The following is a 71,596-nucleotide window of genomic DNA, read 5'->3' as shown; positions in this document are numbered from 1 at the left end:
CCTGGCTCCATCCTTCCTTTCCTTTGGGTCTTTGCTCCAACTTCCCCTTCCGGGCACGGCCTTCCCCAGCCTCATTTTAAATTGTAACTCCCATCTCTCACTGTCTCTCCCCTCCCTGCATCATTTTTCTCCATGGAACATAATTCCACTGACATAATATGCATTTTCCTCAATTATTTGTTCATTGCCTGTCTCTCCTATGTGTTAGTTTCCCACTGCTCCTGTAAAAAAATGGCCACAAACTTAGTGGCCCCAAATAACACAAATGCATTCTCGTACAGTTCTAGGAATCAGATGGCCTCAAATCCAGGTGTCAGCAGAGGTTGTTCCTTCTGCAGCCCCAGGGCAGACTGTTCCTCGCCTTCTCCAGCTTCTGAAGGCTGCCCACGTTCCTTGACTCATGGCCTCCCTTTTATTAGGTTGGTGCAAGAGTAATTGGAGTTACTAACGGTAAAAAATGCAATTACTTTTGCACCAACCTAATATCTTCAAAGCCAGACGCAAATCTCTTCTGCATCTTTAAATCTCTCTCTGACTCTGGCCTTTCTCTTATAAGAACCCTTATGAAGACATTGGGCCCACCCAAATAATCCAGGACAAACTCCGCACCTCAAGGTCCTCAGCTTAATCACACCCACGGTGTCCTTTTTACCATGTGGGGTAACATATTCACAGATTTCAGCAATTAGGACATGAGCATTTGGGGGATCATTATTCTGCCCACCACCCCCTCCTAGAATGAAAGCACCACGGAGGCAGAGAGTTTTATCTAACGTGTCGATTTCTAAATCCCCAGAGCCTAGCACGGGGCCTGGTACTTAGCAATACTCATGTATTGGATGATGAATAACCATTGGTTTTCAGAAGAAATAAATAGAACACTGGAAGCAACAGAAGACACCCCCCCCCCACCTTGAAAATATGGCTCAGCTGTAAGAGTCAAACCTTAATGTCGATTTGCTGTGGATGAGTATCGATATATAAGAAGGAAACTTAAAGAGACAGGCTACTGTCCTGGCCAGAGTTAGAGCTGGACAAAGCAGTCAGTGGATCCACATAAGGATGGTGTCCACCCACAAGGCCCAGGCCAGCCAAGAAAGCGTGGAAAACAGGAGACCCCAAGAGACACTGGCAGCAGAGACCTCACTCTTTCAACAGCCAGTGTGGCCACCGATGGCTGCCATGGCTTTCCTACGTGGGGTGAGAAAGCCTGGACAGCAGACACAAATAAATGCCCCCTTGGTAGCTACAACTCTAACTGCAAATTAACCCGCGGACATTTTGGTTTGTGAGTTGGTGTGTTAGTTTCCCAGGGCTGCCATGGCAACGTGCCACAAACAGAAGGGCTTTGGCAACAGAACTGTGTTGTCTCCTAGTTGTGGAGGCTAAAAGCCTGAGACTGAGGTGTCAGCAGGGCTGGTTCCTTCTGAGGCCACCAGGGCGTGTGTTCCAGGCCTCTCCCCCAGCTTCTGGTGGTTTGCTGGTAATCTCTGGTTTTCCTGTTTGCGGCAGCATCACCCCAACCCTCACATGACATTCTCCCTGCGTGCATGTCTCTGTGTCCAAATTTCACTTTTTGTGAGGACATGATCATGTTGGAATAGGGCTCACCTAGTGACCCCATCTAAACTTGATCATCCTCAAAGGCCCTATTTCCAAATAAGGTCTCATTCACAGTACGAGGGGTTAAGACGTCAGTATCTTTTGCAGGGGATGCCATTCAACCATAACTCATGATTTCTGTGAATTGAGACATCGTGAATCTGAATCTCCAAGTTTAATTAGCTTCGAGACACCAGGAAACCACGAACTATAGGGAAATCCTCACAGAATGCACTGAGGACAGCTGCCTGTTCACTGATTACACCTGGCCCGGTACCCACTTCCCATTCAGCCTCCTACGTTCGCAGGGAGCTTTCATCTTGTTGATATTACATAATGTTTTATAGCTGAGTTTCAGGGTAAAAATCTGGGCTAAAATGCTACATTGGCTGGGAGTGGTGGCTCACGCCTATAATCCCAGCACTTTGGGAGGCCGAGGCGGGTGGATCACCTGAGGTCAAGAGTTTGAGACCAGCCTGACCAACATGGCAAAACCCTGTCTAATAAAAATACAAAAATTAGCCGGACATGGTGGTGCATGCCTGTAATCCCAGCTACCTAGAAGGCTGAGGCAGGAGAATCATTTGAACCTGGGAGGCAGAGGTTGCAGCGAGCCGAGATCACACCATTGCACTCCAGCCTGGGTGACAGAGCGAGACTCTGTCTGGGGAAAAAAAAAAAAATGCTATCTTGAGATGTAACATATTGGCATAAATATTTGAATGCAGAAAAATAAGCCTGCTATCCCAGGAGTGAGGTAAGTCAAATCCCACAGTGAGGAGATAACTAGGAGATATGCATGTCACCATGCTTAGATGGATTTTTACTTAAAATGAGAAATATGGTATGAATTAACAAAAATGCCAGGAGAGACAGTGTAACCTCAGAGCAGGTGGCAGTTTTGGAATCAGGCCTGTGTACACTCAAACTGTAGCTCAGGTTCATAACTGCTGTGTGACCCAGGGTAATTTTTCTTAACTTTTCAGAGTCCACATCCGTAGAAGATGCTAAATAAATGAACAATATTTTCATTCCATTCCTGTCACTTATTAGCTGTGTGACCCTGAGCAAATTGTCAGACACTCACTCAGCCTGTTTCCCTATATTTAAATTGGTGCACAGGACCTACCTCACAGAGCCGCAGGTACTAAGAATAACCTATCACGAGACACAGATGCTCCTGAAGGAACCGTGTATGTGACATTTGTGACAGCCCCTAAACCTTGTTGGGATGTTAATTCTTCAACAAGATTGGAGGATCTGCTCCAAAAATAAATGCAAATAAGATTCTACTATTTTATATGGAAATGTTAAAACTAAGACATGGAGATCACTCCTCTTGTTAGTAATGTTAGTAAGTATAACATCTTTTTTTTTTTTTGAGTTGGAATTTCTTGTTGCCCAGGCTAGAGTGCACTGGCGCAATCTTGGCTCACTGCAACCTCCGCCTCCAGGGTTCAAGCGATTCTCCTGCCTCAGCCCTCCCAAGTAACTAGGATCACAGGCATGTGCCACCTCACCTGGCTAATTTTGTATTTTTAGTAGAGACAGGGTTTCTCCATGTTGTCAGGCTGGTCTCAAACTCCCTACCCAGGTAATCCGCCCGCCTTGGCCTCCCGAGGTGCTAGGATTACAGGCATGAGCCACCTTGCCCTGCCTATAAAATCATTTTGTGAGAAAATCAAGTTAACCCTCAACATGAATTTCTCCCTGTTCAACTCAGTAAGATACTCTTCATCTCAAGAGAAACTTTTATAGATGTGGCAATAGAAACCCAGCGTATAAGACAGCCATTAGGTTGTCTCTTACACACTTTGCAGGGTGAAAATGCCTCTGCTAAAGGTAGTGATATAAGCAAAAATCATTTACCTTTAGCTAATTTAACCAATTATGACGCAAAAAAATACTATCTTCAGCAACAAAGACAACCTAATTTAAAAATGGGCAAAGAATTTGAATAGACATGTCTCCAAAGATGATATACAAATGGCCAATAAACACATGAAAAGATGCTCAACATCATTAGTCATTTCTGGATTGCAGATAAAACCACAATGAGACACCATTTCACACCCCTGAGGATGGCCATAATTTTAAAATAAAAAACAAAAACCAGGAAAACAAACGTTGGTAACCCTCATACAGTACTGATGAGATGTTACATGGTGCAGCATCTGTGGAAACAATTTGGCCATTCCTCAAAAAAATCAACAGAATTACCAACGGACTCATCAATCCCTTGCCTAGGTCTCCACCCAAGAAAGTTGAAAGCATGTGTTTACAGAAAAACTCGTGCATATATGTTCATGGAGCATTATTCATAATAGCCCCAAAGTGGAAACACCCAAATGTCCATTGACTAATGAATGGATAAACAAAATGTGGTATATCTGTACAGCAGAATATTATTCACCCATGAAAAGGAATGAGGCACTGACACACACTACAACACAGATAAACCTAGCAAACATTATGCTAAGTGAAAGAAGCCAGACACAAAAGAACACATAGTGTATGATGCCATTTATAGGAAATGTCCACAATAGGGAAATCAGAGAGACAGAAAGTAGATGAGTGGTGAGCAGGGGCTTGGAGGGGTTGTGGGTGGGAGAGATTGATGGCAGTGGGTACAGGGTTTCTTTTCTGGGTGATGAAAATGTTCTAGAACTAGACAGTGATGATGACTACACAGCATTATGAATGCACTCAAAATCACAACGTTGTCTTTTAAAAGCATGAATCTCATATTATGTGAATTATATCTCAAGTTTTAAAATTGAAAAAGAGACCATGTGTGGTGGCTCATGCTTGTAATCCCAGTACTCTGGAAGGCCGAGGCTAGTGGATCACCTGAGGTCAGGAGTTTGAGACAAGCCTGGCCAACATGGTGAAACTCTGTCTCTACTACAAATACAAAAATTAGCTGGGCGTGGTGCCACATGCCTGTAATCCCAGCTGCTCAGAAGACTGAGGCAGGAGAATCACTTGAACCCAAGAGTCAGAGGTTGCGGTGAGCTGAGATCATGCCACTGCACTCCAGCCTGGGCAACAGAGCGAGACCGTCTCAAAAACTAAAAATAAAAAAAATTGAAAAAGAAAAAACCCACCAAACATAGTACCTTATCTGAAGAGACTTGTCATCTTGAAAGATCCTTAGGAACGGATTCCTTTCTAGTCAGCCTGATGAGCATGATAAGTGATACCTCTGTTTACTTTTTTGAACCCAGTAGAGAGTGCCATTCTTATACGACTAACTTTGAACAGCCAAGGAAAATGATATCCCAGGCAGATTTAATTAAGTTCTTAATGAGGGCTTGTTTGAGTTTCTGTTATCCACTGTAATTGCTACAGTTGGGCTCTTGAGTACTAAATCACATTAGAGGGTTCCTCTGGTAAGACTCAAGGGTGAACAGGCCTGGGAGAAAAGAAAAAGAAAAAAAAACCAGCCTGGTGCCACTGACCGATGATTTCTAACATTTCTCCTTTCATCTTTCAGATCTTAGGTTTTCACAATCCCAGAAATATGCACTGATTCCAGAACAGTACTCCATGGTACAGGCTGTGACTTTGCAGTTTGTCTTACAGTAAAGTTAGGATGCTGATTCCGATTGCAGGTGCTTTGCCAAATGAAAGCATTTGAATGTCTACCTGTGTGCCCATTTACACTCTCAGACTCCTATAAGGAACTCATTCATCGTTGTAAATCAGCCAAGGACTCAACAGTCTATAAAAAGGGTTCTTGAGTTTCCAAGCTGTTCTTCCTTGCTGTGCACATCACTCTTTGTGTCTGGATCTTAAACTCAGATTAACTCTTGTCTGTCTGGTTCCCTTTCAGGATTATGATCAACACCATTCAAGTCAGACATTAATCTACTGCTCCTACTGACTTGCTCCGGAATGAACACATTCTACAGATCTTTGCTTCTCAAACTGTAATACGCAAAGGACTCACCTGGGGCACTTGCTAAAAAACACCAAGTCTTGTTTATTAGGCCCAGGTGGGGCCCAAACTTCTTACTTTTAACAAGCTGCCTGGTGATGCTAATGCTGCTGGTCTGAGTAGCAAGGAACAAAGCCATGGTTTCTGTATTGCAGAAGACAGATGCAATGCGTGATAGGCTGCCCTCGCATGTACCCTTGCTGAGCCCAGTGTAAAGGGTGAATGCTACAGAAGGGAAATGCATGCCCATACCAGGAGAGCACCTGGAAAATGTGCAGCTCTGCCTTCACGAAGTGGATATTGCAATGGCCTCTGCCAGCGCACACGGCTGGAAGGGAAATAGCAATACCAGTTGGTTGCTAGTGTGGCCTCACATATTCATGAGACTTGTTTTGTCAGATTTCAAGGACATCTCTCAGTATCCATGACTTTCCTAACCCTTTGTTTTTGTTTTTGTTTTTGTTAGAATGTTAAGACACTTGGACCTTGGAATAGCTGCATGCATGACCCGAGGCAATGTGCAGTTTCAAGAGATACTGGCAGTCAGTACCTACACCCGACATCACGGCCCCTCCTGGTCCCTTCCACGCCCACCAAGGCAGAATCTCCCTGTGCCCCTGCACACTCACGTGTCTCCCCTTTCTCAGCCCCATGGATTGAGATCGGATCATACCACTGGCTCTTACCAATGTAACTAGAGGGAAAAAGGACAGTTCCAAGAGAATGTCCATTCTCCTTTCTTCCATTACCCTCTGGAGAGGGGAGTGGAGAGCAATGGATTCTAAGATAACTGAAGGAGGCCGGGTGCAGTGGCTCATGCCTATAATCCCAGCACTTTGGGAGATCAAGGTGGATGGATCACTTGAGGTCAGTAGTTTGAGACCAGCCTGACCAACATGGCAAAAACCCGTCTCTACCAAAAATACAAAAATCAGCTGGGCGTGGTGGTGTGCACCTGTAGTCCCAGCTACTTGGGAGGCTGAGGCAGGAGAATTGCTTGAACCCAAGAGGCAGAAGTTGCAGTGAGCTGAGATCGTGCCACTGCACTCTAGCCTGGGTGACAGAGTGAGACTGTCTCAAAAACAATAAAACAAAATAAAAAATAATATAACTGAGAGGCAAGATGAGAATTGCCTGGAAGCCAGAGTCACTTCTTCCTAGAGTCACTCTGCTCAGTCTGCTGCCAACTGTGATGTGAGCTAGACAAAAACCTCTGTTGTGTTGTGCCACTGAGACTTTAGAGTTTATCTGTGGACATAGCAAAGCTTAGCATGATTAGCGTTGAACACCTACCCACTCCACCGACCACCACAAGAACCCACAATGCCAGGCCAGCTGTTGGTTATTAGATGGTTGGTGACAAAGAGTCTGTGCATGCAAAATTTTCTCTAATTTCTGGGCATATGTTCTCAGGGGTCTTGTTCAACCACCTTCTATTTCTTACTTTAAAAACATTTTTTTCTTCTTTAGAGTGTGGGACAGGGTGTGTTTCTTTGTGGTCCAGGCGGAATGAAGTGGCGTGATCATAGCTCACAGCCACCTCGACTTCTTGGGCTCAAGACATCCTCCTACCTCAGCCTCTTGGGTAGCTGGGACTACGAGCATGAGCCAACACACCCAGCTAATTTTTAATTTTTTGCAGAGACAGAGTTTTGTCATCTTTCCCAGGCTAGTCTTGAACTCCTGGGCTCAAGTTGTCCTCCCCTTTGGCCTCCCAAAGTGCTGGGATTACAGGCCTAAGTCCTCAAGTCTGGCCTATTTCTTACTTTTTGTGACACAGTGCACTGCCCACTGGCACTTCCAGGTCCTCTTAATCTTTTGGCATCGAGGGCAATGCTTCTCAAAGGTCAGCGTCAGGCAAGCATCAAGCTTATTTCAATCTTTTGTTTCGCTGGCCGGCATGTATGATTATACTCCACCACAAATGAGACTAGTATCAAAGCTGGTGCTGGGGGTCAGTGGGCAGTGAAAGCTTGTCTTGGGAGGTGCATTCACTACCTGTGGCTGCCGTAGCAATGACCACACAGTTGGGTACAACAACAGAGCAACAGAATCACAATAAGAGGTGAATCCACTCACAGTTCCGGAGACTAGAAGTCTGAAATCAAGGTGTGGTCATGGCTGGTTCCTTCTGGAAGTTCTGGGGGAGACACTGTTCCAGGCCTCTCTCCAGCTTCTGGGGGCTTCCGACAGCCCTCAGCATTCCTTGGCTTAAAGAGACATCACCCCAATCTCTGACCTTCTCTGTATCTCTCTCACCCCTTCTCTTCTCTTACTAGGACATGGGTCAATGCATTCAGGGCTGGTTCTAAATCCAAGATGACCTCATGTCAAGATCCTCAACTTCATTACACCTTCAAAGACATATTTTCCAAAGAAGGTCTCATTCACAGGTTCTGGGTGGCCATACCTTTTAGGAGGTCACCACTCCACCTGCTACAGAAGCCAATGAGAAGAGGCAAAACCCAAACAACTTATTGAAATATTCACAGAGCTTTGTAAGCTGGGAGGACACCATCTGGCTCAAGCCCATTCTATGTATCTCTCATTGTAAATTACAGTCATCCCTCAGTATCTGCAGGGAGCTGGTCCCAGGACAACCCCTCAGATACCAAAATCTGCAGAGCCTTGTGGCTTATATAAAATGTTGTAGTATTTGCGGATAACCTATGCACGTCCTCCTGTATTATAAGGAATTATCTCTAGATGCCTTGTAATGCTGAGTACAACTGTTATACTGTATTTTTTATTTGCATTACTTTAATTATCATATTGTTATTTTTATTGCTTCTTATTCCCAGATATCTTTGATATGCAGTTGGTTGAATCCTCAGATGTGGAGCAGGAGGATATAGAAGGCCGACTGTATCCGGACACGGTATGGACAAGGTGTCATCCTGTGAGCCTTTGGGAGAGGACCCTGTCTTAACATGCACTCTGCCTGAGGAGCAGCACACTGCTGTGGTGACTGTCTCTCTCTCCCTCTTTTTTTTTTTTTTTTCTTGAAACACAGTCTGGCTTTTTTGCCCAGGCTGGAGTGCAATGGCACAATCTCAGCTCACTGAAACCTTCGCCTCCCAGGTTCAAGGATTCTCCTGCCTCAACCTCCCAAGTAGCTGGGATTACAGGCACCCACCGCCACCCCACTTACCTAAGTTTTTGTATTTTTAGTAGAGACAGGGTTTCACCATGTTGGCCTGGCTGATTTTGAACTCCTGTCCTCAAGTGATCCACCCGCCTCAGCCTCCCAGAGTGCTGGGATTACAGGCGTGAGCCACCGCGCCCGGCCTCTTTTTGTTTTTGTTAGTCTGTGTGTTGTGGTTTTGGGAATCCAATTCAAAGCACCAACATCTGATGGGAAGCCAGAGAACTTATTCTCCAAGTGGAGGGACACAGGGCAGGCTTCCCTCAACCCCTGGGCGTGTGCAATGGGCGGCCAACCTGGCACCCTTGTCAAGAAGCATTTTGCTCAAAGTAACTGAACTTCCAGGAACAGAAGGTGTGTGGGTCCCACACTTGATCTTCCTGGGGGTACTGACTACAGCCATGTCACAGTTTACTCATTGAGATTAGAACAGAATGAACTTCATTATATCATTGTGAGTTTTTATAATTTAATTTCACTTGTTGTAACACAATTATGAAAGATGATTGACGAAAGGAAAATGTGTGTGAAGATGGATGTCATATGCACTTGACACTTGACCCAATTTGATTCTCTCCCAATAGCTGAACATTGAGCATGGACCCTCGTCATTTGCCTTCCTAATCAACAAATATCTTGGTGTCCTTCCTGTGCTGCTGTGGATTTCTGATCACACAAGCCTGCTAGAAACCTGCACGCCTCTGTTCTAGCAGGATGCTAACAACGGTCTTTCTTATTCAGTCCTGAAGGTAGAAGGTATTCCCAAGAGGGGAAGCTGTGGGAGGTTACTTGCAGCTTCTTTGTGGAACACAGCATCTGGCCTGGGGTCATCTTGGTGGCCACATGTCTGTGATCAAGGTCACTAGCATGAAGGCAGAGGCCGGTGGGAGCAGGAGAGAATGGTAGTATGGGCAGGAAGGTTCCGGGATCTCTTGGAGTTGGCAGTAGGACTGGGCTATGGGGACCAGCACTGAGGCCAGCAGGCTTGGAGGCCTGACCTTAAGGAGGCCGAGAAGAGAGGATTGAATGCTAAGGAGCCTTTGAAATCTGGTGACGTCAGACCTCCCTGAGGTGCAAGGGTGTCAGGGAATCCCCTGGAAGTTTAGTGTAATAATAATAGGAGCCATCATTTATTGAGGCCATATTATGTTCAAGAACTTGCTAAACACTTTGTATTTTTATTTCATTTCATCTTTACGTCAGCCCCGGGAGGCAGTATATGAGTCAGGTCTCTCAGTTACAAAAACCAAACCAGATCAAATTCAAAATAGGGAAGGATTGGAAGTACGGTGGGGTTACTCAGAGAATTGGAGGAGAATTACAGAAACTGAGGCATCCCGAGGGGCCTGGTGACTAGGAAGCAGGAGTAGGTCACCATCAGCACACACCCCACCTCTGCTCCCTTCTAGATGTTGCCTTTTTTTCCTCATTTTGCAGTGGAAAGGTCTTCATATAGTGAAAAAGCACACAACTTCCCCTCCCATCATGAGATCTCTTCAAGTGTTCACTTTGAAACATTCTAGAGAAAGACTCTTATGTCCTGCTTGCATGCAGGGGCCAGTCCTGGGCTGATCCCTGTGGCCATAGAGTGGCCCATCTAGGGTATGTGCCCACCCTATGGAAGTTGGGCCTCTTAGAACAAGAAGAGGGGTGGGTACTAGAAAATACGTAGTGCAAGTAGGAATTATTATGTGCTTTGACAAATGAGTGCTGAGGCTTGGAGAGGGTCTGTGGCTTCCCCTGGGATTCGAACCCAAGTCTATTTGACACTGCATCTTGGCTCTTAATTTGCCCTAGTGCTGCTTTGGCCAATGCCAGATAATCTTCCAGGCACAGGCTCAGGGTGCCCATGGGAGGGCCTGTTGGGAATGAATGGATGAGAACGGGGGTGATATTCAAAATGTTTAACAATGGGTATGGCATGGGCTTTGTATTCATTCCCTGTTGCTGTTGTAACAAACTGCCACAAGTGATTGGCTTGAGACAGCACAAACTTATCATCTCACGATGCTAAAGGTCAGATGTCCCCAAGTCAGTCTCACTGGGCTAAAACCAAGATGGCAGCAGGGCTGGTTCCTTCCGGAGGTTCCAGGGGGGCATTCATTCTACATCCTTTCCAGCCCTAGGGGTCACCTGCATCCTTGACTCCTGGCTCCTTCCTCAAATTCAACTTCTGTTTCCATTGTCACATCTGCTTCTCCGACTCTGACCCTCTTGCCTCTCTCATAAGGACCTTGGTGACTACATTGCTCCCTACCCCCAGATAGTCCAGGATCACCTCCAGGGTAAGACACTGCCATGTAAGCCCACATCTTCACAGGTTCTGGGGATTAGGATGTTGATATAGTTTGCATGTTTGTCTCCACCCAAATCTCATGTTGAAATGTGATCCCCAGCGTTGGAGGTGGAGCCTGGCGGAAGGTGTTTGGGTCAGGGGGAGAGTCCATTATGAGTGGCCTGGGCCATCCTCTTGGTCATGAGTGAGTTCACAGGAGATCTGGTTGTTCAAAGCGTGTCACGCCTCCCCCACTGTCTCTCTCTCTCACTCCCATTCCTGCCATGTGAGACACCTGCTCCTCCTTCACCTTCCGTCATGATTGGAAGCTTCCTGGGCCTCCCTAGAAACCAAGCAGATGCTGGCAATGTGCTTCCTGTATGGTCTACAGAACTATGAGCCAATTAAAATTCTTTTCTTTATAAATTATTCAGCCTCAAGAATTCCTTTCCAGCAGTGCAAAGATGGCCTAATACACATGTAGACATCCTCAGGGGGCGTTTCTCTGCCCACCACAGGCATCAGCCAATCCAAGCAGAGGTCACCTGTGCCACTGGGGCAGGGTCTGGAGGCCTCCGTATGGCCAGGTGTCACCTCTGCAGTTGCTAAGTCCTACCAAGGTCCCTGAGTAGGAGCGGGGGCATCAGGCAGGGGCTATTGGCCAACTTGGCATGGACAGATTTCACAGTAACAAGCAGAATGGTGGTCCTGGTGAGTCCCAGCTGGATGACGGCCGGTGGCCAGGGCATATGTGGAATGCAGCCATGCATGGAGGCTGGCAGACAGGCAGGGTGCTGCCGGAGGGTGAGCCGGAACCTGTGGGAAGGAGTGTGGTGCACTATGAGTGGAGCAAGCTTCATGCTGCTTCCCCTGGCATGGGTGCATCAGGCAGGCATGCCCAGAGCTTGGGGGTGAGGGGCTCTGGGGGTTCCATTATGGCTTCAGGTTAGGTCTAGGTGACCAGATACGGAGGCAGAGGAAGCCCAGAGCAAAGATGCTTTGGATGGGAGCAGCACTATCCCAGAAAGGCCTCGCTCCAGACTCTTGGGGTAATTTCAAGCCTAGAGTTTCCTAGGCCAGGGTGGCTTAGTAACGTAATGGATGGAAGGGCATGTGTCATAATGAAGAAGCCAGCAATGCACCCTCTCTCCTACGAGAAGAGCAGCCTCCAGAGAGAGGTGGGGTCTTCCCTTTGGAGTATGAGCTTGTGTCATCCTGGCTTGTCAGGCCCACTGGGATCCAGGCAACCACAGACCTTCCCCGATGGCTGCTAGACCCATGTTGCCCGAAAAGACCACGGGCTGGGGCTGTAGAGAAGAAATTGATTCTGCAAGAGGTCACTGGCTGGAAATAAGGGACTCCTGGCGTGGCCTCTGCTCTAATCCTCTGCGTGGAGCTGAGATTTCCAGGGAGTTAGGCGGTGCCCACTTCATGAGCGTCCAACCTGTGCGGGTGCCCAGATCGTTGTGCCCAGAAGGACCATGTAATGGGTTGAATGGTGGCCCCCAAAAGATATATCTCTGTCCCGACTCCCAGTACCTTCGGATGTGACCTTATTTGGAAACAGGATTTTTGCAGACATAATTAAGTTAAGGACCTTGAGATGAGATCATCCTGGAGTTAGACTGGGCTCTAAAGTCAATGACTGAGATCTCATAAAACACAGGAGAGAAATATTTGAGACACAAAACCACACACAGAGAAAAGCAATATAAAAATGGAGGTAGAGGCCAGGCATGGTGGCTCATGCCTGTAATCCCAGCACCTTGGTAGGCCAATGCGGGCAGATCACCTGAGGTCAGGAGTTTGAGACCAGCCTGGCCAACTTGGTGAAACCCCCCATCTCTACTAAAAATACAAAAATTAGCCAGGCGTGGTGGTGGCACCTGTAATCTCAGCTACTCGGGAGGCTGAGGCAGGAGAATTGCTTGAACCCAGGAGGCAGAAGTTGCAGTGAGTCAAGATTGCACCACTATACTCCAGCCTGGGCAATAGAAAAAAAAAAAAGGAGGTAGATATCAGAGTGACGCAGCCACCAGCCAAGGAAACCCAAGGATGCCAGCAGCCACGAGGTACTAGGAGAGAAGCATGGAACAAATTCTCCCACAGAGCCTGCAGAAGAGGCCAACACTGCCAGCTCCTTGGTTTTGGATCTCTGGGATCCAGAGCCATGAGACTATACGTTTCTGTTCTCTGAAGCGGCCCTGTTTGTGGTAATTGGTTACAGCAGCCCTAGGAAACAAATGCAAGCCTAAATGCTGAGTTTAGTGTTTCGCTCTCTTGCTCTCTCAAAATTCTTAATAACTTTCAAAGAAGGGCCTCATGTTTTTACTTTGCCCCTGGCCCCACAAATTACATAGCTGGCCCTAGGCTTAGGTTTCCATGGCAGGTAATGACACTGCCTTTGCCCGCAGCTCTGCTCCTCAGTGTCTCTCGAGAGCAGTGAGATGGACTCTAGACAATAGCGTAGGTGCTGTAATGTTCTCCCTGGAATGGCCCCTTTGCATTCTTCCAAGTGACTTGAAGGCTCATCCACAGGAGAATTTGTTTTTCAATTCCTCAAAGCAGGCTGAGCGTCTGCCCAGTGTTTGTCTGGAGGTGGCCAAGGCCCTCCTGGCTTCTGATGATTCTACAACCTTAAATGCAGGCTCAGACCACCCTCGGAAACTGAGCCTCTCTTTTCCGCCCTACACTGAAGACTCTGTGCCCAACCTGGCTGAGTTACCTGGGCTTTCACAGGCACGTGGTGTTCTTTCTAAGTCCAAGGAGCACTTTCTTACAGTATTTGTTGTTAGTTTTTACATAAAAGGTACAAATTATCCCTGTTTGTTCTGTGAGAGCACTAGTCTGGAATCAGGACACATAATTGATGGATTGATGATTTGAGAACTCACACCCTGCAAATGAAGACAGAATCACTTGTGTAACATTGAAGGATGCGCTTGTTTTGTACCAAAACTCTAGGGGAAGCAGAGGCAACTCTGCCTCTATGAGTCAGAGGCAAAGGTCGCATCGGAGAATCTGGCAGAATGGGTCTCTCTGCAACTGCACAGAACATAGAATTCTAGAGCTGGGTGTTTCCTTGGGACCTGGAACTTGATCCCTAAGTAGGGTGGCTGTCCAGAGTTCTGTCCTGGAAATCACCACGACCAGTGGCCTCTGTTACGACACAGTTGGCATCTCTATCTTTTCCCAATTCAGCTACATGTGGTTGCTGAAGTAGAGTTGGGCTGTAGAGTTTAACACAGCCTTAAGAGAAGGACCCCTCATCACTCCTGATGCTGCTGATATAAACAGAACAAGGCCAGGCGCGGTGGCTCACGCCTGTAATCCCAGCACTTTGGGAGGCCGAGCTAGGCAGATCACCTGAGGTCAGGAGTTCAAGACCAGCCTGGCCAACATGGTGAAACTCCGTCTCTACTAAAAATACAAAAAATTAGCTGGGCATGGTGGTGGGCACCTGTAGTCCCAGCTACTCGAGAGACTGAGGCACGAGAATTGCTTGAACCTGGGAGGCGGAGGTGGGGGCGAGCCAAGCTCGTGCCATTGCACTCCAGCCTGAGCAACAAGAGTGAAACTCTGTCAGAAAAAAAAAAGAGAGAGAGAGAGAGAACAAAAATATTATTAGTGTGGCTGAGACACAGGCCCCAGATTACCTAGGAGGCCACAGGCAGGCAGTACCTGACCAAACTCAGAGAGACCTTGTTTGGTCACCTAATTCCCTGTGGGTGTCAACACACTAACACCAGGCTAGTTTCCTCCTGACCCGCAAGTCTTGCTCAAGTTCATACCATCACAGTGTCTCGTCCCTGGCTTCTGAGTCTGTGTAGACTCCATACCAGTTTCCTCCCCAAAACCATATTCTTGTGAAACCCAAAAAGGATAACTGAAAGACAGAACGTGTTTCACTGGATCTACGACTTCATTATTAGCCTTGAAATATCCTGAATTTGTATCCTATTGAGCGCCAACAGAAAAATCCTTTCAGCTAAGTCACTATGGAGTGCTGGCAATAGACTTTCTTTGTGCAACGGTTAGTTGATGAGTGAAGGGACGTGTGAAGATGTAGACTAAAAAGTCTAAGTTTGGTTATGTGCTTGTTCAGGGTTTGCCTTCTGCTGTCCCAACCAGAAATAAAAATCTGAAGAACAGAAGTGTTCACAAATGGACAGTCATCTGTTGGGTATTAGAGAATGATGCCTGTCTTAGCATGAAACTAGACTGGATGAGCCCAAGGAAACTTCCAGCTCTAAAATTCTCTGCTTCTCGGGAAGAATTCTATGCTTCTGTGGAGTCGTGAAGACCCACTCTGCCAGACTCTCCAATGTGACCTTGTGTCTAACTGACTCATACGACAACCCTGCTTCCCCTTGAGTTTTGGTATAAAATAAGTACCTCCTTCAATGTGACTCAAGTAATGTCTGTTTTCATTTGCAGAGTGTGATTTCTCAAATCATCAAACCATCAATTATGCGTCCTGATTCCAGACCAGAATTTAATCGATACTTACTTATGAGGGCAAGTGTCTGCCCGCAGCTTGCTGAGCCTAGCAAGTAAAATATTTATGACCAGACAAACCTGTTTGAACTATTCTCTGTCATTACTCTGTCAGCAGCTCAAATCTAAAGCTAATTCATTTTGAGTACAACTTGTAGAATCTATGTTTGAATAATTCTGAGGATACCTAGAAGCTAGGAATCAAAAATTTACATCAAAAGATATCCATTCCTTCCCAAATGTTCATTTATAAATCTTTCAGGTGAGCGCCATATTTAATATGAGTTTCTTCCACTTTTCCTTTGGGCATAGTAATTGTCTCAGGATACTGAGAGGGAAGCAAGACAATGCATGATGAATTTCCTTCCCTGAAAGAATGAACGTCCTCTCAGGGAGGAGTCAATACAGACCTCAGCACAGACCCTCAGGTGTCCAGGGACCTGCTCACACGCCCATCAGGGCCCTGACCACATCTCACAGAGATGCCCTCTGTCTGAGTCTCTCTCCCTCGCTAGCCTGTAAGTCCCTCCAGGATAGTATCTCGTTTGTCTCTGTCTCCTTATCTCATGGCTTGGCAAAGCATAGGCACTTACTGCATTTGGTTGCAATCAAATAAAGTTTAGAATCATTGAACATTACTAGTAACTGTGTCTCCCAAACAAATTCAGCGTCAGGCCTCTGGATCTTCCCCATCCCTTTCCTTCCCAAATAGGACGAGTAGTCATCACGTGCCCCTGGGCCTGCCTGGTCTGTCCTGCGGAGTCCTGGCCTGTTGCTCTGTGCCTGTCTTGCCTGCAGCAGCAGGAGTTCCGCGGTTGGCATGCATCCTCTTGGTGTGCCCAGTGCGTACCAAGAACATGCACTTATTTTCAGTGTAGGCCACCGAATAGCTGAGTCAGTGGCGGAGCAAAGCTACAGGGAGAAAGTGAGTGGTGAGTAGGGTACAGGGGAGTGGGGAAGGGTGGTGGTGAGTAGAAGTAAAACCCTCTACCATAGGGCAGGATGGGGACCTGAGGGGCCACGGGCAGAGTCGGGGTCCCCTAAACTCCTGGGAGCACAGACATCAGGGAATGATTTCCTCCAGGAGGACACACCAATATGCCCTTCAGTAAGGCCTAGAGAGGCTTATGTGGGTGACAGCTGGAAAATCCAGGCCTGACTTCAGGCCTGTGGAGCTCTGGGCTGCTTTGGATAGAAATAAAGGAGTTTTATAAAAGATGTATAGCTGCAAATGTGGAAAGGTTGGTATGAAGGGATGCCCAGTCAGTGTTTCCAAAACACCCCTGCTTCTACATGTCTCCTGGTTGCTTGTTAAACATGCACACAATCGGGTTTTACAGTTGGTCTGGATTGGGGCCTGGGAACAGGAAACATTTTGACTTAGATTTCCCAGCGAGCCTCATCCTCTGGAATCTCTGGAAGATGCTGCTCTGGTTCAGAAAGCGATGGCCCTGTCATGCTCAGTCCCTTTCACGGGTGCAGTGGCCGTCACTCCACGTGTGAACACCTCAGGACCACGGGAGGTCACCAGCAGTAGTGGAGAATGGAAAGGGTGTCCTAAGAAACTCCCACAATACCCAAGGAAGTCCACTGTCCCCTGCACAGCACATGCCACTCACTGGTAACTTCAGCCCTTGCTCCTTTTCAGAGAGGCATCCTGGAAGAGAGCAGTGGAAGGCCGAGGTCAGCATCCATAACCCTGGCAGGGCAGACTGGTTGTGGTTGTATCCCAAACTGTATTCCCTTGAAGGCATTGATGGAGAGGCAGCCCTAATGTTGGGGAACTGAGAACACTGACTGCCCTAACCAGCCTGATTCTACGTTTGTCTCACAGACCCTGTTACCTCCAGCATCACAGGGATAATAGCAGCCACAGAAGAAAGTTCATGAAGTTGAGCCATAGCAGAGTCGGCCTCTCTAATAAAATGTAATCCCATCTATCAGAAGAATCCCAGCAGATGTATGTATCCATGTGTATGAGTCAGCTCAGACTGCTATAACAAAATGCCATCGACTGGGTGACTTCACAGCAGACCTTTATTGCTCCCAGTCCTGGAGGCTGGAAATCCAGGATCAAGGCACCAGCCAATCGGGTTCCTGGCGAGGGCCCACTTCCTGGCTTCTGGCTGTGTCCTCACACAGAGGAGAGAGCAGGACAGTTCTGGTCCCTGTTCCTCTTCTTATAAGGATACTAATATCATCATAGGGACCCCACTCTCATGACCTCATCTAAACCCAAGAACCTCCCAAAGTCCCCATCTCTATGTAGCATGACACTGGAGATTCATGAGAGCTTTAACATATGAATGTGGTGCTGGGGCACATGCAGGCAGCTCCTAACACTATGTTGTCCATTTCATACTAGCACCAGTACTTCCTGGTATGCCCACAAAGCACACCAGAGGACTCAGAGGTCCAGCTTGGAGCTGTGGACTGCAACGTTGGCTGCACACATTGACCCCGGAGGAGCTCCCCTTCCTTCTGGCCTGCAGGGGTCTTTCCAGATTGTTCACCTGATGGTCACAGGGCATTATAATGAGTAACCAGCTCTCCTTACCATCTGGCTGGAACGTTCTTGAGAATCCACCGAGACGTAAGGTAAAGCTGTGTTTGGTCTGAGTTCCCAGGCCCTGTGGAAAGGCACTGTGACCCTACGATGGTAGGCTGCTCAGTTAAAGGTTATGGACTTGATTGGAGTTGAATTGAACTGGGACAAAGATAATGGACCTGCCTGACCAAACACAACACACAGGCACCCCAGTTGTAGCACAGGGTCAGAAACAAGATGGCACGAAGACAGTCTGTGCCCGTGGGACCGCCTTTCCCCATCAGCAGAGCCTCCCCAACCCATGGTGAAGTTATGAACGTCCACACATGAGTTGCTCCCCACCAAATGCTGAGCTCAACGTTGAATAGGAGACTCGGCTGTCTGCTTTATATTCTTTTAAAGAAAATGATTGATTGGCTGATTGATTTCAGATCATTCCAGGGCTTTGAGCTGGCAAGAAATGATTAGAATAACTGGCAAAATAATCTAAGGTTAATCACAAAATGAAGCAAAGCATCCTTTCCTTCTGTCTTGCTTTATAGGCAGGTGTTTAGATGTTATGTTACCCACTACAATTTGGAGCTGGAAGGAACCTTCCGGAACATAAGTCCAACTTCAGTGACTTCTCATAGTTCCTTGGATAAGACTGAACTTGACCTGAGATGCCAGGCCCTTGACTACTCCTCGGCCCACCCTGTGCCCACCACTCCCTGCCCTTCTTGCTCAAACCACACCACCCCTTCCTTGGTGCTGTTTCTTGAATTCACCTGGCTGCTTCCTGCCCCAAGTCCTCTGCATGTGTTGCTGCTGCCCAAAGAGCTCTCCTTCCTCTTTTGTCCTCAGGGATTCCTCTCTCAGGCTCTCAAGCAGCCTCAGCTTGCTAACAGAAGCCCCCCAACCCTCCCCACTGTTCCCACCCTGGCATGTCCCCCGACATCGTGTACCCCTCTCTCTCAGCGCCTTCCCAGCTGCATCTTCTTGTTACTTGTAGGATTGTTTGGCTGTCATCTGTCTCTCGGAGCAGGCTTGGAAGGGCCTCATGAGCGGGGATGGTGTCTGCTGTGTCACTCAGTGTCCTAGCATCTCACACTGTGCCTGACTCCCCAGGGGTGGGAGGCATGAATGGATGAACTCCGTCAGGTCACAGGTGAGGAAACAGAGCAGGAGAGGTCGAGGTGACTCATCGTGGGCCGTGCAGCCGGGGAGTCGATAGAATAATAACCATGGCATGCCTTCTTGGGTGCCGAGTGTGTGCCAGGTACTGTGCTAATTAATGAGCTTGTATTGTCCTAGTTGATCCTCACAATGACCCCAGTGTAGGTACATAGTATCACTATCCTCCTACGTTTACAGCTGAGGAAACTGAGGCTCAGAGAATGTGGTGGTTGCTAGCCGTGCCCCACCCATGTAAACTCGGCTTGCTCAGAGCCACCTGCCAACTGGGGACAGTTTCCTGTGTCATTTTTTTTTTTTTGGCCTCAGGATGTCCTCTGGCCCCGGGAGCAGGCTCGGTCCACACCAGGGCAGGACAGGGGTTCCAGGAGCAGCCCTCAGTCATTGAGCGGGGTGGGCAGAGTGAGGGGGCGGGTTGAGGAATACAGGGCACTGTGCCCTGTAGCAGGACAATTCTGAGGGTCCCTAGCAGGCCTGAGCCCCACTGCCCACAGTGGCCACCTACTCATAGCTTATTCCTTTTTAGCCTCCTGCCCTGATGAATGTCGCCACACCCTCGCAGTGCTTCCTGGAATCACTTCCAAAATAAACACCTTGTGCCCCAAATCCTAGGAATCCAAACTGGCACACGGGGAAGGGCAGTGACTTTCCCAAGGGTACCCACTGGCAAGTGCCAAGGCCAGGTCCAGATGGAAACACCTTCTTCACCTTCCAGGCAAACTGGCACCTGCCACCTGGCTCCAGCACTGCTGGGCAGTGAGTGAGATACATCCCTGGATAAGTAGGACGCCACTGGTCCAAAGAAAAATAGCCCCCTAGAGGGGTCCCTGTCACAGGCCCTAAAATCTGTGAGTGTGTTACATTACATGGAAAGGGAAATTAATGCTGTGGATAAAATTAAAGCTACTAATTGACTTTAAAATGGAGAGATTATTCTGAATTGTCCAAATGGGCCCAAAGTTTAAGGATCCTGCAAGGATTAGAGGGCAGTAGAACTGGAGAGGGAGAGGGGGCTCTGGAAGGAATGCAGGGGAAGGCACCATCTCTGGCTTTGAAGGTGGAAGAGGGGCCCCGAGCCAAACTATGTGGGTGCCCCCTAGAAGCTGGAAAAGATAAGGAAACAGCTTCTCCCCTGCATTCTCCAGAAGGAACACAGGCCTGCTGACACCTCAATTCTAGCTCGCTAACACCTCAATTCTAGCTCACTGACACCTGTGTTGGACTTTTAACAGATTCGGGTTGTTTAAGCCACTAACGTGATGATTTGTTACAGCAGCCAAAGAAAACTCATGCAACCACTTCAAGAAGTTAGCACCTCATCTCCGACTGTGTTTCAGGGACATGGCTGATTTACTTTTATGATTATGACTTATATGTCAATTATATCGCAGAAGATCTTGGAGATGTTTGTGCAGACTGGGTGGATTAATTTTGTTCTGCAAACATACACCCTGTGCTTTTAAGCGTTTTCAAGCCGGGCTCTTAGAATGCTTTGCAGACACCAGCAGAAGAGAGAGAAGAGAGCTGCCCGTGATGACCTGAGGGCCGCATTTGCCTGGGTCTGGTTCGATGAGCTTGGTGTATCGCTTCCATCCGTTCTGTACCTGCTCACAGAAACCACAGATAGCATCAGTTGTGATAGCATCAGTTCTCAACCGCACGGTGGAAACGCATGTGAAAAACAAGCCTCCCATGCTGGAGAACGACTCCCACCTGTGCCTTTGGAAACATTCGGAGCAGAGTAAACCATTACAAGAAAGGGAAAGAGAAAGCAAGTGATCACTCATCCAGGAGCAGATTTTTAATAATACTTTAGGAGAACTTTTCCTAGAAGACAGTGGCTAACGTGAACATGCATTTGCCTAGACCGTTTGGAGACCTGGTAAGTGATACTTTTGAGTAGTAAACTTTAGAAATTCAACCCAAATGGAGAACGCCTTACCCAACACAAGGAAGCCTAAGGGAGTTAGAAATGAGCGCAGACGGGTTGAGCCCAGGCGTATCTTCTCAGGGAAACGCCGAGGTGGTTCCACGAGGCTGAGAAAAGTCAGTGTCATAATGAATTGATGTCCCTACCTGAGCTCCTCCCAGGAACAAGGGGAAGTCAGACATTGTCAGAGGGAAGCCTTGGATGTGGAATGGGCCGGGTGCGGTGGCTCAAGCCTGTAATCCCAGCACTTTGGGAGGCTGAGGCGGGCGGATCACCAGGTCAGGAGATGGAGACCAGCCTGGCTAACATGGTGAAACTGTCTCTACTAAAAAAATACAAAAAACTAGCCAGGCGTGGTGGCGGGCACCTGTAGTCCCAGCTACTTGGGAGGCTGAGGCAGGAGAATGGCGTAAACCCGGGAGGCGGAGCTTGCAGTGAGCTGAGATCTGGCCACTGCCGTCCAGCCTGGGCAACAGAGCGAGACTCCGTCTCAAAAAAAAAAAAAAAAAGTATGTGGAATGGGGTCTGGGGGAGTCTGAAGGAAGGACTGCCCGGCCGATCTCACTGGAAAGTGATTCCTTAGGCACAGATTTCACTCAATGAAATACAATTTTAGGCCGGGTGCGGTGGCTCACACCTGTAATCCCAGCACTTGGGGAGGCCAAGCCAGGCGGATCACAAGGTCAGGAGTTTGAGAAACTCCTCGAGTGCCGGGGGAAGTTGAGGAATATAGGGCATCTGTGCCCTGCAGCAGGACAATTCTGAGGGTCCCTAGCAGGCCTGAAACCCCGTCACTACTAATAATAAAAAATTAGCTGAGCTTGGTGACATGCGCCGGTAGTCCCAGTTACTCAGGAGGCTGAGGCAGGAGAATCGCTTGAACCCGGGAGGCAGAGGTTGCAGTAAGCCGAGATCGTGCCACTGCACTCCAGCCTGGGTGACAGAGTGAGATTCCATCTCAAAAACAAACAAACAAAACAGAAAAAAAAGAAAAAAAATACAATTTTAAAGATCTGCCACCATGTTCCAAGCACTGTACTTGGTATTTGGAGTAGAAGGATGTACCAGGAAGAGGCCCCAACACCCTGAGAGCCTGGAGGTGGCTGTGGGCAGAAAAACAAATCAATTCCAAAACCACGTACTGTGTGCAGTCTCTGAAAATGGACAGAGGTATGAGAGGAGCTCAGAGGATGGCATTGTTCGATTTGAGCACCCTGGAAAGCCCTCAGGAGGAGGTGTCACTGGAACTGCTGGCTAGAGGACACACCAACTCATGGCCACATCTGACTGGCATCGCCATCTCTCCTTTTCCCATGCATCCGTTCCTTTGATGGTGTTATTCACTGTGTGTCTTTCTGCTGGCTTGTGTCTCTTTTTCACCTTGAGCGATGCAGCTGCCTTTCATCTTCTCCGGGTCATTGGGCTAGAGTTCAAGGTTATCAGATGACCTGTAAATAAAAGTTTACTGCCCCACCTTGAGCAACCAGAGTGATGCCTGCAGAGCATTCTTAAGTTGGAAGATTGGGTAGGCCCAGGGAATGCTCTCCAGGTCACACCAGAAGGACCAGTTGGAAATGGCAACTATTGAACCCTGGGCAGTGGGGTAGGGGAGCAGTAGTGGAAGCCTAGAAGGCTGTCCAGAGGAAAGCTGCTGACTGAAGCAGGAGAAACATGCTCCTATCGTGTATGGAAAGAGCTCAGTCGTAAGGACGGATGCAGCTACAGGGACTGTAGACAAGTCTTGCTGTGAGGCCAAACCCATCTGGCTAAGCTTTGCACCCACTGTGGCCCCTAAGAGGATCACGGCCCAAAGTGGTAAGGTTGAGTGAAAGTGCAAATGTTGCAATCATCAGAACTTTGGAGATGAGGTGGGAACGTGGGTTTGTCGGCCGGCGATGTACCCATGAAGGTGACTGTTGAGTTTGGAGGCCGTCTTGCTCCAGAGTGTGCAATGTGCTGCCTGGAGAAGCTGGCTGGTAGCCAGGCTGGGACCTACCTGGGGAAGCAACTGGAATGAAGAATGTGACCCTTTTCCCTGAAGGCTCAGGAACTTTGTCGTTTTAGGGACCAAGAACTGTTCAAGACTATAATGCCAATGGGCTGGTTTTTGGAAGAGCCTTACCAGTCAAGTGGATTGGAAACTTGTACCAGCCTGACCAATGCATGTCCTCCTGTGTTGTTTTGGGGGTGAGCAATTCAAGGGGTGCTCTCCCAGATGCAGTCCTGGGCTGTACTCAGCCCTTAGAAGTTACAATGACTTCTCACTAATTCATCCATTGTGGTGGTTATGTTTCTGCTCTGCATCAGGTTGATTTTTTTTTTTTTTGAGACAGAGTCTCACTCTGTCACCCAGGCTGGAGTGCAGTGGCGCGATCTTGGCTCACTGCAAGCTCCGCCTCCCAGGTTCATGCCATTCTCCTGCCTCAGCCTCCCCAGCAGCTGGGACTACAGGCACCCGCCACCACGCCCGGCTAATTTTTGTATTTTTTTTTCTTTTTTTTTTTCTTTTTAGTAGAGATGGAGTTTCACTCTGTTAGCCAGGATGGTCTCGATCTCCTGACCTTGTGATCCGCCCGCCTCAGCCTCCCAAAGTGCTGGGATTACAAGCGTGAGCCACTGCGCCCGGCCCATCAGGTTGATTATAAGGGTTAACTCTACAACAGGGAAATTAGATTTTTAAGTTCTAGAGAAATCCTACTGTAAAGAAACTCAACCTTTAGCTATTAACTCCTACACGTATACTCATCTCTGAACTAGGTGAGTCCTATGTATCTCCTATTTCTGTTATTACAAATTTAAAATCACCACTAAATTTATACCCCATAACAAGCTGGTTTACATCTATTTATTTTAAAGAAACAAAAAGCTTAAGTCTTACATTCTCTAAAAGATATAGAATTTCCTTAAAAATCGAATAGGAATTTGATGTTTATAAACAAGTTGCAAATTTGATTAGAAACAAAGAAAAACAAAACTCGTGTGTGTGTGTGTTTTATACAGTGAGTCCAGAAAATATTTGTAAGCAGCAAGTTGATAATACCAAAAGCTTGTATTTGTGTGCTAACAATGAACCAGGTACTGTTTGATGCATTTTGCATATATGACCTCATTTATAATCTTCAGAGGAACTTAACCCACTTATAAGAGTGAACTTTTTTGAAGTTGAAATTTCTAAGTATTTTTTCATATTTTATAACGAAAGAGTTTCTGGACCATTCATTTATTATATGAGTTTTGGTGGTAGTTCCAGCCATTTTTGCCCATTAAAAAATTTTGAATCAAGGTGTTAGGACGTGGATTTTGGGAACATCAACCCTAACTGAACATCTGGATTCTTTGAGGTTCCCCCGCCCCCTTCAGTTCCTCCCAGGAGGCCCATCCAGTCACAGAAAGGGTTCCACCGTACAGGCAAGCACTGGCCAACTATACTCACTGACACAATTCAGAAGGCAGGTTTGATTTATTTATGGGACCTGGGGTGTTGAGGCAGAGGTACCGGCTGCTTTGGGCTGTGTGTGGAGACAAGCTGCCAAACAAGTCCATCTTGATAAACTCTCAGGAGAATTTAGCCAATTAATGAGAAGAAGAGAGCCTAAGAAAATGTAGGATGTACTGAGGCTGGCACTTGTGGATAGACAAGCAAATCAAGTTTCCAGTGTCTTTGATGATCTTTTATACCGCCTGGAACATGTAGACTTGGGAGGAGGAACTCTAAGGTTTGTGAGGGAGAAAACCCCCACAGCCCCCACCCTGGCTGTCCTCAGAGTCAGGAGGGGTCTGGTGGAAGCGGTGTGCATGGGCAGGGAGTTGGCCCCTTCTCACACTTACCTCCTCATCCCTTCCCCATGGATTTAGCATGCTCTGCAGATAGATTATTAAATGATGAATGAATGACCCAAGAATTAGGAAACTGCAGTCTTGTACTGCAAATTCCTGGGAATCTGGGATACAAAGAGATAAAAATGACATTTGATTTAAAACTGGGTCCAAGGTAGCCTGCTATAGCCAGGATGGTATTTCACTGCAAGTAAAACTGAAACTGAAAAATATCATGGATTACTCTTCAGCTCCTAGCAATAAACGCTAGACTGTATTATAGATAACTTAAATATTTTAATGAAACTTTTCTTGTTTTCTTCTTCTTCTTTTTATTTTTTAAATTTATTTTATTTAATTCTTTTTTTAGACAGGGTCTCACTCTGTTGCACAGACTAGAGTGGAGTACAGTGGCACAATCAAAGCTCACTGTAGACTGTAACTCCTGGGCTCAAGCAATCCTCCCACCACCGCCTCCCAAGTAGCTGGGACCAGAGGTGTGCACCACCATGCCCAACTAATTTTTAAATTTTTAGTAGAAATGGGGTCTGACTATGTTACCTAGGCTGATCTTGAACTCCTAGGCTCAAGCAATCCTCTTGCCTCAGCCTCCCAAATTGCTGGGATTACAGGAGTGAGCCACCACGCCTGGCCTGTATGGAACTTTACTATGTGCCTTGTTTTAGTCTATTTTTGTATTACTATAGAGGAATACCTGAGGCTGAGTAATTATAAAGAAAGTAGGTTTATTTGGCTCATGGTTCTGCAGGCTCTACAGGAAACATGGAACCAGCATCTTCTTCTGTTGAGGGCTTCAGGCTGCTTCCTATCACGGTGGAAGCTGAAGGGGAGCTGGTGTGCAGAGGTCACACGGGGAGAGTGAAAGCAAGAGAGAGGAAGGGAAGGTGCCAGGCTGTTTTTAACAACCAGCTCTCGGGAGAACTCTTATGAGAACTGACTGAGCAGGGCCTCCCTCATTACCTACAAGAGGTCACCAAGCCATTGTGAGGGACCCGTCTCACAACCCCAGCACCTCCCATTAGACCCCACCTTCCTCCCGTGAGGTGCCATCAGGGATCAGATTTCAGCATAACACTTGGTGGGGCCAAACAAATTATATCCAAACTATAGTCTACTTTTCCATATTTGTTCTTTTATGAGTGTCACAAATATCCAGCAAAGAGGTCAAGGCAAGTATTACCCTCCGTTTTACAAATGAGAAACTAAGATGCTTACCCAAGGTCACAAAGCTAGAGAGTATTGCAGCCAGTTCTTGACTTTATCCACAATTCATTCTCCCCTACTCCAAGCTTCAAATTGGCCATAGCAAGTTTAATTACGTCATCAGTTCTGACTGTTGTCAGCATACTCTTTCCTCAAAAGAACACAATTTATGAGCAGATTGTATTTTAGAAGTTTCTCTGAGTGGTGCAAAGGAGAAACTGACAAGTTCTAGAATGTATGGAATATGAGATATGTCCTTTAATTTTTAACAGCTTATTTGCCCTTTTCACTACGCTTTTGCTATGCTTCTATTTTTCTCCCTTTTTTGCCTTATCTTGAATTGCTGGTTTTCCTTATCTCTTTTTTCCTCCTCTCCACTGGTTTGGAAGTAATGTTTTTATTCCTTCACTGGTTATTCCTAAAGCTTATATATACCTCTTGACTTAACAAATTTTAAAATAAATCGATATCTCTACCTTCATCAATAATACAAGGAATTCAGAACACGCAGACTCTAGTCACTTGCAGTATTGCTCATGTTATGTGATCCAGTGTTAGTCATTGCTATTGTTATTGTTTACAAATATTTGTATTAGTTAGTTATGGCTGCATAATGATTACCCCAAAACTTAATAGCTTATAACAACAAACATTTATTATGTCAGTTTCTGTGGAGCAGAAACCTGGGAGCTGCTTGTCTGGGTGTTTCTGGCTTAGAGCCTCATATGAGACTTGTGGTCGAGCTGTCGGCCAGGGTTGCAGCCATCTCAAGGCCCAAGTGGAGCTGAAGCATCTGATGTCCAAGCTCATTCGTGTGGTTTGGCAAAATCCAGTTCCTCATGAGCAGCTGGACTGAGGGCACAGCTCCTCCTCATGTCACGTGGACCTCTCCGCAGGGCTGATCACAACATGGCAGCTTGCTTTCCCCAGCATGAGTGATCTGAGTGGTGGGGACCAGGGGGAAGGATAGAGAAGGGAGAGGGAGAAGAAAGAGAGCAAGCAGCCAAGATGGAAGCCATAGCCTTTTTATAACCTAACCTTAGAAGTGACTTCCCATTGCTTCTGCCGCATTATATATGTTAGAAGCAAGTCCACACTCAAGGAGAAGTTGTACACAGGCATCAAGGAGTGGACCCCACTGGGGAGCCCATTATAAGACCATCTGCAATGATATTTAAACTTGACCACATGCTCAGCAATTTCTCTCCTTGCATTACTTCCTAGTATAACAATGAATAATCCTTCCAGGTCTGTGAATGGAAAATATTCTGCCTCTGTCATAATTATTATTATTTTTTCTTTGAGATGGAGTCTTTCTCTGTCACCCAGGCTGGAGTGCAATGGCATGATCTCGGTTCACTGCAACCTCTGCCTCCCAGGTTCAAGCGATTCTCCTGCCTCAGCCTCCCGAGTAGCTGGGACTATCAGTGTGTGCCACCACGCCTGACTAATTTTTGTATTTGTGGTAGAGATGGGGTTTCACCATGTTGGCCAGGCTAGTCTTGAACTCTTGACCTCAAGTGATCCCCCTGCCTTGGCCTCCCAAAGTGCTGGGATTATAGGCATGAGCCACTGTGATGGGCCTTGTAATAAAACGTTTTAGGTTGTCCTTACTCTTGAATGACCATGTATCTGAATGCATTTGACAGCTCTTCCTTGGCCCTTCGAGTTTCTAATTCCACTTCTCCTTGGTTTCTATTATCATTAAAGATAAATCTCTGTCATCCAATGTTTTGGCTTCTGTGGTGGTTTTTAAAGGTTTTTCTCTTTGTTATCATTGCTCAGCAGTTTCGTGGTGATTCATTTAGGCATATATTTATTTTACATGTGTCCTGTTCAGGACTCTCTGTCCAATTTGAGTAGAGTTTCCAGACAAATTACAGGCAGCCCAGTTAAATTTGAATTAGGTAAGTATGACTCAAATATTGCATAGAACATACCTGTATTAAAAAATTATTTTTTGCTTAACTAAAATTCAAATTTGACTGGAAATTTTATATTTTAATTTTATATTTGCTGAATTTGACAACTTGAAATTTGATGAATCTTGTCTTTTGTCTACCTTGGAAAATTCTCACTTCTATGTTCTTCAAATATTGCCTTGCTTGAAACCTCTCTGTTTCCTCCGTCTGAATTTTTATTGAATGTATGTTTGCATTAGTTTTCTAGAACTGCCGTAACAGATTGCCACAAACTGAGTTGATTAAAGCAACAGAAAGTTACTTCTCTCAGTTTTGAAGGCTGAACATCTAAAATCAAGGTGTCTGCAGGATCATGCTGCCTCTGAATCTCTAAGGAAGAATCCGAGCTTTTGGCGGTTGCCAGTGTGGGAGACCAAAATATGCCACCCCAAAATATACTTTTTTGGCATATATCGAGATAGCTATTCAGAGAAGCTGCAGACACAGAAATAGCTCTAAAAAGCTGTCCTTTTGTAAAAGAAATTTACATCTATCTACATCAGTAAACCAACAGGCAGATGCGAGCAGAAGCTTTCTCTGAGGTCTTCTTATCAGCCTAAAGACAGGTCTAGGAAAGATCATATTAGCAGCCCAGACAGAGTCCAGAGATTGCAACAGAGTGTTCCCTTTTTTCCTCAGGGCTGCCACCTGAGAGACAACTGCCTAACAAGACAACCTTTAATTTACAATATATGAAATATTTCCTCTCCTCACCTTCCATAACCTGTTGCCAACTCCCCCCACCAGAAGCCCCAAGCCTCCATTTCTTTCCGTAACTTAAAATGCTACCTAAGCTTCAACCACCTGGCCCTTCTTTGAGTCTCATATTTTGTGGGACTCCCTTGCCTTATGCATGTAATAAATTTGTGTGCCTTTTCTCCTGTTAATCTGTCTACTGTGACATTTATTTCAGAGACTCAAATCATCGCATCTTCAGAGGGTGGAAGGAAAGTTCCCTTGACCCCTACACCAGCAGTCCTTGGCATTTCTTGGTTTGCAACTGTATTGCTCCCCTCTCTGCCTCTGTCATCATGTGGATTTGTGTTCCATATTTCTGTCTTTCTGCATTTCTGTGTCTTCACACGGTCTCCTTATAAGGACTCCAGTCATTAGATGGGGACCACCCTAATCCAACATGACCTCATCTTTGCTTGATTACATCTGCAAAGATCCTGTGTGCAAAGGCCAATTTTGAAGTCCCAGGTAGACATAAATTTTAAAGGAACATTATTCAACCTTGTAAAACGTTCAACACTCTCATAAGTGGGAGTTGAACAATGAGAACATGTGAACACAGAGAGGAGAACATCACACACCAGGGCCTGTCGGGGGGTGAGCGGTAAAGGGTGGGAGAGCATTAGGACAAATACCTAATGTATGTGGGGCTTAAAACCTAGATGACAGGTTGATAGGCTCAGCAAACCACAATGGCACATGTATACCTATGTAACAAACCTGCACGGTCTGCACAGGTATCCCAGAACTTAAAGTAAAATTTTTTTTAAAAAGTTCAACATTTCACTGTTTTTTTGTAGTTGTTTTGTTTTTAATGAGACCCTTTATGGAACCAAAAAAACAAAGGAGGATGTCATTATAAATTAAAAACAGAGGGATCTCTCCTTGTGGTGCTGCGTAGGAGCGGAGTATGAGTCTGCGGCAGAGGCAGTCATGGCAGGACAAGCGTTTAGAAAGTTTCTTCTACTCTTTGATGGAGCATTTGTTGAAAGGAGTGCCACCATAACTGTAACCAAAGGGGGCATTATACTTCCAGAAAAATCTCAAGGAAAAGTATTGCAAGCAATAGTCATAGCTGTTGGATCAGTTTCTAAAGGAAAGAAAGGGTGGAGAGATTCAACCAGTTAGCATGAGAGTTGGAGATAAAGTTCTTCTTCCAGAATATGGAGGCACCAAAGTAGTGCCAGATGACAAGGATTATTTCTTATTTAGAGATGGTGACATTCTGGCTGGGCACGGTGGCTCACGCCTGTAATCCCAGCACTTTGGGAGGCCAAGGTGGGAGGATCACCTGAGGTCAGGAGTTCGAGACCAGCCTGGCCAACATGGTGAAACCCTGTCTCTACTAAAAATATAAAAATTAGCCAAATATGGTGGTGCACGCCTGTAACCCCAGCTACCCAGGAGGCTGGGACAGGAGAATGACTTGAACCCAGGAGGTGGAGGTTGCAGTGAGCCGAGATCGTGCCATTGCACTCCATCCTGGGTGACAGAGTGAGAGACTCTTTCTCAAAAAAATAAATACATAAAAAAGAGATGGTGCATTCTTGGAAAGTATATAGACTGAAATAAGTCACTATTAAATGACATCAACATGAAGCTGCCTATTCCACTGAAGTTCTAAAATCTTTCGTCATGTAAATAAATCTGTCTTTTATAATAAACTAATGATAACTAATGACAAAAAGTAGAGAGCATAGCTAAATCTATTCAGTCTATCCTCAATTCAAACTATCCCTCATGCTTCTATGTGTTTCTTTTGTCAATCTGTCCTGTTTTCATTACGTGTTGTTCTTCCTTACATTTTCTATTTCTTCTTTGAAATCACTTTCATAAATTCAAACATACTTATTTTTTAATATTTTAAGATAATTTTATTACCTCAATATCTTGAATTGCTACAGGGGTATTATCAACCCAGGGCCAATTTATATGTTACAAGCTTAACTTAGAGTTTCCTGCCCCATACAAGTAATTTAAATTCAGACTTTTTTTTTTTTTTTCTTTTCTGAGCCCTGGGTAGTGGCACATCGATGGGTTGGTTTTGTTTCCTCTTCATTGAAGGTGGTGAGTTTCAAAGATCTCAGCTTTATGTAAAGGTCTCCATTCCAACTCTACGCCAAACCTCCTTTCCTGTCTTCATATGGGTGCTAACTTAGAACTCTATTTCTGGGTCAAATAACTCCCTGCTCTAAGCCCTGATGACTATACCTTTGACACACACTATATTGGTATGGCTTTTAATTGTCTCTTTGTTTCTAGCATCTGAGGGTCTATGTCTTTGTTAATTCAACTATGTATTTTAAATAAACGTCCTATTTTATCTAACATTTGTAGATATTTGTAGCTGGAGAAAACTAACTTTAATTGATTCTACTGAGTAGACAGGACTGGAAGTCCGGTCTCTGGGGTTTATTAAAACCAAGGTAACTAGCTCTCCTGGATGCTAGCTCACTGTCCAAGTTGAATTCAGTGTCAGTCATCTAGAAAATGTCCCATTTTTCATGTGTGAAGTCTGCTTATAGTGAATAGACCAGCTTAGGTCCTTGGTTCAGTGAACTCCTCAAAATGTGGTTTCAGTATTGAAATAATTGGTTATCATTCTGATTTGACTATTTTCTCTCTCTGCTAGGAAACCAGAGAGGAGAGAATCCTACAGACAATAGACAGATGTTTGAAATACTTAGAACATGGTTTGCTTTTGTTTTTGTTTTGAAGTGGAGTCTTGCTCTGTCGCCAGGCTGGAGTGCAGTGGCACGATCTTGGCTCACTGCAACCTCCGCCTCCCAGGTTTCAGTGATTCTCCTGCCTCAGCCTCCCGAGTAGCTGGGACTACAGGCACGTGCCACCTCGCCCAGCTAATTTTTTGTATTTTTAGTAGAGAGAGGGTTTCATCGTGTTGGTCAGGATGGTTTTGATCTTTTGACTTCGCAATCTGCCCACCTTGGCCTCCCAAAGTGCTGGGATTACAGGCATGAGCCACCGTGCCCAGTCAGTTGTTTTAATTCAAAGTTCTAGACACATGGGAAGTGGAGGAAATGCTGGACGAGAAGGCACAGTTAGATGGTAGACCCACCTCTGTCAATAACCAGGTCCGATTCTAACTCATTGTTTTTCATTTGCAAAATAAGAGTGTTGGACAAAATACCCTATAGGCTCCTTCTAGCTCTTAGGTGATTTGTAAAGGTTTGGAGTGAGGGTCAACTGCTGGGTTAAAGTCTGTGTAGTCTGAAAGCCATGCAGGGGCTCTGATGGGCTTACCCCTGTCCCTGAAGCCGAGGCCTGACGTGCTACTTTCCCAGGGCTTGGTTCTTGCCTGTTTTTCTTGAGGCTGTCTTGGCATTTGCACCTGCTCTCATGGCTTCACTGGCCACTTTCTCAATCCTGGCTATCTTCTCTATGTTCTTGTTCCCTGTCTCCTATTGTTGCTTTCTGGCTACTCACCATGAGGGCAGAGATGCCAAATATCTACAAAATTCCTCACATTCCTGAAGAAATTCTCCCAGTCTTTCCCTAGCGTCCTGTCTCTGAGGATACCGCTGTGATTGGTGAGAACTTTCATAGATCTAGCCTCTTCGTTTACCAAATCCTACCAAGCCACTTTTCTTGTGAAATGTCTCATATGTACATTTTGTGCATTCAATAAATAGCTTTTGAGTTAGGCCAGGCACTGTATTGGACATGAATTAAACATAAAATAAAGAAAGCAGATCTCGGCCAGGCACAGTGGCTCACGCCTGTAATCCTAGCACTTTGGGAGGCCAAAGCAGGTGGATCACCTAAGGTCAGGAGTTCCAGACCAGCCTGGTCAACATGGTGAAACCTGGTCTCTACTAAAAATACAAAAAAACAATTAGCCAGGCATGGTGGCAGGCACCTATAGTCTCTGCTACTCGGGAGGCTGAGGCAGGAGAATTGCTTGAAACCCAGGAGGCAGAGGTTGCAGTGAACCGAGATGGTGCCACTGCACTCCAGCCTGGACGATAGAGGAAGACTCTGTCTCAAAAAAGAAAAAAAAAAAAAAGAAAGCAGATCTCTGTCTTCAAGAAGGTTGAGGTAGAAAAGGAGCAGGCAAACAAGTTCATCATGGCTCATGATGAGAAAAAAAAAAAAAAAAACAACCGGCATGGTAGTGAGTAACAGGGCTGGTTATTTTTGGTCAGTTACTTAAGGGGTCTCTCTGCAGAGAGCTGAGGTCTAAGAGGTGAGAAGAGAGTTCCAGTTACAAGTGCATCAATAAAGCCTATAGTCTGTCTCTCTCTCTCTCACACACACACACACACGCACACACACAGACACACACACACACACACAAAGATATTTGCTGATTCATTAAATGAAATAAGCAGCAGCTGACATTGAGTCTACAGCCAAAAAAAAAAGTAGCAATAAGACTTTGCAACTAGCTTTGCCAAAGGTAGAGAACATTCTGATTCTAGGTGATGGATCAGACCTGGTTCTAGGAGTAGAAAAATTATTCAAGAAGAATAAGAGCGATTGATCCATTAAGGGGGATTAAATGCCCTCTTGGGAACAGTAAGCACTATATATCGTGATTTTGTAATCATCCCCCAAGCTTCCATCTGTAGTTCAACCTTTGAGTGAGCTCCAGCTGAAGGCTGGTTCAGTTCTCAGGCAAATACTATGAATCACAAGAGATAAGTTCACCCTCATCCCGGTGCACATAGTTTTCTTATGAGTTAGGATTTGAGGAGCTAGCTTTCTTAGTGCCTGAATATCCTTGTATTTTGAGTTTGATTTGTAAATGCTGAGATTAAATTTTTCAACTGATCCCTTTGGAATGAACACTTGGGTCCCCAGGTAGCTGAAAAGCACAGCGCAAAAGTCAACATCACTTAACAGGCTGTTTGGTTCTCCATCCCCACCTTCATTCTGCTCCCAGCTGTGTTTACCTGAAGAACAACAGAGCCCAGGAAGAGGTAACAGCGAAAGACCTTTCTTCCAGGATTTTGAGTCAGGTCCCAGCAATGATCTAGATACCAAGGACACCCAAATCCATTCAAGGAGCCCAATTAGGCTCAAGGAAAACCAGAACAAGACAGGGACCCTGCTCTACAGGCTGTTAGCAGGTCACAGCAAATGTCAAGACAGTAGCATGAAGTGATTCAAGAATTTCAACTGGTCTTCCCTGCAAGCTCTTAACAGGGGAACCCAACATAGGGACCACCAGGGCTCTGCCCTCTTGCTGTTGACTGCACCACATAACAGCTAATTAGATTTTGCTTCCTCTGTGGTTGGTGTTATGTGTAAAGAATGAGCAGAACATCGGCGCTAGTGCCATTCAATCCGTTATGAGTTCCACAGTTTGGCCATGAACAATGGTGGCTGAAATGGCATTCAGATGCAAAAAGCTAGGACCTGGAGACTGAGGCAGCCCTGTGAGACTGGGTGCTGCTGGGCCACCCCTAAGAATGGCCATGTGGAGAACCTTTCTGAGGAAAGAAAAGCTAGAAGTCCAAAGTCCATTGAGTGCCCAAGTCTTAGATAATGTGAAGGCATGAACATGGGGTTGCAGATGACGGCACCATTAAAATAAACTAGTCAGTTTATTTGGGGTTTATCTGGGTGGGGTGGTGAGCTTTAACACACCATGCAGCCAATAGCAGGTGCCTGAGCACAGTGTTTACAGGAGGAAAATTCATTCACCTATTTTATTCAGACTCCAAAGACGAGTCTATGTAATTAAGAGACTGAGAATTACACTAGGGACCTCCTAAAGACATGTTTGTGAAAGTCTGCCCAAAGCCAATTAGCATAATGAATGAGACATGCAGGAGCAGTGAGCTCACGTGTGTGCATGTTTGTCAAAGAGGATCACGGTGGTCTTTCATCTTTCAATCCTGTTCAGATCTTGGGCAAGTAAAAAGTCAACTAGAGGAATATTTTTCTCAAATATACATGTACATATGCATTAGAAAGGTAAAAATGAATCCTATAAAAGGTACTTTTTATTCTCTCTCTTTCAAGAATTAAACTTACCACATATAAAAATCAGTTTTAGGCAAGGGGGTATGGGTTGTGTCTTTTGGGTTTCTGTTCTCAAAACCCAAGCAAACATCAGGCTATGAAAAAGGAATTCAAACAGAGTAAGTTTCCATTCCTTCACCCAAAGTGCATCAACTTTCTCCCCCAAGACTCACCTCCTCTCAGCCAGGTACTGAAAAGACAAGAACTCCACCTTCAGGTCTTCTCTGGGGATGTGGGAAATGCCGGCAGAGCATCCTGGGCTCAGAAACCAGTCGTGGCACCTGGCACCTGCTTGCCCTCACCAAATTCAGCCTGTCCTCCTCAGCTGCATTGTCAGCCACCTTCCCTCCAACTGCCCTGAAGATGGAAGTGTACCCAACCTTCAAGCCTCTGTCGCTCCAGACTGTGAAGTTTCGGGCTGAAGATTCATTATGAGACGAATGAGATGTTCATCTCCACTTACACAGCCTACGGCTTGTGTGTTGAGAAAGATATTGAACCAACAAAATGATCTTCAACACAAAACTCTATTCTCCTCTTCACTCGCCTTTATTTATTTATTTCTTTATTTATTTTTTGAGACGGAGTCTTGGCTGTGTCGACCACGCTGGAGTGCAGTGGCGCGATGATCTTGGCTCACTGCAAGCTCCACCCGGGTTCATGCCATTCTCCTGCCTCAGTCTCCCGAATAGCTAGGACTACAGGCGCCTGACACAACGCCCGGCTAATTTTTTGTTTTTTTTGGTTTTTTTTGTTTTTTTTTTTTTAGTACAGACGGGGTTTTACCGTATTAGCCAGGATGGTCTCGATCTCCTGACCTCCTGACCTCCTGACCTCCTCTTCACTCTTTATTGTTAAAGCACTTATTTCATTGGTTTCAAACTGCTTTAAAAGGACTGAATGTGCAGGCAAGGAGATTGGACCGCGTTGAAGTGTGTATCCCTGCAACTGGGTCCTCCAGGCACGGACACACGTTTGTGAGATTAAAAAGGACATTGCAATCCCAGGCATGGTGGCTTATGCCTGTAATACCAGCACTTTGGGAGGCCAAGGCGAGTGGATCACTTGAGGTCAGGAGTTCAAGACCAGTCTGGCCAACGTGGGGAAACCCCGTCTCTACTAAAATACAAAAATTAGCTGGACATGGTGGCAGGTGCCTGTAATTCCAGCTACTTGGGAGGTTGAGGCAGGAGAATCACTTGAACCAGGAGATGAAGGTTGCAGTGAGCTGGGATCACGCCACTACACTCAGCCTGGGCCACAGAGCAAGACTCTGTCTCAAAAAAACAAAACAAAACACCTGCTGTTGCAGTTCCCAGTTATGAGCCCCCAACATGCTCTTGCTATAACCCATTGGATTAAAAGCAGTCCTTCCCTTTGGACTGTGGGTCCAAAACTTTGCCCCATTTTTCTCTTTCCATTGCAGCTATTCAAGTCCTGAATGGCAGTTTCTTGAGAGGTTAATTGGTAGTAGGCCAGCATTAAAAAAGTCAGAGGGGGCAGGAGTCCTGTGGTCATGGATTTCTGAAATGCCATATTAACATATTAACAAAGTTAGATGCCTGTCTTTATTGCAGGGCTCGGGAGCCTTTTATACGCTCAGGTCTTTTCAAATCCCCAGTGGAACTCTGCTGCAGTTTTTCTCAGTTTGACCCCAGCGCCTTTTGTTTCCTGTGGAATGTCATGGGATTAGCATTCCTGGCGGTTCTTAGGGAGACATGTTTTCTAGCAGCCTGGGTCCCAGAAGGGCAAGTCAGGCACTCAATCAACAAGCAAATACACAGATAAGTCGCATGGCAAGTTATCATCAATTTTAAAATGTTATTGATGATATTTTTAATCAGTTTATTTATTTGTACTAAACCTATTTCTACTTACAGAACTCCTCAATTCCCACTAGCCCCATTTCAAGTGCTCAGGAGCTACATGGAGCGCCCTCACGGCCCGATTAGACGTGCAGAGCTCCATGAAGCAGATAAAAGACATTCAGGTTTAGACCCTTGGAGGGAGAGAACACAGAGGGCTTTGTGACCTTTTAATGAGGCCCAAAGACACCCCTGAGACTTTCTTTTTCCCACCCCTTCTCTATTAATCCTCTTCAACAACGTGAATTTCCTCAGTGAGTTGAGGGTTTACCCCTACCTGCCTCAAAGGAATTTTGAAAAGATTAAAAAAAAAAAAAAGAAAGGAAAACAGAGCTTTGGCTTAGCACTCAGGACCCATCCGAGGTGGTCGCAATTAAAAACAAAAGCAGCCACTGTGATTTGGCCTCGCTTGTACGGTAGTAACATGTGATCTATTTCACCAGCAGCCATAGCGTTTGTTTTGGAGACTTCAGTCAGAAAATAAACGTAACACATGTGTGAAAAGAAAGAAGTGTGTGGAACTCGGAGAAAGTCTTATCTTCTGAACACGATTGCCCGAGAAGCCCCCATCTTTTAACAAAGAAAAGTCCATTGTTCATCATTTTGTGCCGTGTGAAAACCAACATGATAAACAATGATCATTTTAAATGGACCAAAAAATAACTTGCATAGACACTGGAGGCCAAGAAAAGAAAAGAAAAAAAAAAAAGAAAGGAAAGAAAAAGCATTATCCTTTTATCCATTTAAAGAAAAGAAAGCAAAATACATCTCATTATCAGCTCTCAATAGAGGATTAATAGGCTCTAAGCAGAAGCTTCGGGAAGGCTGCTGTTACAGAAAAGCTTATCAGGTTTTTGAAAAGAAGAATTCCAACCCCCCTGAACTCCCACCCTCTTGTGTACACAACTGGAAGAATGGCACACCCAGATCGATGGTGATAGCTTTTATTTGCAGAGATGGGTTAGATTGGAGATGAGAGGGGAGCTCATCAAAGGGCTTCAGTTAGTTGTATGTAAACCGGCCTTGTCCTCTGACACTGTTCTTTTCCTTGCAGCCCATCGAGAGATGTATCTGAATGGTGACTGGACCCAGGGGTGCTGGGGCGGGGGTGTCAGGAAGCTGCTCTTGGGAATCAGCCATCCTGCTGCTGTTCCTGTAAAGATTTCTGTTACTCTTTAAATCAGTAAGTGGAGACTAGGGCATTCTAATGTTGCAAACATTAAACATTCAAGCTACCACTTAAAATTTCTGCTGCAAAAGAAATTTCAACCACTGACTAGTTAAGGGGAAGGATCTGCCCTACCCTGTAATTCCCATGGCTAAAACGCGTGCCATTTCTTATTTCAGACTGGAAGATTCTGTGGGCTGTCCGATTTAGGTAAACAGTGCTGTCTTTGGCTTTCGTTAGGATGCTCAGAAGTGAGAGCCGTTGCAGTTTGACCCTCTCTTCCTGGCTGTGGGCTTTGCTGTGATACAAGGTAAAGTGAGGAGGGAGTCAGCGCTGCCCTGGAACCCAGCCCAAGCCTGTGGCTACGCTGTGGCTTCGTGTCCTGGGACTGCTTTAACAAATGACCACAAACTGGGTATCTGCAAGCAGCAGAAGCTCTTCTCCCAGAGTTCTGAAGGCCAGAAGTCCAAAATCAAGGTGTGGGCAGGCTAGGTTCCTTCCGGAAGCTCTGGGAGAATGTTCCAGCTCTCTCCTGGCTTCCGGTGGTGCCAGGATTCCTTGGCTCTCTTTGGGTCCTAGATGCTGCACTCCAGGCTCTGTCTCCATGGTCACATGGTGTCCTCTCCATGCCTCCCTGTGGCTTCATGTGGTCTTCTTATAAGGACGCCAGTCACTGGATTTAGGACCCACCCTAAATCCAGGAGGACTTCATCTGTGAGAATGACATATGCAAAGAGCCTATTTCCAAATAAGGTCACTTTCTGAGGTTCTAGGTGGACAGGTATTTGTCAGGACACTATTTAGCCTAGTTCATCCTCATTCTTCCACTCCAAGATGACATTTTCCTGAACTTCTAATAGCTATTTTTATCACTGCAGATTTTATTACCTTGACAAAAAAAAAACTGCTAAACTTTTCACTGCTTTTGAAAAGCATTGCCTGTGGCTCAGGGAGAAAGCTAGAAGAACATGAAGCAAGCAGCTGCATGACACATCCATGGGACAGGCCTGGGCGTGGAGCAAGGGCTCCAGAAACAGGAGGGAAGGGAGAACTGACCTCACTTGCCTTCTGTGGAAAGAGGAGGTGGGAGCCACGCAGGGAATGCCGGGGAGCCAGGTAGGCCTGGACTCGGATCCTGGGGGTGTGAGGAGACTGAGGCAACCAGAAGACCTCTCAGAGACAGGACCAAGGGCAAACCACTTGGAAGCCCCTGAAGGCCATGTGCCACCAGGAGCGTCCTCTTCCCAGGAGCATCACCTTCCTAGGAGCGTTACCTTCCCAGGAGCGTTACCTTCCCGGGAGCCTAGACTCTGTTCTGCAGGGCTTGGTTTAGTGCAAGGGGCAAAGGGCTGGGTGGAGAGACGAAGCTTCAGGGCAACTCCACACCCACAAGGCCAGCCTGGCTTCCTCACTGCTGACCCGTAGCCTGAGGCTGCTGGATCATTAGCCATTCTGGGCCAGCAGCCTGTCTTGCTCTGCCTTTGCAGCCGCATAAAGCGCATGAGAAGCTGTAGTAACTTAAACAGAAAGAGGAAGTCCCGGAAGATGGGCACGCTCTTTAAAAGAACATGAAGGAAAAGTCCATATAACCCCTGACAAAAACTCTCTCCTTGACCAAACTTGAGTCAGGCTCCTCCAAGCCCTCGACCTTGGTCCTTGTCCTTGCTAGGCCTGCAAAGCTCAGTTGCAACAGGGATCCTGCTGCCAGTTTACTGAGAACCCTTGATCCTCCATATCGGATCACCCTGGCCTGCCTTCAACAAGAATCTCCTTGATCAGTTTAGCAAGAACCCCGACCCTGAAATCACCTTCATCTGCTGAACCCTCTCAACCTGCTGTAAATAGCCCCTTGTTCTTTTTTGTTTTTCATTTTAATTTTATAATTTTTTTTGATAAGGAGTCTCACTCTGTTGCCTAGGCTGGAGTACAGTGGCCCAGTCTCAGCTCACTGCAACCTCTGCTTCTTGGGTTCGAGTGATTCTTCTGCCTCAGCCTCCCTAGTAGCTGGGACTGCTACAGGCACCTGTCACCACCTCTGGCTAATTTTGTATTTTTGGTAGAGATGGGGTTTCACCATGTTGGCCAGGCTGGTCTTGAACTCCTGACCTCAAGTGATCTGTCTGCCTCGGCCTCCCAAAGTGCTAGGATTACAGGTTTGAGCCACCACGTCTGGCTCCTTGTTCATGTATTGGGAATTGCGCCTGATCTCTGTCCCCTGCTGTGACAGTGTGGACACCAATTGCAATTGTCCTGAATAAAGTCTTACATACCATTTTAAAAAGTGTCAGAATAATTTTTTGTTTTACACCCTCCCCAGCCCCACCCCCTGTCAGGGAACATTTAAGTACAGAACTTAGAGCTCCATACTCGACAAGGTTTCTCTTCAGCACAGAGAACTTCTGTCCTTGGCCACACTCCGGTGAGGTCGGTAAGTCCTGCCCCAGTTCCTGGACCCGCAGCCTTCTGTGGAAAGCCCCCACTCGCAGGCAGCCACAGCAGAAGCAATGGAGGAAGGAAGCCCGGCAGGCTGGCTCAGCACGTGGTCGACTGAGGTCTCATTTCCTTTTTATTTTCTTTCTAATGCTCCTTTCAAAACTGTATCTCTCTCCTTTAGAACACAACTTCTTTTTTTAACCCTAAGTCTCACGTGGAAAGAATTTGTTTAGTTTGCAGTGGTGCTGTGGCATGAACCTTCAGTGGGGTGAGTCATATACCCTGGGCTGCTGACTTGCATGAGGCAGGGACAGGGAATGTTAGCTCGGGGAGCTTGCTTATGTGTTTTCATTGTAAAGAGATGTAATAAAAAGGCACTATATCAGAATGTAAACTCTCAATATCAGTCTTTAATTCAGCAGTGTTTTTCTATAATAAAGTATATTTGTGTTTGTTAACAGAAGGAGGAGGTGGAAAAAACATAAAGCACGTGCAAGTAAAGGTTTAAAATACAGGTGAAACTCTACCTACAGAGGCACGACTCTAACATGCTTAAGGATGCTTGAGAAAGCCCTGACCCTACAAAAAGGCCTAAGACCCGGGGCAAGAATGAAGGAGTCACGCAATGCAAAAAGCGCATGAAGCCCAAGGTTCTCTTCCCCAGTGTTAAATCATCTTAATACAGAGGACTGGGCTTTAGGACATTCCGTGAAACTTGACTCACCGTGTTCTGTGTCTGGAAGCTCAATGTGAAGCAGATCTTACTTGCACTTCTAAAAGGAGGCATGTTGATGCAATGGAAAAAGATCTGATGCAGTAAGACTCAGAGTCCTAAGATTCTCTCTGTCTCTAACTGCCATTACAAGCTTTTGTGAGGATGGAAAGGTCTTTGCAGGGTGCCTGCACACGGGAAGCGTCTCTAACAGGAAAGAACATGTTGTTGGAGCTTACCATTCTAGTGCAGCTTCCCTCACAACAGCACCAGTGGGGCCATCTGTCCAGATGCCCGGCCCTGTCCTTTTGAACATCCTAGATGCTTCGCACCCTCCAATCAATGTCCTGTGAGTTGCTTTCCTGCTAAAGTTAGCCCAAGATGATTTCTCTTGCTTGTAACAGAAGAGTCTTGCCTTGGTCAGTTGCTGTATTTGTTCCCTGTGGCTGCTGTAACAAGTCACCATCAACTTGGTGGCTAAAAAGCAACAAAAATTTCTTCTCTCACGGTGTGGAGACCAAATATCCAAAATCAGTTTCACTGGGCCAAAATCAAGGTGTGGATTGGGCAGCACTCCCTCCTGAAGATCTAGGGGAGAATCCATCCCTTGTTTCCTTTAGGTCCCTGGGGCTGCTGCATCCCTTGGCTTGTGACCATATCACTCCAATCTGGTCACAGTGTGTGATCACATTACCGTCTCCTCTCCTGTGTGTGTTGACTCTCCTTCTGTCACTCTTTTATAAGGACCCTTGTGATTACTTTTAGGGAGTACCAGGCTAACTCAGGATAATCTCCCCATCTCAAAATTCTTAACCTAATCACACCTGCAAAGACCCATTTTCCATATAAGGTAACATTTATGGGACACAGGAGTTATTACCTGGTATCTCTGGGGGTCATTATTCAGCCTACTGTAGTTGTCAGTTATGGAGTTTGCTTTTATAGCCTATGTTTGCTGTACTTTTTGATGATGACGCTTACAAGTCTCATTGTCTCAATCTGGTGGGACCTGCAGGTACTAATGGCTGTGACATCTGGGCAGGAGACAAGCAGCAACAGGAACAGGTTTGCAGGAACCTGGAGCCATTGGCATCTGCTTGGCTCTGCCTCGTCTTTTGCTGTTTATGGGTTGTTGCCTTGGCAGAGCCATGGCTAGAGGTATAGAGTAACTCGTACGCTTTTGACAAGAAACGGTTCTGACCCCATAGGGGAAACACCACAGCTCTTATGTGGTTATTTCCATAGCTAATTTGAGTACAATATGTCAAGAAACATGGCCCAAACCTTTCCTATCAAAAGCATTTAGGTTATTATTCTTAAATGGTTTTGATGGTAGTATATTTTACTGTAGAGACATAACCATGCATTATTTAGATACATATTTCTGCTGAATTCCATTCCCTCTCTCCCTCAAAACTGTGAATGCATTTGGTGTTTAAGAACACATGCGTGCTCCCTAACCACAGGGGCATACGCTCAAGCCGCCCCAACAAATGCTGCTATTATTGAAATGGGTGCTCCAGAGTTAGAAAGTAGTTTTTATTTCTTCTAGATGTTATGCAGATTTATGGTAATAATACTTTGTATTGTTAACCTTTGCATGTAATAGTAGCATTTGTTCCTATCTATTGAAACACGACCATGTCTGTGTAACATGCATTAAATAAAAATGGAATGTTGGCAATTTTCAGCTCCTTTACTTCCTGCCAGCTCTCCCTTTAGAAAGCTAACTGGAAGAGAAATATATTTTTTCCAGTGAAATATAGAATTTGTTTTTCAAAGAATGAAACAAAAGTAGGAGTTTGTCATTTTGTTTGAATTCAAATAATCCCTTAAAGCTATGGGACTAAACAGCAAATTTGAGGGGAGAGGAAGAGGGGAAGATACCACACAAATAGCTAAATTTATACCGAAAGTTCAGTGGAAACAAAAACAGTGTAGACACATGACAGGGGATGTCATCAGTGGATGCAAAATTGGAGCTTCAGATAAGGGGTATTTTTAATACATGTACATTAGGCAGCCTTCTCCATCACAGCAGAGACTGCAGGCCCAGGAGACCTGATGGATTCATTCATGGGTTCACTCATTTGGTCATTTAGCTGATACTTAAGGAGCACTGGCACAGAGCAGATGCTAAAAGTAACATGGTGAGCAAATAGTCAGGGTCTCTGTCTTCACTGGGAAGCATCCTTGTGAAGGAAACAGACATTAAGACCTTTCAGGTTCTTCTAGCACTTGCTTCCTGCTCAGCCACATTCTCCTGGTAGACACCTGATCCCCCTGTGACTTTGTTGCAGAAAACTTGTCTTTCAGATCCCCTTTGCCCATTGTCTGTGTGCTCCCAAGAGTCTTCCCTTCAATCCCACTGGGGGTCCCCAGCACCCTGGGCCAGGCCTCTCCCCATGTTACCAACAAGGGTTCCATGTGTTCCTGTGAAGCCAGCTCTTCATACGGATGGGATGGGATCCCTTGGTATTGAACAATCACCAAGTCAAGTGAAGCATGAGCTGTTTGTTCCCCTTGACCTTGTCTTCTAATTGCTCACTGGTTTTTCTTATCAGCTTGTGAGATCTCCTTGTACAGGCTTGTGAATATTTTTGTGTGACATATGTGCCGAAAATATTTGTCCAATTTATCACTTTTCATTTGATTAGGTGTATAGTTTCTTTCCCCAGGTGATACACACACACACACACACACATATATATGTATATACATATATGATAGACACAAATGACAAATACATTAATATAATTGAACATACACAGTGATTTCCTGTCAAGAGTAATATGGTCTCCCCATGTATAGTTTTCCTTGTCTCTAATTTTATTAAATTGTGTTTGCATTTAGATCTTGGATTATTCAAAACATTGCACTATTTGTACAATCACTCCCAAAGACAATACATAAAAACTTGACAGAATCTGATATTTCTAAAATAAATCACTCCAGACCAGTATCTTTTCTCCCTACGCGCCCCCCACCCCACCGCACTGCCCCCTCCAGCCGAGACAGTTTCACTCTTGTTGCCCAGGCTGGAGTACAATGACATGATCTTGGCTCATTGCAACCTCTGCCTCCCGGGTTCAGGTATTTCTCCTGCTTCAGCCTCCTGAGTAGCTGGGACTACAGGCATGTGCCACCACACCCGGCTAATTTTTGCAGTTTTAGTAGAGGTGGGGTTTCACCATGTTGGTCAAGCTGGTCTGGAACTCCTGACTTCAGATGATCCACCAGCCCTGACCTCCCAAAGTGCTGGAATTACAGGCATGAGCCACCATGCCTGCCCTCCAGACCAGTATCTTACGTGAAAATATTTTATTGTATTCTAAGGAAAGATTCAGAGCAGAACTGAAATTCTACCCCGCCCTCCCCCGCCCCCCAGCAGGTGCTGACTTCTCCAGCACAGCCCCCTCACCTCCATTTCCTCTCCTACCAAAAGCATCAGTCTTTCTTCTATCTCTAGACCTGCCCTAGGTGGAAAGACTTGGTCCGATCTAAATTTTGAGCTTCCTGTTTCTAGTGGAGTTGATTTACGTTTCACTTTTCTGTTCTAAAAGCATTATCTATTCATCGTAGAAAACAAAAATGTTATAAATAGTAAAGCCTCCACAAATGGACATTATTGGAGGTCTCAGCATCTGACTCCCGTCTCCAACTCCAGAGCCATGTCTTTCCCCACAGCTGCTATCCAGGGATGGGCCCCCGGCCCACCGAGAGCCAGGAGACCAATGGTAGCCTTACCTGCCGGGAGAGGCGTCCCACTTTCCTTCCAGCCCCTGAAAGCTACTGAGGGGAACTCTGCTGCTCTGGTGGTGGGGGGGGGCAGTAGGCAGCCATCAGCAGAGCAGGCAGGGCAGCACCCAAGGCCCTGGAGGGGGAACCCAGAGATGCCTTTCAGGACATGTTGTCCCACACCTGAGTGTCTGATCTGCTAATGCTGCTATGCAGAAGGTTGGGGTGAAACGCCACAATTGCTCCACTCACTAGAGCCACGTAAACCACCTGAGCTGGAGCGGGTGTCTTAGTTGGGCCTGCCAGGCGGCTGGAGGATGTGGGAGAGGAGGCCTGCTTCTCATCCAGTTCTCCTTTTCTTTGTCCAGAAATAGGCACACAATGAGGAAGGCGTCTGATTCCAGATGGCAATTGTCCCAGAAAAGCAGGTGCCCTGCACCAGTGTGGACATGCATGCGCATTAATCCAGCCATTTCCATTCGGGGTGCCCATGCCTTACTTCAGAAGGGGGCTCAGTTCACGAAAGGTGAAAGAGCCCAGGAGCTGGAGAAAAGAGTGCTAATGAAAACTGTCTTTGTTCTAAAGAAAATCCCCAAGGGAGCATCATTTGGACGCTTGGTTTTGAATGGATGGAGCACAAAGTGAGGCCTCATATGTGGTCAGTTGGGAAGGGAAGCACTTGAGCTGAGAAAAGCCACAGCAGGAAAGCAAGTGGAGGGGACAGGTTTTCTTCTGCCCTCTCTTCCCACGAAGAGCCACCACACATTCACTGAGTACCACCCTGTGCAGGGAGCAAGGGCTGGGTGACGGGAGCCTGCAGCCGAAGGACCTGGGCATCCTAGGGACAGAGAAAACAGTGCCTACCAGGGATCCCTGTCCACAGCGTGGGAGACGAGGAGCAGAGCTGCTTATGGTCCTGAAAGAGATGGGTCTGAAAGAGAAGGAGAAGAACCCTTCTTAGGGTGGCCACTGCAGCCCGTTTGGGGGTCTTTCCCAGCCTGTGAATGCAGACAGATCAGGAGAATTGATAGGAACCAAATACAGGGGACGCGGCTCTCCCCTGCTCTCTCTTCCACCAGGAGAAGCAGTGCCATGGTGCCTGTGGTTATGCATTCCTCACTTGGTCTGCCTCTTGCACTCTCTGCTGGCGGTGTTCCCTCGGGTACCGCGAGCAGGGGCACCCCCAGGGAGCAGAGGCCAGGGCGAGGCTCAGAGCCAAGGCTGATGCCTATAAACGGAGGCAGCTGAGTTGGAGGCCACAGCGTGGATGGTCCCCGTCACCGTGGAGGGACAGCATGTGAGGCTTTCAGCCCCTCCCAGGGTGGGTGGTATCACTCAAGGAGGAACCAACAAATCCCACCCTTTCCCCTTCCCTCTCTCTTGACTTGCCTCCATCTTTCTTGCCTTTCTTCCCCCCACAAACCTTTCTCGATCTCCTACTACATACCAGGGGTGATTGTAGGAGCTGGAGACAAAGCAGTAAACAAAACAAATGCTTGTCTTTGTGGTACTTACGTTCGGATGGAGGCGAGGTCGAAGAAACACTTTGATGTTGGAGTTCAAGACAGTGCATTGCTTAACAAAGAAAGAGGCAAGTCAAGGAGAGAGAGGGCAGGTGGAATGGGATGTCGAGCGACTGGACCACCCCACTCGGTGTCCCTGTGGGGTCTGGGGCTCAGGACAGTCAGCACAAGGACTCCAGGGCTCCCCGTACACTGCGGCGCCTGAGGGTTCCTGGGGGGCAGCCGAAGTGTGTGCACCGACCTGGGCCAACATCCAGGGCCCTGTTATGCAAGGGAGAAGGAGCAGAGACTTGGGGGTGGGAGCGGGGTGGGGAGCAGAGCCACAGGCATTCTGCTGTGGTTTCTCCAGACCCACCTGCTTGGGAGGAGCCTGATTCTGCAGCTCATCACCCCTCAGCACTCCCGCAGGCCCCGCAGCAACTTCCAGGTCTCTGCTCTGCAGCAGTGGGACTTCCTCTCAGCATCTCCCCACCAGCCTCCTGGAAGCTTCTCAGGCTTCTCCACCTTTGCTCCTCCACAGAAAAAAAGCCCTACACCAAGCTCACTGGGGCCATGCTGGGCTCCACCGGGCACCATGAACTGACCCAAAACCGGAACACCAAGTCCTTCAGCATTGGCATTGGGCAGGAAAACAGGAGCCAGGCAGGTCACCAAACCACCAGAATGCAGAGTTTAAAAATAGCCTCTCGGCACTGCCCTACTTCTCCTGAAACGATTCCACTGGATCTGGTCACATTTTTATATTCTGGGAGCACTCGAGATGGATTTTCACGATGCACATTAAAGCCGTCTACGCGGTATTTAACCAAAGACAGGCAGATTGATAAGGAATCAGAAAGGATTTTAAGACCGAGGAGTGAAGCGTGGGGAGACCTGGAAAGCCGTCGTTGGGCAAAGGAAATGGATTTTTGTCCTCTGGGTGTGTGTCAGAGGGAGGGGTGGGGAGGCACTGTGTCAGGAAGTGGAAATGGCCTGCTGGGGATAGAGATAACAGAGCTCTGAAATCTGGGCGGAGAATCCTCCAAAGGCTGCAGCCATTGATCTGCAGAGACCCTGCAAGGAATAGCAGGCCTCCTCCAGTCCATTCCAGAAAAACTCCAACTCCACCTAAAACCAATGTAGGAAATCCACAGGGTTCAGCCTTCTGCCTGGCCAGCAGTGGCCCCTCACCCCACTACCACCATCGGTTTCTCCTAGTCTTTGCCAGCAATCCTCTGGTTTGAATCCAATAGGGGAAGGAAAAGGAAAGAAAACACAAGGTTTTTTTTGTTTGTTTTTTGGTTTTTTTTTTGAGACGGAGTCTCGCTCTGTCGCCCAGGCTGGAGTGCAGTGGCACAATCTAGGCTCGCTGCAAGCTCTGCCTCCCGGGTTCACGCCATTCTCCTGCCTCAGCCTCCTGAGTAGCTGGGACTACAGGCACCTGCCACCGCGCCTGGCTAATTTCTTGTATTTTTTTTAGTAGAGACGGGATTTCACCGTGTTAGCCAGGATGGTCTCGATCTCCTGACCTCGTGATCCACCCGCCTTGGCCTCCCAAAGTGCTGGGATTACAGGCATGAGCCACCGCGCCCGGCCCACAAGCATTTTTATTCAACAAATACTTACAGAGTGCTCCTGCGTCCCAGCGCTGTGGTGGACATGACATCAGGGGATAGAGGGACGATGCTGTCCTCTCTTGGATTTTGTACTCTGGGGCCGGCCGCCAGGGCAGAGCGAAACAGAGAAAAAGTCAGGTGGCGATGAGTGCTATGAAGGGCAATGGGCCAGAGTGAAGGATAGGACAGACGGCAGTCCTCATGGAGGGCGCTCTTGGAAATCACAGACAGGAGGGCCTGTGAAAATTGGTGTCTCTTTTTCTTTAGTCTTTGGTGGGGGGGAGGGGGGGCGGGGGAAGCACTTTTTCTCCTGCAAGGGTCATGGCTGATACTTTTACTGGAAAGGGGTCCGGATCCGGTCTTGGATCTCAAGAAAGAAAGAATTCAGGGGGAGTCCGCAGAGTAAAGTCAAAGAAAGTAACGGAATAAAAGAATGGCCACTCCATAGACAGAGCAGCACCGAGGGCTGCTGGTTGCCCATTTTTATGACTATTTCTTGATTATATGCTAAACAAGGGGTGGTTCATTCATATCTCCCCGTTTTAGACCATTTAGGGTCACTTTCTGATGTTGCCATGGCTTTCGTAAACTGTCATGGTGCTGGTAGCAGTGAGGACAACCAGAGGTCACTCTCACCACAATCTTGGCTTCGGTGGGTTTTGGCCGGCTTCTTTACTGCAAACTGTTTTATCTACAAGGTATTTACGACCTGTATCTCGTGCTGACCTCTTATCTCATCCTGTGACTTAGAATGATTTAACCATCTGGGAATGCAGCCCAGTAGGTCTCAGCCTCCTTTTACCCAGCCCTATTCAAATGGAGTTGCTCTGGTTCCAATGACTCTGACAATACCTCCGCAGGAAACCTTGATTCCATTTCTCATGTCCTATAGGGTGTGCCTTCATCATCTTTCTCCCTTTAGCACACTTTTTTTTTTTTTTTTTTTTTTTTTTTTTTTTTTTTTTTGAGATGGAATTTCACTCTTGTCACTCTTGTTGTCCAGGCTGGAGTGCCATGGCATGATCTCAGCTCACCGCAACCTCCGCCTCCCGGGTTCAACCGATTCTCCTGCCTCAGCCTCTTGAGTAGCTGGGATTACAGGTGGGTGTCACCACGCCCGGCTAATTTTATATTTTTAGTAGAGACAGGGTTTCTCCATGTTGGTCAGGCTGGTCTTGAGAACTCCCAACCTCAGGTGATCTGCACACCTCGGCCTCCCAAAGTGCTGAGATTACAGGTGTGAACCACTCTTTTTCAACTTCTCCCTATCCAGTGGAATCTTGCTCACTCCCACTGAGCGTGCTCAAATTTCTATCATCTTAAAATCTTGAGTGCTCTGATGCACACGTGCACACACACGTGCACTCACATGCCCCACAATTGACTCCAGCTGTGACTTCATTCTTTGCTCAAACAATTGCCTTGAGTTCTTGTCGCCATAATCTTTCAAACTTGATTACTTTTTTATTCTTTATTGATTATGATAAAAGCAGTATATACTTATTTTTGAAAAAAATGTGAAATTAGCAGTATACAGGAAGAGAAAAAGATGCAAGCATTTCCACCATTGTCTCTGGGCCCAGCACACACAGGCAGGAGCCATTCATACACATCACCCACCTCCACATCCTCCTGTGCCTTTGTTCATATGTGAAATCCCATCGTTACACACTGTTGTCTTCTATTCTACTTAAAATTGTATCATAAGCATTGTCGCATTTTAACAACAATTTTTTATGTGAAAATGTAAGTGGCTTTAAAAAACTATTCCCTCTAGTGGATGTCTCATACTTGACTTAAACATTCCCTTGAAGGTCACCTAGTGTGGCTGCCATGTGTTCCACATAAAAATAACACAGCCATCAACGGGTGAGTGCGTAACCCCCGTCCTCATTTCAGCTTTCCTTAGGGTATGTTTCCCGAACAGGATTACTGAGTCAAAAGCTATGAGTTTGTCGAATGCTGTTGATACCAATTGCTGTATTTCTTTCCAGCAAAGTTGGCTGGTTCACATCCACATCAGCAGGTGCTGACTCTCAGAAGGTTCCCAGCATGGCTGTGGACACCCTTTCCCATTGAGTTCATATTACTGCCCCTTCCTTATCCAGTCTATATCGGTTCTTTATTAGGGAAACTAACCCTTTGTCTTTCACGTTTGTTACCAATATGCTCTCACTTTTGTTTTCTAATGAATTGTATTTACCATAGATACATCATCAAGTATATTGTTTTTAAATATAAGCTATAAATATTTTTTCCTAATTTTCTGTGGTTTTCTTATTTTAAAATGCATTTGGGATTTAATTTTCCTATGTCATGGGAGAAGAACTAATTTTATCCCTCAAACAGTCAATTATCACACCCCACTTATAGAATAATCTGTTCTTTATTCATTGGTTTGTGATGACTCTTTCTAAAAATGATATAAGTTCTTACACGTGGTTGGCCTGTGTCTGGCTTATGTCTTTAGCCCTGTTGATTTGACTTTTCCTTTGTGAGAAACACGATGACCTTCTTTTCTTTTTATTAAGTTTTAAAATTTAGTAACATTTTTTACTTTGTTTTTAAAAACCTATTTGCCGGCCGGGCGCGGTGGCTCAAGCCTGTAATCCCAGCACTTTGGGAGGCCGAGATGGGCGGATCACGAGGTCAGGAGATCGAGACCATCCTGGCTAACACGGTGAAACCCCGTCTCTACTAAGAAATACAAAAAAAAAAAATAGCCGGGTGAGGTGGCAGCGCCTGTAGTCCCAGCTACTCGGGAGGCTGAGGCCGGAGAATGGCGTGAACCCGGGAGGCGGAGCTTGCAGTGAGCTGAGATCCGGCCACTGCACTCCAGCCTGGGCTACAGAGCGAGACTCCGTCTCAAAAAAAAAAAAAAAAAAAACCTATTTGCCAGGCATGGTGGCTCATGCCTATAATCCCAGCACTTTGGGAGGCTGAGGTTGGGGGATCACTTGAGCCCAAGAGTTCAACACCAGCCTGGGCAACATGGAAAGACCCTGTCTCTATGAAAAACTTTTTTAAAAGTTAGGTGGGAGTGGTGGTGTGCACCCGTGGTTCCAGCTACTTGGGAGGCTGAGGTAAGAGGATTATTTGAGCCTAGGAGGCCGAGGCTGCAGTGAGCCATGCTCAAGTCACTGCACTCCAGCATGGGTAAGAGTGATACCCTGCCTCAGAAACAAGCAAACAAAACCCATTTGCAGCCATTTATTTTCTTTTTCTTCTTTTTATTTTACTTTAAGTTCCAGGATACATGTGCAGAATGTGCAGGTTTGTTACATAGGTATACATGTGCCATAGTGGTTTGCTGCACCTATCAACCTGTCATCCAGGTTTTAAGCCCCACATGCATTAGGCATTTGTTCTAATATTCTTCCTCTCCTTGTCCCCCACCCACTAACAGGCCCTGATTTGTTATGTTTCCCTCCTGGTGTCCATGCATTCTCACTGTTCAACTGCCACTTATGGGTAAGAACATGCAGTGTTTGGTTTTCTGCTCCTGTGTTAATTTGCTGAGGATGATGGCTTCCAGCTTCACCCATGTTCCTCCAAAGGACACTATCTCATTCTTTTTTATGGCTGCATGGTATTCCATGGTATATATGTACATTTTCTTCATCCAGTCTGTCATTGATGGGCATCTGGGTTGGTTCCATGTCTTTGCTATTGTCCTGCAATAAACATACATGTGCATGTGTCTTTATAGTAGAATGATTTATAATACTTTGAGTATGTACCCAATAATTGGATTGCTGGGTCAAATGGTATTTCTGGTTCTAGTTCTCTAAGGAATCGCCACACTGTCTTCCACCACGGTTGAACTAATTTACATTCCCACCAACAGTGTAAGAGCATTCCTATCTCTCCACAACCTCACTAGAACCTGTTGTTTCTTGAGCAGTCATTTATTTTTCAAGGTAACAATAGAATGATTTTGTCAAGATGAAGTGTTGGTTTGAGATTTGATTTGGATTTTGTTACTTATAAAGTAACTTGAGAAAAATTTATTTTGTTGCATCATCAGGAATGTGATGCATTACTCCAAGTTTTATTCTTTATGTCTCATTACAATTCCTAGTTTTTCTTTTTTCCAATGTGCATCTTACTAATGTTATTCTAAGCTTCTGTACATTGGTGCTATTGAGAAGAGTATTCCTCTCCCACATCCATTCTGTGCTGATCTGATGCAAAGCTGTTCTGTTTCCCATGTTTGCATTGTATTGATTGCCTCTTATTAATTCTATCAGACTTTCAGTTGATTCGCTGAAGTTTTCTGGGTATATTATTACACATTAAAGGAAATCAGAATATTTTACCCCCAAATATATTTCTCTGACATATTTCGAGATGGCTGCCACAGGGCTGGCGGACTAAAGTGGCCCTACAAAACTGTCTTTTGTGGGGGAAATTTGCATCTGGAGATCTTTAGTGAATCTGCAGAAATGGAACCAGTCCTGCCCTAGTCCTCATCTAGGAAACATTAACTTAGGAGATTCTGACAGCTTGAAAGATCTGAAAGAAACATTCATCTATTCTCTCCGAGAGCTGCTACCTGTGAGGTTTCATCTACATAACAAGACCACCTTTATTAGCCAGCCCTCCTCTTCTCCTCCTCCCATCATCCATCTTGCCAATAGAATGTGATTGACTACTATAACTGTTTTTTGGCCATGCTCTGAGCCTCCATTCATTCTGTAACCTCAAGATGGTATATTTAAGCTTCTGTAGCTTGGTGGGGGTTGGGGGTCTTCATTCTGAGGGCCCCTGTGTAGACACACGTTGAATAATTTTTGTATGCCTTTTCTCCTATTAATCTGCCTTTTTTTTTTTTTAAGACAGAATCTTCCTCTGTCGCCCAGGCTGGAGTGTGCTGGCCTGATCTCGGCTCACTGCAACCTCTGAATCTATCTCCCTGGTTCAAGCGATTCTTGTGCCTCAGCCTCCTGAGATTACAGGCACGCACCACCACGTCCAGTTAATTTTTGTATTTTTAGTAGAGGCAGGGTTCCGCCATGTTGGCCAAGCTGGTCTCGAATTCCTGAACTCAACTGATCTGCCCACCTCAGCCTCCCAAAGTGCTAGAATCACAGGCATGAGCCACTGTGTCAGGCCTTAATCTGCCTTTTATGAGTTGATTTTTCAGTGAAACTTCAGAGGGCCGAAGGTTTCGCTTTGGCCCCTACAACACATATGCAAGCAATAATTATTTGTATCTTTAATCCAGATCATTAATAACTTTAATTTTTAAAGTCTGCTTATAGTGATGAAAACTTACAAGAAAATTTTGATGGTCAGAGTGAAAAAAAATGAATGTGGGATTTTACTGGATATTTTTCTAACATTCATGCATGATTATGACCAAGATTATGGTTTTCATAATAAGGTTACTATGCTACATGTATATACTTTTTTTTTTTTTTTTTTTTGAGACAGAGCCTTACTCTATTGCCCAGGCTGGCATCATGCAATGGCACGAACTCAGCTCACTGCAGCTTCCACCTCCCAGGTCCCAGTGATTCTCCTGCCTTAGCCTCCTGAGTAGCTGGGATTACAGACATGTGCCACCACACCCAGCTAATTTTTGTATTTTTTGTAGAGATGGGGTTTCACCATGTTGACCAGGCTAGTCTTGAACTCCTGACCTCAGGTGATCCGCCCGCCCCAGCCTCCCAAAATGCTGGGATTACAGGTGTGAGCCACCATGCCCACCCCATATATATACTTTCTCATATTATCCTTCCTTCTCTGGTGTAAACCAAGTGGAACAGTGGGCACCGAAACAGTGCACGGCCTATCCCTTTCATTGACGGAGGGGTGGAGAGCAAGTCACTTCTGTGCTGTAGCTGGGGAGATAAAACAGAGAAGACCAAGAGGACTCAGGGCAGGCAGGCCTGGAAGCCCATTGAGGAATAACAGTAATAATACTCATATCATTAATATTATGTATTGAGTTCTTCCTACACATAATGCTAAGTGCTTTACAGATCTGATTGCTGAAACAGCCCTGTGAAGTGGGCCTCCTTATCTCTAGTGTACAGAGGAGAATCTGAGTCTCAAAAACAGGCTGAATCATGGCCCCACGTTGGAACGGTCCTGCCTGGATCTCCAGCCCAGCTGTCAGGCTACGCAAAAGGCCTCCAAAAGAGAGCAGAGGCTTTGTGTTTGCACGTGGACTCGCACAGCTCACCAGGATCAAAGGCCAAGGAGTCTCTGGCAGGAATTAGGCCATCCCCCACCTACCAGCAGGTATTCCCGGGAAACCATTGAGGAAGCAGGAGACAGCCAGGCCAGGCCGGCCCATCAAAGGCCAGACGTGCTAGGGTCTCTGTTCTTTGGAAGGCACAAGCAAAGCCAGCCTGTCACCTGCTGACTTAGAGGAGAAACGGAGAGAGGAACCCAGATAGCGTGGAGGCTGCGGTGGATCCACTCAGTGGGGGATTCGTGTCTCTCCAAGGGGGCTACAGCTGGAAGCGGCCACAGCACAGAGGGGAGAGTGCTGCATTTCTGTGCGATGAGCTTGAAGCAGGCATCCACACAGATTTGTACTAGAGGCACCTGAAGACGCAGACGGGGAACTGGGACCCAGGTTTCCGTAATGATGAGGATGGATGAGGATGTTTCTTCCCGCCCAAGTCTAGTCCCCTTCACCTCCCACCATTTGGCCTCGGAGGACCAGCTTCCTGAAAATAATTTCTGAACAGAGCCTGACCTACTCTTTCTTAGTCCTTGCCTTCAAGAATATGGGGGCCATCTGTGTCGGGGCAGAGTCTACAGCAGCAGATGTTGTGTTTTGTTGCTCCAGGAACGGGGCTGCATGTGGAAGCCCTTGCTGATTTCTGTGTTGAGTTTACTGCCAAGTTAGCTCTTACCTCCCGTGCTCAAAGACGACTGACCAGCTTGAAGTGGACTGATGAACATTTAACCTCTTAATAGTCTTCAGACAGACCACGGACTTTCCCTGAATACCTAGCACACGGGGAATGTGCTGTGAAATTTGCTGAGTGACAAATGAAAACGTGGTCTCCTTCTACTTCCAGCTTGAAAGGTAAGTTAATCTAACTCGGATTGTGCCCATGAGATGTGAGCATGCCTCTCTGTGCTTTCAAAAGTTCCACAAAACAGGTTGGGCACGGTGGCTCACACCTGTAATCCCAGCACTTTAGGAGGCCGAGGCAGGCGGATCACCTGAGGTCGGGAGTTCAAGACCAGCCTGGCCAACATGGCAAAACCCTATTTCTGCTAAAATTACAAAAATTAGCTGGGCATGGTGGCGGGTGCCTGTAATCCCAGCTACTCAGGAGACTGAGGCAGGAGAATCGATTGAACACGGGAGGCAGAACACGGCCCCAGTGAGCCGAGATTGCCCCACTGCACTCCAGCTTCGGTGACGGAGCGAGACTCCGTCTCAAAAAACAACAAAGAAACGTTCCACAAAACAAATCCTAAGTTGGATTCTATGTCTGCAACAATAGGGAAATGATTAAGTAAATGAACGGAAAGAGTTATATAACATTTTTTTCAGGAATTTTTAGTGACAGTTAAAAACTTATTAAGGAAAAATGTCAAGAAATAGATTTTAAATTACACGGATATCAAGTGTGTAAAATACTTATGCTGAGAAAAAGGACTGGATATAGCAGAAGGGTGGTCGCCGGTAAGGGGTGAGGCTTCCGGAGGATCATGCTAAGTTTTCTGGGTACTTCCTGGTGTGACGCTGCACAGTGACGTGGTGATAATGGCAGGTTCCTGGAGGGCTTGAGGTGGGTGGGAAGTCTGTATTCTCAGGGAAATGCCTGGAATAGTTGTTGATTGAATGATGCTCTACATTCCTCAGGTTCCTCTGCAGAGTGCATTTCTTTCTCCCTCTCTCCAAGCGTGGATTAAATTGTTTTGAGCTGGTTTTGTCTGCAGCAATTGGTTATCTTAACTAGAGCTCATTTAAAAAACAACAACAAGGTAACGTGAATGGAGGCAATGTCCTAAAGTTGTACAGGAAACAGACCAGAAAGCAGAGAAATGGGTGTGGCGCAGAGGGGAAAGGAAGGCAGGGGTGGAAGATGGGGTGGAGGAGTCCAGCCTTCCCTTCCAGCAAACAGTAAGCAGCTTTGAGAAACAGGGAGGGGCAAACTGATCTGAAATGAAGAGGATGGCCTCCAGGATGGCCCAGCTAGAGAGAGTCCCACTATAAGTAATGCACTAAAACCTTGGCTACTCCTGGTGTGGCCTGGCCATGAGCCACGCCTGGGTGTGTTACAGACCCAGGCTCTCAAGCCCCAGCCCCAGGGCCCCGGAACCTGCTTGTCAATGGATTCTCCCTCGGGGAATTTGTGTGCATCAAATAAGTTTGATGTAACCTTTTCTGAGGGAGGGGTTTTCAGACCCTGCCTGCCTGGAGGGTGAGAGGAAGTGGCAGCTCAGAAAAATCTAGAAGGGAGAGACGGGGGTAGGAGGATTTGCCGGACACCCCAGTATCCAGAAGCAGCAGTGGCTGGCTCATGGTGCAAGCTAGGGAGCCATGTGGATGATGGGGTCGATTATTGACATCTGCTCTGAGACGAATCCCCCCAAACCTCATGTTAAACAATCAAATCTTAAATGATTGAGAGGTGCTTCACACTAATCTTGGCTCTTGAACAGTGGGAGCTGTTCCATAGGCTCAGTGTAATCAAGAACCATTCTCGCTCTGCTTCCGAGGGAGAAGGCGTTCACCTCTGCGTTAATTTCAGCTGTCTGGGGAGAGGCGCTCCCTGAACTTGGTTCCACCCTGAGTGGAGGGTTGCTAGTCCCAGAAGCCTCTTCTAAGTTTCTCTTTTGAAATCTGCTTTGGGCAACCGCATGGCCACTGCTTCCTGGAGAAATGGGAAGAGAAACGCTCACAGTTCGGAGGGTGAGAGTGGCTGATCCCTCCCCCATCTGTTGACACTCCTGGAAACTTTTGGGGACTGTGATGGGGCAGAGGGGCCTATGGCTGCGTGGGGAGCTTCTTCACACAGGTTAGATGCTGACGCTCCACCTGTCCCCGGCCACCAAGGTGATTTCCTGAGCCAAGGATCCCTTCTTGGATTCTGGGTCTCCCTCACTTAGGAAGTAGAAGAGAAACTTCCATTTCCAAAGTGCTACTCTGCCATGAAATCCGTCAATGCAGAGTGGCAGAACAGAGAGCGCAGCAGTTCCATTATCTGATGGAGCTCAGAGAGTGCAGAAAAACAAAGCGTTTCCCTTCTCAGGGTGTGTGTGTGACTTTTTTTTTTTTTTTTTTTGTCATTGTTAAACTGACACAGGGCGACCTGATAGGGGAGGAAGATCTGTGATTAACACTTTCTCACTTCGTCTTTGTAATCGTCATCATTTTCATTTCTTCCAGAAGTCTCAGGACCACCTTCAAAGACAGGTCCTGAGGGTTCACAAGAAACCTAGAGCTGGGCAAGCTTGCTTCCCACCTGCTGGGTTCAGCCCTAACTGCCCCTTCCCCAGTCCCGCCCCCGACACGTGCAGTTAGGGCACCAAGGCAGCCCTAACGCTTCTGAGGAAGTGGGTTTTGTGGGTAGGTGGAGTTCTATGTCCCAGAGGGTGAGGAACTGGGCGCCACACCCACCCCCATATGCAGTGGGTGGAGTGGCCTAGGAGACAAAATCTGGGAGGAGGGTAGGGAGGACCCTGGGAGAGTGGGAGGGCCCTCTGTGGCCCATCCTCTGCTTCTTTCCGCATGCCCCTGAGTGCTGCCTTGATGTCTTCCTTTCCATATAACTCTGGTGACACAGAAGCTCCTTGTGAAGTGAGCTTTCCTGCCTAATTGAAAGACACCAGCAGAACGTGACTCAGGGTGGTAGTTGCCCTGCCCTGGCACCAGGCAGGTCATCCAAACCTCCTCATTCCTCCAGATGAAGATGCTAAAGCATGGCCAGGTGAAAGGGGAAGGGCAGAGCCTGGGAAACTCACCCCCAAGGAGTCAGGTCCAAGCGGACGGGTCCCCAGGGACTAGCTGGGACAGGGGTCTGAAGAGACCGTCAGCAGGTCAACCTGCCCACCAGGCTCACCTATGCTGTGTCCCCAGGCATGGAGCCAAGGGACTGAGTTCCCTAAACTCCCTTCCCACCTCTGCTACGACCAGCTGAGCCTTATAGTCACTCCCTGTCCAGCCTCATTCCCAATAAAACTCAACCACCAGGGTCCCGCCACCAGCTACCACTTAGCTCGCTCTCACCCCCCATCCCTGTGACCTCCCCCAGAATCTCCTATGGCTTTTCCCACCACCCTCCCACCATCACCAGTGAGGCTTGGGCCCAGGGTATGTCTGAGCCTCTTTTGCCACCCACCACCCTTCATCTTTGTAGCATGCTTTCCTGCAAGAGGGAATTCTCTCTTCCCATTACAACAGGGCCTGTGGCTTGAGCACCCAGGGTGCGTGTGTACAGACTTGGGGAGCAGGGGCTCAGTTCCAGGCACTTCTAGGACCCTGGACCCTGGAATTTATATAGTGTTCCTTTGTTTGGTAGCTCATGTCACTCATTAAGAATTGTTCCATTTCTGGCCGGGTGCGGTGGCTCAGGTCTGTCATCCCAGCACTTTGGGAGGCCGAGGCAGGTGGATCACCTGAGGTCAGAGTTCAAGACCAGCCTGGCCAACATGGTGAAACCCCATCTCTACAAAAATACAAAAATTAGCTGGGCATCATGGCAGGTGCCTGTAATCCCAGCTATTCAGGAAGCTGAGGCAGGAGAATCACTTGAACCCAGGAGGCAGAGGTTGCAGAGTCGAGATCATACCATTGCACTGATCAACATGACTAAGTGAGAATGTGTAAAAAAAAAAAAAGTTGTTTCATTTTGGAAAGATTTGGAATGTATATCTCTCCCAGAACAATAATTTCTTTTTATTTGTTGAAATGGTGTAAGCAGAAGTGTCATGCTAAATGTCTGTACATGGTTTCCATTCTCTTATGTAAACTCCACTTTTATAAATAGAGAATTCAATTTGATTCAACTTTAAACAGATGCTACAGTTAATTTTGAGCAATGGTTAATATGTGTGGGAACATGCTTTGAAAATAAGTCAGTGATCCCAATCTGTGCCCTGAGTGTTTTCATTGAATTGAGCACAGAAGTCCAATTCTGGAGAGATGAAACACAACAAAGCCAAGATGATTTGAAACTTGCTTTATCTAAACTTTTGTTCCTTTAAAAAATCAAAACATCATTTATTTTACTTCCACCCAGCCCCTGTCTTCACAGCTTTTGATCTTTCTACTTGTCAGAATATTGCATCAATGACACCGGAAATATTTATTCAACAAATACCTATTAAGCCCTAATTAGAGGCTGCATGTTGCATTTGGTCCTGAAAATTAGACGAATACGTTCCCTGTTCTCAAGGAGCTTATAGGCCTGGGTAAGGTAATTGCAGACACCTGAAGTGTGGCACACACTTGAAGACTCTAACAGGGACACCTGTCTCCCCAAAGGACCGATGCATGGCCCTCCAATTAGGGAAGTACAGGGGATTTCCAGTCCTAGGAACAACCTTCACAGCTACCAAGAACTTTCATGTTTTAGTTTTCAATTAAGCCCTTTCCTTACGTAAATTTTCTTCTGGATTCAAAGTCATTCGAAATGATGATTCACTCTACCTGGCAAAATATGCCACCTTCAAAATTATTAATATAATTGTATCAGTTTTCTATTGCTGCTGTAGCAAGTTACCACAAATGTGGTGCTTAAAACAAACCAAATTTATTATCTTACAGTTCTGAAGGTCAGAAGTCTGGCATGAGCTAAAATCAAGGTGTTGGCAGGGCTGTGTGTCCTTTTTGTATTTTTTATTTTTGGTGGCCTTAACAGAGCATCGATATTTTGTCACATCTCATCGTTCTGTCTCCCTATTATTATTAATTATTTTTTGGTGGGGGATGGGGACAGGGTCTTGCTCTGCACTCCAGGCTTCAGTACAGGCATAATTGTGGCATGGCTCACTGCAACCTCAACCCCCTGGGCCCAAGTGATCCTCCCACCTCAGCCTTCTGAGTAGCTGGGACCACAGACATGCACCACCATGCCTGGTTAATTTTTTATTTTTGTAGAGTCAAAGTCTCACTATGTTGCCTAGGCTGGTCTCCAACTGCTGGGCTCAAACAATCCTCCACCTCAGTGCTGGGGCTACAGGTGTGAGTCACCGTGCCCACCTCTCTTCTGCCTCCTTCCACATTTAAGGGCCCTAGTGATGGCACACCTGTATAACCCAGGTGATTTCCCTGTTTTAAGGTCAGCTGATTGACAACCCTAATTCCAGCTACAAACTTATTCTTTACCATGTCATATAACACATGCATAGGTTCCTGAAATTAGGACATGGACATCTTTTGGGGGGTGGGGAGGGGGTGCCATTATCCTGCCATCTACGATAATATGGTTGTAATTATGTGACATGCTGACCTCCTGTCTCAGCATCATGCTGTGCTGTGCAGCACCTGCAGCTGTGAGCACACACCCCTGTTGACAGAAGCAGCTGCTCTCCTATGTAATGAGGCTGTGGTTATCATTCTCCCCATCCTGATACCTCTTTTCTCTCACTGGGGATCCCTGCCAGCTTCTGCAACACAAAACTTCATTTTTATCTCCTAGTCTGTTTGTTTTGTTCCCTAATAACGTCGGCTTTTTTTCTATGGTTTCTAAAATTATTGCCACTGTTCAGCCATTTTTATACTTCTTGGAACTTTTTGAATTTTGAATAAGTAAATAAATGCTCAAATATGCATCAAACTCTGTAAATAAACAGAAACGATTACAAGTCTTAGAAATAGTCCTATGCATTATGGTAAACTCAAACTCAGTGACATGTTTGAAGTTACATATCATAGAATTCCTCAGCTCATATTTAAGCTCAATTCACATATACAATCTCTACCTTCTGGTTAATGTCAACATTCGTGAATAGGCGTGGCCTTTGCAGGAGTGGTCTCAGGGAAGTCATGCTCTGTGAAGCTCGGGGAAGCAGACCTGAGTGTCCTATGCATGGATGACAAAAGTCCTTCCTTCCTAACATAATTGACCTTTACACTTTATGAGTAATGGTTACATGGAAAACACACCCAGTTGAAGCTTGGGGAAATATATCATGACTCATTCATCCATTCCACAAATACTAATGCAAGCTGTTGGCATGCTTGTAACTTAATATCAGGGCCGTGTGCTTCTTTGCTGTCCAGGCTCTATCTGATCTCAAGGAACAGAGACAGCATGGCACAGGTTACCATAGTTAATGGTGTTCAGCTTGTTTATCTTAAAGATGTCTACAGGTAGAAAGGAAAAAAAAAAAGGAAATCAGTATAAATGCTCCTGTAGAGGCTGCACAAAGTAAAAATCAGTCTAACCTCATATAAACTGATTGACATATAGGCTTACAGTTGGTCCTCATAACCCAGTTATCATGCAAAGCCACGGAAGTCCATTTCCCCTGCTTGCTCTCTGAGCATACTTCCATTTAGATGACTTGGCACTCACCGGGCACAGTGGCTCATGCCTGTAACCCCAGCACTTTGGGAGGCTGAGGCAAGTGGATCACGAGGTCAGGAGTTCGAGACCAGCCTGACCAACATGGTGAAACCCCGTCTCTACTAAAAATACAAAAATTAGCCAGGCATGGTGGCGCACGCCTGTAATCCCAGCTACTCAGGAGGCTGAGGCAGGAGAATCACTTGAACCTGCGAGGCGGAGGTTTCAGTGAGCCAAGATCGTACCACTGTACTCCAGCGTGGCCGACAGAGCGATATTCCATCTCAAAAAACAAAACAAAACAAAACAAAACAAAAAAAAACAAGATGACTTGGCAATACCGTATCTGCACTTCTGCATGTGCCGCTACCCACTAAATACAAATACCTTATTGCTCAAACCGTGTCAAGCTGAGATTTGCTGTTATTTGCAATCAAACTCATTCTGCTGATATACTTCTATTTTTTTTTTTTTTTTTTTTTTTGCAGTTAAGCCTTCCCTATGTAGGACCACCTGAATGTGATAGTCCTGGGGAGATCATGTAAAAAATAGAATGGAATCATGCTTGTGGAAGGCATCTGAAGGCTCAATATTAATGCCAAGCAGGGCAATTATTACTACTCAAGCAACCCCAGAGGGAAAGAGGGAACCCCCAAGGACCACTCAGGAAATAATTAAGAAATGCTGGAGGAGTAGCTTTTCTTTTTTTTTCTCAAGACAGAGTCTCGCTCTGTTGCCCAGGATGCAGTGAGTGGCGTGATCTCAGCTCACTGCAACCTCTGCCTCCCAGGTTCAAGCAGTTCTCTTGCCTCAGCCTCCCGAGTAGCTGGGATTACAGGCACATGCCACCACACCAGGCTAATTTTTGTACTTTTAATAGAGACAGGGTTTTGCCATGTTGGCCAGGCTGGTCTCGAACTTCTGACCTCAGGTGATCCACCTGCCTCGGGCTCCCAAAGTGCTGGGATTACAGGCGTGAGCTGCCTTGCGGGAACTGGAGGAGTAGCTTCTTAAGAAACCACATAACAGGCCGGGTACAGTGGCTTATGCCTGTAATCTTAGCACTTTGGGAGGCCGAGGCGGGCAAAACAGTCCCAGAACCTGTAGCTGGAACTACAAGTATGCACCACCACACCCGGCTATTTTTTTTTTTTTTTTTTTTTGTATTGAGAGGGTTTCACCATGTTTCCCAGGCTGTTCTTGAACTCCTGAACTCAAGCAATCCACCCACCTCAACCTCCTGAAGTGCTGGGATTGCAGGCAGAAGCCACTACGCCCGGCAAGAGTCTACATATTCTGAAGTTATATTCCCGTCAATTTAGATTCCGACTTTTCTCCAGGAAATCAAAGAATTCTCTATAAATATTATCTCCTCGTAGCCTCTGCACTGCAAGCAGGCTGACGTCCTGTTTGGTTTGCGGTTAGTAAGGAGCAGTTTAACTCGGGGCCTGCAGCCATGGAGTTCAGAGGTTAACAATCAGGCAGCAGCTTTCTGTTCCTGAACTGGGTGGTGCTGCTACTGACAGACCTTCCTTCCCACCCACAGCCCCCGCTCTGTCCCTTGCTCTCTTGTTTGGAACCACACTTCTGGGGGCCACCCTTGACAGAGGTTAATTTGACGTCTCCACTTGGCTGGGCTATGGTGCCCAGATGTTTGGTCAAAGACCAATCTGGATGCTGCTGGGAAGGTACTTTTTAGGTGTGATTAACATTTAAATCACCTGGCCTGGCGCGGTGGCTCACGCCTGTAATCCCAGCACTTTGGGAGACCGAGGCGGGCAGATCACGAGGACAGGAGATTGAGACCATACTGGCTAACACGGTGAAACCCTGTCTCTACTAAAAATACGAAAAATTAGCCAGGTGGGGTGGCGGGCGCCTGTAGTCCCTATTACTTAGGAGGCTGAGCCAGGAGAATAGCGTGAACCTGGGAGGCGGAGCTTGCAGTGAGCTGAGATCATGCCACTGCACTCCAGCCTGGGCGACAGAGCAAGACTCCGTCTCAAAAAACAAACAAATAAACAACAACAACAACAACAAACATTTAAATCATCCTGACTTTGAGTGCAGCCAGTAATCCTCTGTAATGTGGGTGAGCCTCATCCAATCCAAAGGTCTTAGGAGAAAAAGCCTGAGGGCCAGGCATGGTGGCTCATGCCTGTAATCCCAGCACTTTGGGAGGCTGAGGCGGGTGGATCATCTGAGGTCAGGAGTTCGAGATCAGCCTGGCCAACATGGTGAAAACCCGTCTCTACTAAAAATACAAAAATTAGCTAGGAGTGGTGGTGCGTGCCTCTAATCTCAGCTACACGGGAGGCTGAAGCATGAGACTCACTTGAACCCAAGAGGCAGAGGTTGCAGTGAGCCGAGATAACGCCACTGCACTCCAGCCTGGGCGAAAGTGAAACTCTGTCAAAAAAAAAAAAAAAAATGAGAAAAAGGCTGAGATCCTCCTGAAAACTTGAAAAGCCAGTTCTACCTCCAGACCCTGCCTTCGGACATGAGCTGCAGCATCCGCTCTCTGAGGCCCCAGCCTGCCAGCCTACCCTGCCGATTTCAGACTTGTCAGTCCCCACAATTGAGGGAGCCAATCCCTTAAAATAAAGCTCGCTCGCTCTCTCCCCTACCTCTGTCTATAGATAGACATAGATATACAGATATATCTATGTACATAGATCCTGTTGGTTCTGTTTCTCTGAAGAACACTAATACACCGTTCAAAGACATTGAGTTGTATATTAAAATTATATTTAACCCCAGTCTGTGAGGAAAACCCCAAACAAACCAAAACTGAGGGACATCTTATGAAACTCCTAACCAACACTCCTCAAAGGAGTCAAGGTCATCAAAAACAAGAAAAGGCTGGGTGCAGTGGCTCATGTCTATAATCCCAGCACTTTGGGAGGCCAAGGTGGGCAGATTACTTGAGGTCAGGAGTTCGAGACCAGCCTGGCAAACATAGTGAAACCCCATCTCTACTAAAATTACAAAAATTAGCTGGGTCTGGTGATGTGTGCCTGTAATCCCAGCTACTCCAGCAGGAGTATCGCTTGAACCTGGGAAGTGGAGGCTGCAGTAAGCCGAGGTCATGCTACTGCACTCCAGCTTGGGTGACAGAGCAAGACTACGTATCAGGAAAAAAAAAAAAAAAAAAGGAAAGTCAGAACAATTGTCACAGCCCAGAGAACCCTGCAGAGCTAGGGCAATTGAATGTCATGTGGGATCCTAGATGGGATCCTGGAACAAAAGAGGCAGCGGAAAAACTAAGGAAGCATCAATAAAGCATAGTCTGTAGTGAGTAATAATGTATCAATATTAGTTCATTAGTTGTGATAAATCATATTAATATAAAATGTTAATGATAGAGAAAAAATTAGATGTGAGTATATGAGAACTCTGTATTTGCAATTTTTCTGTAAATCTAAAACTGTTAGAAAATACAGTTGATTTTAAAGTATATTGCTTTACTTGTCATACATGTAAATTGTTCAACAAATGTGTGTTGAACGCTTGCTGTTTGCCACCTGCTACCATAGTGGTGGGAAAAATGAGCAAAGAGCCTATAGGTCAGCAAGAGACAAGGACCAAGGGAGCACACAGGTGGAGCTGGGCTTGTGCTGCGGAAGACATGGGGCAAAGGACAGGTATTTTCAGATGAGGAGGCAGAGAAAAGATCCTCCAAGGAATTTAAGGATGAGAGGGAGCCACCAGTCAAAGATGAGGAGCAGGGCAGAGGAGCTTAGGGACACTGCTCTGGGCAGAGGTAACAGCAGGTGTGTGGCCTTCTTGGTACAGAGTTTCTCTCATGGAGAGAAATGGAAAGGAGGCCCATGACTTGCGGGGAAGGGGAGGATGGAATGAGATGAGGAAAGAAGCAGGCAGGGGTGTCTATGCAGATCCCTTTTCGAGCTTGGGATGTTTTTCCCTTGCAACAAGAAGCCATCTGTATTAGTCTATTCTCACTCTGCTGACAAAGACATACCTGAGAGTGGGTAATTTATAAAGGAAAGAGGTTTAATGAACTCAGTTCCACATGGCTGGGGAGGCCTCACAATCATCGCCGAAGGTGAAAGAGAAGCAAAGGCACATCTTACATGGCAGCAGGCAAGAGAGTGTGTGCAGAGGGACTCCCATTTATAAAACCATCAGATCTCATGAGACTTATCCACTACCATGAGAACAGTATGGGAAAAACACACCCCCATTATTCAATTACCTCCCACCAGGTCCCTCCCACGACACATGGGGATTACGGGAACCACAATTCAAGATGAGATTTGGGTGGGGACATAGCCAAACCATATCACCATCCTAAGATGGCATCATCTGACTTATAAAACATACATTCATCCTTGACACTTTAGGAAATACAGAAAAGAATAAAAAACCATCATCCATGCTCCCTCCATTTTGCAATAACATTTGTTAACCTGTTGGTATATTTCCTGCCATCTTTTATGCTGCTCTTTCTTGCTTTTTTTAAAAAAGATATTATTCCCCAGGTGCAGTTGCTCATGCCTGTAATCCTGGAGCTTTGGGAGCCTGAGGGGGGTGGATCACCTGCGGTCAGGAGTTTGAGACCAGCCTGGCCAACATGGAGAAACCCTGTCTCTACTAAAAATACAAAAATTAGCCGGGCATGGTGGTGGGTGCCTGTAATCCCAGCTACTTGGGAGCCTGAGGCAGGAGAATTGCTTGAACCCTGTAGGGCAGAGGTTTCAGTGAGCCAAGATTGTGCCACTGCACTCTAGCCTGGACAAAAGAGTGAGATTCCATCTCAAAAAGAAAAGTATTATTATATAATGAATATTTTCCCATAACCTAAAATAGTCCACAAAAATCCTCCATCTGCATAATATTCCAATACATAGCTATGCCATAATGCATTCATTCCCCTGTTTTTATTGTTTTCTTTTGTTTTTGCCATTATAGATGACATAATGATGGGTCTTCTCACATGTAAAGCTTTTCTATCTATATTAATGCCATCATGGTCACTGTTAGCTCTGCTTGATGCAATTCTGGAAACACATTTTTCTATGCATAATTAGATGTGCCATTAAGTAGCCCTTAATAACTCGACTGGCTTCAGGTTTAGGCCTCAAATCTCATTTCCTGCGGCCAAATGCACACAGTTGGAGCAAAGTCAATGTGAGCAATTTTTATATGGCCAGGAGCTTAATTACTTTGTGGATGCTGTAAACGTTGCAAATATATTTTCTAATGCTGGCAAAAGACATTAACATTTTCCACGGAAGAGGAATGCCTGAAGTTTACTTATAATTGTCTTCACTTCTATTTCCCTAGCTCTGAATGATGCCATTTCTCTCTTTCTCAGGTTATTATTTCACTTATGAAGAAACAATTTTGTCATTTTGGTGCATCTGCTATAAATAAATTAACTCAAATGTTCTACTGACAGGATGCATTTTTCTGCTCATGCTATGTGGCAAATGATGGTGGGCGAGAGGGCAGGCTGGGGCAGAAGTTATGGCGCTGCCAGCCCATTGGCAGCCCATTGGAGTAGTTGGCCATGCTACTATCATTCTCCATCTGATGTTAATATCATCATAATGATATGTTTGACGCAGAAACTAGAGAAATTCCCCACAGAGCTTACCTGTTGTCTAAAAGCGAAAACAGGTCAAACTGGTAGGAAAAAAAAACCATGGCAAAACCATCAGCTCCAGAGGTGAGGCCAGCCTCCCACTACAGACTCCACTCAGCTCACAGCACAGAGTGGCTGGCCAGGACTGAGAGGGCCCCACGGCCACACCTGGGCACCACCCCAGAGTGACTGTCTCAGCCTCTGCTGCCACAGTACACTGAGGGATGACAGCCACACATGGTACACAGGGACACACCCTTGTGCATCTGGTCAGATTCTTATAACATCCTTTCCAAATTTGCTTGCAGGTAAATCACACCGTGCAGATGTTATCAAGATATGAAGTGCCTTATAAATATGTGAGTATTAAAACACCTATTTACAAATCTCTTTCTGTGCATGTGTGTGTGTGTGTCTGTCTATGTGTGTTTTAATTATAAGGGGGAGAGATTTGGCTTTTCCAACTTTTTAAAGTGAACTTTTAAATGAAGTATTTTTCTTTCAACTTGCAGCACTTGCCTATTTTTCTAAATCCCCTTATAAAATTCATAAAGGAACTGAGTATATATTCCTTGGAAGACTAAGTGGATATCAACCTCATGTTGCAATCAAAGGTCAACTTTGCATGTTTTTCTCTCATTCAAATGAGTGGTGATACTGTCCATTTTGCTGGTATCATCACTTCAGCTTCTTAGCACACCACAGACAGATGCCTTCCCTTCTGGAAATGCCTCCCTGTCTCGGTGTCTTCATCACCATGTTCTCCTGCTCTCCCTCTCTCCTCCCTGCTGTTCCTTCTTGGTTTCTGCACTGGATGCCACCTCCTGGCTCTCCCCTGACTGTTCCCTTGATGTGATTCTCCATCCTGGACTCATCTCTCTTCTCTGACCGCACTCGAATCCTTGTCTAGTGCCAGGACTTTTAAAAGCATCCATTGGCAAATGACTTCCACATCGTTTGTCTCCCCCTGCCCCCAACTCCCGACACTGTCTGCTACATAATTGGCATCTCCCATGGATGCGTGATTGCCCTCTCCAGCTCAACACAGTCAAAACAATTCCTACCCTGCGAACCTGCTCCTTCCCCAGATTTTATCACCTTTCTTTTCTCACTCCCTGTATCTGGTTCAACAAGTCTTATTATCTTTGCCTCCAAAACATGCCCCCAACTCATCTACTTCTATCTCCACCACTACCATCCTGGTGTAAGGCACAGTCTTTCACACCTCAGCTACTGAAGTGGCTTCCTACCCTGCCTCCTGGATTCTGTTCCTGTCTCCCAGAGCCCACTAAATTGTGGTCTCCACATTTTCATGATTTTTTACAACATTGGAATGAGATCATGGCAGTCCTCTGCGTAAACCTTACTGATGGATCTACAAAACGCAAACACAATCTAAAGTCCCATCCCGGCTTACCAAGGTAAGCCTGACTTCAGCTTCCATCTCTGAACACATTTTGTTCTCCTCTCCAGCCATGCTCTGTGTTGTCTCTGGCCCTCCACACTTTCCACGGTTCTTCTTCAATGGCAGGATCCTTCCCTGCCTGTTACCTTTGCATCAGCTCTTCCCTCTGCCTGGAATGCTCTTCCTTGCCTTTCTACCTACCTGGCTGGCACTTGTTTGGAATTTTGCCAGTTGCAATCTCTTCGAGTGTCACCTTCACCACCCAGCTAGGATAGCACTCTATTACATCACCTTATTGCAGTTCTATTTATAGCTTCTGTCACCAATGGATGTTTTTATTGCTAGGTCGGTTGCTTGTTTATTGGCTGCCTTATGGCAAACAATGCTGGTTCAAATGGAGCAAGGGTCTTTCTCTTGAAAACCCAATGTCATTGCTCAAAAGAAATGGTGAAATAAAGAAATGACGTGGTATCTGGGGATGCTATTGCACTGCTTACAGAAATGTTCATAACTTGTATTGCCTGCATCAGCCCTTGCCTTCTTCCTCATCAAAAGATGTATCCATGGGTGAGATTACAGAAGCGTGGTATCTTTCACTTCCTGTGGGCATTAGCATAGATAAGATGGGTGAGGGTGCGATCAGCTTTAGCACGGCATGCTAGCTGTAGCTCCAAATGCCAGGCAGAGCTCTTATCAGAAGGGTAAGCATAAATCTACGCTGGCTTAGAAAACATCTTAATTATAACGCTCCTCATTTATAATGTCAGAGCTCATGTTACTGGATGTTTCACATGCACCACCATTTGGTCTGTTCCTCTACATTTTAAGAGCCCTTTCTCCGCGATTACCATATATGCTGGATTTTCTTTGCCATTACGCTGTATAGTACAATGGAAAATCTATACCTTCCATTAAATTCTCAGAGGGAACAAAACCTTTCAAAGCCATTCTTACGCCCATACATTTCTATTTATGCTGTAAAATAATAAATTGAACTGTTTTACAGAATATAAGAAATTAAGTGACATCTTCACCCCATTATTGTTATTGGGATTATGGCCCGCTTTTTTTTTTTCTTGAGATGTTGTCTCACTCTATCACCCAGGCTGGGGTGCGGTGGCACGATCTCAGCTCACTGCAACTTCTGCCTCCCAGGTTCAAGCAATTCTCACATCTCAGCCTCCCAAGTAGCTCGGACTATAGGCACGAGCCACAATGCCTGGCTAAATTTTGTATTTTTAGTACAGATGGAGTTTCACCATGTTGGCCAGGCTGGTCGGTCTCCAACTCCTGAGCTCAGGTGATCCACCCGCCTCAGCTTCCTGAAGTGCTGGGATTACAGACGTGAGCCACTGTGCCTGGCCTATAGCCTGCTTTTAAAAATTGTTTTTATGGCTGGGCACAGTGTCCCACGCCTGCAATCCCAGCACTTTGGGAGGCCGAGGCAGGCAGATCATGAGGTCAGGAGTTCAATACCATCCTGGCTAACACAGCGAAACCCTGTCTCTACTAAAAATACAAAAATTAGCCAGGCGTGGTGGCATATGCCTGTAGTCCCAGCCTCAGGAGGGTGAGGCAGAAGAATCGCCTGAACCCCGGGAGGCAGAGGTTGCAGTGAGCTGAGATTGTGCATCTGCACTCTGGCCTGAGGGACAGAGCGAGACTCTGTCTCAAAAAAAAAAAAAAAAATTGTTTTATTTGTCTTGTTTGCTTGTTTCACATTTTGTTCTGGTTTTTTGTTTTTGGTTTTGGTTTTGGTTTTTTTTAATAATACAGATAATCTATGACAAGGACTTTTTCTAGTTTAGTACATTTTGTAATCAAAGTACAGTAATTATACATGTTTAATTGATCTCAGTGCACACTGTCAGTCTTTTAACAACATCCCTCCCAACCTCTCATTTTTATCTTTGTGTCATCTTTAATAGTTCATTCAGGAAGTTATCCATAGGTGTAGTATTTGGGACCCTGCACACCTGAGACTATTTCACCAACAAAGGGCTACTTGGTAGCATGAACAATTTTTCAATCCATTGCAAAATCAAATTATATTTTGGCTTCAAATGTATCATTCTTGTAAAGCTAGAGCTCGGTGATTCTTTGATTGTGTTTCCTTTTTCTTTTATTCTGATCTTAAATTACATAATTCCAGGGATAACTGGACAGGGATAAAACACGCTGGCCATTTGCGTCCATGTTAGCATGCCTGGTATGCCGTCTAAATCATTTATCACATTAGCTGCACAGTACCATGGGGATACTTGGGCAACCTTCCATTTGACTGGGCTAATTAATCCATAGTGGACAGTACTAATTAATCCATAGATGATGCTGACCACTTTCCATCTGCCTCCTTTGCTGGCACTGTCTCTCTGAGCCAGGAGACCCTGCCAAAGGTTGAGGTTACATCCTTCTCTGTCTACTTTGACACACGGACTTTCGGCCCTGCAGATTTGGGTGTGTCTCCGGCAGCCTGAAGATAAGCTGGGATAGCCCTCTATGGGTCAGTGTTACACTCTGGGGCCCCATCGCATGTTTCTCTCTCCACCCTGTGCATATCTGTGCACGATGCCAGAGAGATGGTGTAGGAGTCATCCTCAAACTTGGCACTGGATCTAAGTACATGACAGGAAGCCAGCAATTTAGATGGAGTTCACACCCAGCGACTACTCTGGCTAATGTCTAGGAGTTTGAGGTACGCCTCCCTTCCGGGACAAGATCCTCTCCCATCAGATGGCCATGAACTGGTTCCCTTCCTATAATTTCCTGGAATGTGCCCCACCTTAGAGAACAGAAGCTTTTAGAGTTATTATCATTTTTATATGGTACTATGTTCTCTCTGCCTTTCCTTCTTAATGTGAAAATATGAGACATTGAAGCTATCCACCCCCCAAAAAATGTGATGACAACAGGAAAATCTCCCACCAGATTTGTTTAGGAGTCATCACAAAGAAAATGAATTTGAGAATACTACAGTTTTTTCCTCCTACAGACACAGCCCATTCAGTCTGTCTTGAGAAAGAACTGCATACTTTCTCAGCTTAACAGAGATTTCCTCTTGGCTTTATTTATGTCCATCTCTCCATGTAGAATCAAAATCAGTTCAGGATTTATCATCCAGGGGGTCCACTGCAGAATGGCTGATGGCCCACACCTCTGCCTCCAGAACTCCCTAATAGCAGCACCTGGGAACTTCCTATAGATGCAGCTCCTGGGCCCTCCCCT

At 46.1% G+C, this 71,596-nt stretch overlaps 5 long non-coding RNA genes and 1 pseudogene across 5 annotated transcripts in view; 4 read left to right on the top strand and 2 right to left on the bottom strand.

The window, feature by feature from the left end:
- The first annotated feature begins 20,665 nt into the window (after positions 1-20,665).
- On the top strand, positions 20,666-40,148 carry LOC144333334 (uncharacterized). The gene is made up of 2 exons (XR_013401915.1): positions 20,666-21,062; positions 38,047-40,148. It is a non-coding gene; the product is annotated as an uncharacterized LOC144333334 (long non-coding RNA).
- LOC100427275 (10 kDa heat shock protein, mitochondrial pseudogene) lies at positions 29,661-35,269 on the top strand (annotated as a pseudogene).
- On the bottom strand, positions 37,628-41,158 carry LOC144333338 (uncharacterized). The gene is made up of 2 exons (XR_013401919.1): positions 41,025-41,158; positions 37,628-37,852 (listed from the first exon to the last, which is right to left on the bottom strand). It is a non-coding gene; the product is annotated as an uncharacterized LOC144333338 (long non-coding RNA).
- LOC144333335 (uncharacterized) lies at positions 40,431-47,526 on the top strand. Its single transcript, XR_013401916.1, has 2 exons — positions 40,431-40,568; positions 45,119-47,526. It is a non-coding gene; the product is annotated as an uncharacterized LOC144333335 (long non-coding RNA).
- LOC144333337 (uncharacterized) lies at positions 43,821-45,111 on the bottom strand. The gene is made up of 2 exons (XR_013401918.1): positions 45,003-45,111; positions 43,821-44,886 (listed from the first exon to the last, which is right to left on the bottom strand). It is a non-coding gene; the product is annotated as an uncharacterized LOC144333337 (long non-coding RNA).
- A 5,752-nt stretch (positions 47,527-53,278) lies between the features above and the next one.
- The window catches only part of LOC144333336 (uncharacterized), a 21,104-nt gene continuing 2,786 nt past the window's right edge, over positions 53,279-71,596 (top strand). The window contains exons 1-2 of the long non-coding RNA XR_013401917.1: positions 53,279-54,916; positions 67,275-67,325. This is a non-coding gene — a long non-coding RNA (uncharacterized LOC144333336). The remainder of the gene's footprint in view (positions 54,917-67,274; positions 67,326-71,596) is intronic.

The sequence above is a fragment of the Macaca mulatta genome, chromosome 12 (assembly GCF_049350105.2).
Source record: "Macaca mulatta isolate MMU2019108-1 chromosome 12, T2T-MMU8v2.0, whole genome shotgun sequence".
Taxonomy (NCBI): Eukaryota; Metazoa; Chordata; class Mammalia; order Primates; family Cercopithecidae; genus Macaca; species Macaca mulatta.
This window is presented reverse-complemented; position numbering and strand designations above follow the sequence as displayed.